Below are 69,803 nucleotides of genomic sequence, written 5' to 3' on the forward strand. Positions count from 1 at the left end.
CGCAATCCAACGCTCCTACCAGCACTACAAACATATGGTACATGAACACGGTGACAAATGCGGGAGACTGTTAGCAAACCTCCTGAAGCAACGCAGGAACCAATTATACATCCCGAAGATCAAGGACGCACAACAACAACTCAAACACCTACCGGAACAGATTTCGTCTGCATTCCACGCGTACTATCAAGACTTATACTGTCTTCGCCACACCGCACCGGAGATACCGAGACCCCAAAAAGGACATCCGTAGATATCTGGACACGGCGGATATACCGGGAATAAGGGAAGTGGACCAGGAAACACTGGAGGCCCCCATAACCCTAGAGGAATTATCACATGCCATAAAAAAAGCAAAAACGGGCAGAGCACCGGGACCAGATGGCCTACCCCTCCAATATTACAAAACCTTTGCAGGGGATTTAATGCAGAAACTCTTGACAGCACTAAACTCGGTCCAAGACGGGGCCACACCAACGACCCAATTCACCTCGGCGAACATCACCCTTCTCCCGAAGGAGGATAAGGACCGGACACTTTGCTCGAGCTACCGCCCGATCTCTGTGCTGAATACAGACCTCAAGCTTCTGGCGAGTATACTGGCGACGCGCCTGGCACCGCTATTACCAGCCGTAATTCACCCGGATCAAACGGGCTTCATACCAGGCAGGGAGGTGAGGGATAACACCATCAGAGCCCTAAACCTCATAGCACATGCGAAACTGCAGAAGGCCCCAACCCTACTCCTGTCCACTGACGCTGAGAAAGCGTTCGACAGGGTAGACTGGGACCTGATGTTCGAGACACTCCGCTCCCTTGGCATCGGGCCCAATTATATGACCTGGGTGCGGACACTCTACACCAACCCATCGGCGCGAATTCAAATCAATGGCGCACTGACAGACCCGTTTCAGATCCACAACGGCACCAGGCAGGGTTGCCCACTCTCACCCATACTCTTTGCACTGACACTGGAACCCTTCCTCAACAGGATTAGACATAACACAGACATCCGGGAACTGGCAGTCGGTACCGTACCCCACAAAACTCTGGCATACGCGGACGACATGCTGTTCGTGGTCACAGACCCAGAAGTTTCCCTACGAGCGATTTCAGACGGAATTCGACCTATATGGCAGCATCTCGAACCTCCGAATCAATTACACGAAATCGGAGATATTGAACCTGACAGCCAGCCAAACGCTTAAACACGTGATCCAGGGACAACACTCATATCGCTGGTGTGACCAGCGCATGAAATACCTGGGGATATGGCTTACACCCAACCCGATAGATCTGTACGCCCACAACTATCTCCCGATACTGAGAAAGGCAACGGAGGAACTGCAGAGATGGGGTTCCTACTACATATCCTGGCTGGGCAGAGTGAACGCGGTGAAAATGACGCTACTGCCGAAGCTACTCTTCATATTTCAAACGGTGCCGATAAAAGTTCCAAAAACGTTTTTCTCGACGCTCAAGACGGAGGTCCGCTCCTTTATTTGGAAGGGCAAATCCCCACGCATAGCGCACACCCAACTGATCTTACCCAAGCTCAGAGGGGGCCTAGCTCTCCCAGACTTGGAAAAGTACTCTCACGCGGCGCACATCACCAGGGTCATCAGCTGGTCGGTAGCCAGCGGCACCAAACAATGGACACAACTAGAAGCAGATATAACCAGATGCGACCTCAGAACCCTACCATGGATCACCAAGGCAGCATATAGAAGCAAACACATCACCAACCCATTTGTGGCGGCAACCATGCAGGTATGGCACAGGCAGGGCACGAAGCAATACCTGACTACAGACCCGAGCCCGCTCCTACCCCTGAAAGGTAACCCGGATTTCCCATCCGGGGACTACGGCCCAACACCAGGCCCAGCAGGGCACAACGCGATATCGCGCATGAAGGATGTTCTCCACCGACCAACAGAGAACTGTACCCGGACAGACCGCACACGTTCGCCAACACCTTAGCGAAAATGCAAATTGCTCAAAATGCCAGATCCATCCCGCAAAAACCTTCCCTTTTGAGAGACCTAACACAATTTGAACTTCTCTGCATGCAGGACAGGGAACCACCTCAAACCATCTCACAAATTTACACTATCTTAACCACGAGCAGATACTTGCTCGCACCACCGTGCATCAGAAAATGGGAGGAGGACCTCGAGGAAACTATGACAAACGCGGACTGGGACAAAACCATCACCCTGATACAGAAGACACCGAGCTCGGCACGATGCCAGGAAAACTCGTACAAGATCCTTACCAGATGGTACCTGACACCGACAGCACTACACGCCAGGAACCCAGAACTCCAAGACACATGCTGGCGATGCGGGGAGGAAGCAGGTACATTTCTACATATCTGGTGGTCGTGCACCCGCATCAGACCGTTCTGGGATAGAATTGGGACAATAATACACGAGGTCACGGAGGAACTCCTGCCACGGTCCCCAGCCAGCTTTCTCCTGCACCACACCACCATGGCGACGCACACATACAAGAGGTCGGTTATCCCCCGACTCCTGAATGCAGCTAAAATGACCATCCCCATCTTCTGGAAACAGGCCACCACGCCCCCTCTATCGAGGTGGATAGAAGAGGTAGAGGCCATAAGGTCTTTTGACCACCACACCACCATGGCGACGCACACATACAAGAGGTCGGTTATCCCCCGACTCCTGAATGCAGCTAAAATGACCATCCCCATCTTCTGGAAACAGGCCACCACGCCCCCTCTATCGAGGTGGATAGAAGAGGTAGAGGCCATAAGGTCTTTTGAGGACATGAAAGCAGAAACGCCGAACCTCAGAGACAGCCATACCAAACGCTGGTTCCACTGGACGAGATTAACCACGTCGGTCTCCCTCAGACACCACTTAACCACACCATAACGGGTGGCAGGAGGAAGAGAACTAGAGAAACACAGGAGACGAGCAGACGACGGCAAGACACGACAGACCGGGCGGGAGACAGGGGGAGGGCCACAGAATACCAGACCCACCATACCCACCCCCGCACACAGACGCCACTTCGCCACAGCGACGGCCACAGTCGACTGAGACAGCCACGACACCTACAGACACGACAAAGCTCACACACCACACTCAGAACATCATGCCGGACCACATCTGCGTATGAGGTTGGCTAGACATATAGCCCCCACACGAATGGAGGACAGATGCCACATCACACAGGACCACGCACCTAGCCCACCACCGCACTGAGCCCATCCTTTGGACATACAGGACACAGGACAACCGCGACAACAGTTACATGACATGGTGGGGAAGATACAATGACATAGGTGCCGATGGTATCGGACACACCGCTCAGGGGATCGCACGACCAAGCAAGCAAGACACATCCACGCAGACGCGAAAGACCACTAACCACACACACACAGACCACACCAACAGATCACCGCACACCACCAGACACCAATGGGGGTCATATACGCAACGCCACGTAGGAGAGGGGAGACGCTGTACTCTGGTGTTAGAACACAACGGACTAGACGGCCGATATACACACCACGCGACACGGAACCAGGATGATAGACAGTCCACCCAGAGAGAGCAGGGAGACATAGCCGACACAGTACTGGACGAAAACACACCACACATGAGACGCACACGCAACGGAGGATATAATCTAAAAGATCCAACCCACACGAACAACACCATAGAGTCACCACGAACTACGGCGACTCTGAGGGCTAACTCACCACGAACAGATGCGATCCCACATGCAACATAGCGTGGGACTGCACCCGACACTAATATGGGTATAGACAGACATACACAGAGGAACACCCTGGGGGTCGCTACAGACCTGCTCTCGCACCACTAGGCCCCTTACCGACGACACCTAACCATTACGCCCCCCTCCATGACAAGTATCCCAAAACAAAGTGTAACGGGACGCGGTATATTAGTCCACGATATCCGTTGGTATCCTCAGGAAATCCACAGTCAAGACAGAAAGCACGGCAATATTCCCCATCCTCCCAATAACCGGACGAAACACAGTTTGGGAGTCAACTAACCCGCTTTATTCACAGACTTCCATATTTATGCAGTTCCCCTTGCAAGGGGTTTCCCTACAGCTGTTACAGGGGATTTCTCCCATCAGGCATTGTAATTATCCCAACAGGCATTGCTACACGAGAGGGATACTCCCACTAAAATGGACGATTAAGTGGATTATCCCCTCGTGGAGCAAAACCGACAATTTATATAGAAATCCATATTTTATACATTTTTGCTCGCTTTTAGACGAATGACCGTTCGGTAGATAGCTGGGGTCGGCGGGCACATTTAGTGAGAATACCGCTCTGATCCCAGCTAAACTAACCGAACGCCGCACAAAATACATTAAAACATTGAGTTCGGTTTAAAAGTACCGAACATCTATGGGGAACAGAATGTGCCGAACGCGGAACTCCCGAACGCTCTAGAAGTCCAGCGGTGTTCGGATCATTGAGTAGCCGTTTTCAGTTCCAGGCTCTCGACGACCGAACACCGCTGCAGAGACAAAGGATCCAAGATGGCCGACCGCCGCATGGTCGGTAGCAGGACGGCGGCCACCTAGGAGAGCCCTTAATTACCGATTGCAACATTGTTGCAATCGGTTAATTGGTGCCACACGACTTGTGAATGTGTGGTCTACCTGGGGAGCCCGCATTCGTCCGGCGAACGGCTGGAATAGCCGTGTTTCGTCGAACTAATGCTTTGTATGCTGCCAGCATGCGAACGGCCATAACACAGCACTTATACAGGTAAGGACATACAGTATACATTCAGCCTATGGACAACCTGCAATACATATAGTCCAGAAGTGGCTAGGTTTGCCACAATGCTCCCCCAGAACCAAGCCGGCATACACAGTCTGATCCCAACGGATCGGCTTGGGGATGTCCGGGGGAGTACTCACAGATCACTTCTCTAGTTCAGTCTGTCTGGATAACCCGTCAGCGTTACCGTTTTGTTTTCCTGGCCGGTAGTGGATGGTAAAGTCAAAGGGCTGCAGCGCCAAACTCCAGCGCAGCAGCCTGGCATTGTCCCCAGATACACGGTTTAGCCACACCAACGGGTTGTGATCTGTGAGTAAGGAAAAAGGTTGTCCATACAAATACGGCTGTAACTTTTTAAGGGCCCACACCACGGCCAGGCATTCTTTCTCGATGGCGGCGTAGCTTACTTCGCGGGGTAACAACTTGCGGCTTAAGTAGGCTACGGGATGTTCTCCGCCATCGGCTCCCACTTGGCTCAGCACTGCCCCCAATCCAAACATTGAAGCGTCTGTGTGGACAAGAAATCTTTTAGTTGGATCAGGAGCCATTAACACAGGAGCATTAGTTAGTGCGGTCTTGAGCTGTTGGAATGCCTGCTCACACTCTGGGGCCCAGACAACCAGTCGGGGAAGGTTCTTTTTGGTCAGGTCCGTCAGGGGTTTGGCCAGGGTACTGTAGTCGGGTACAAATTTCCTATAATACCCTGCAGTCCCTAAAAACGCTAGCACCTGGGTTTTGGTCCTGGGGGTAGGCCACTTGGCCACGGCCTCAATTTTGGCTGGCTCGGGTCTCTGCTGCCCACACCCTACTCGGTGTCCTAGATACTGCACCTCGGCCATCCCTATGTGGCACTTACTCGGTTTCAGCGTTAACCCCGCTCCCCCAATACGATCTAGGATCGCCCCTATATGTTGGAGGTGGTCCTCCCAAGTCTGGCTGAAGATGGCTATGTCGTCCAGGTAGGCACAGGCATAGTCTTGGAAGCCGTCCAGTAGTCGATCTACCATCCGCTGAAAAGTAGCCGGAGCGTTTTTCATCCCGAAGGGCATGACCTTGAACTGGTACAGGCCAAACGGGGTGACAAACGCCGACTTGGGGATGGCATCGTCGGCTAAAGGAATCTGCCAGTATCCCTTACATAAGTCAATTGTAGTGAGATACTGGCCCCGTGCCATTTTATCTAGCAATTCGTCTATACGGGGCATCGGGTTGGCGTCAGACACGGTCTTGTCATTCAGCCTCCGGTAGTCAACGCAGAATCGGGTGGTGCCGTCCTTTTTAGGCACCAGGACTACCGGTGATGCCCAGGGGCTATCTGAGGGTTCGATAACCCCTAACTGCAGCATTTCATCCAGCTCGGCCTTCATATGAGTCCGGACGGATTCCGGGACCCTATATGGGGCCTGCCGCATAGGTAGCTGTCCCGGGGTTTCAACTCGGTGGGTGGCCAGCGGAGTGTACCCAGGTAAATTAGAGAACGTAGCCCCTTTAGCTACGATCAGCTCCTGTATCTGGGCACGCTCGCGAGGGCTTAGCCGCTCCCCCAGTTGAACCCCCCGGGAGGGCTCTACCGGCTCTTCCTGTTCTAGCAGATCAGGTAGTGGTAAGTTCTCCTGATCTTCCATGGCTGAGGCACAGATTGCCGTCACATCCTCTATCCGCTCGTGGTAGGGTTTGAGCAGGTTGACGTGAAGCATGCGTCTCTTCCCTACCCCGGAGCAGGGGCCAATCACATAGGTAGTGTCGCATCGCTGCTCCACTACCTGGTATGGGCCTTGCCAGACGGCCTGCAGCTTATCTGTGCGGACAGGTTTTAAAATTAAAACCTTCTGCCCCACTTGAAAGCTGCGGTCCCTGGCTCCCCTATCGTACCATCGCCGCTGACGTTGTTGGGCCGCCTGGAGGTTGGTGTGTACGTCCTGGGTTAGCGCCTCCAGTCGGTCTCGGAACTCCAGCACGTACGATACTATCGGGGTTTCGCTAGCGATACTCTCCCCCTCCCAGTGCTCCCTAATTAAGTTTAAAGGTCCCCGTACTCTCCTCCCGAACAGTAGTTCGAATGGGGAGAACCCAGTCGATTCTTGGGGAACCTCTCTATACGCAAAGAGCAGGTGAGGTAGAAATCTCTCCCAGTCTTTGTGGGTTTCCCCGAACGTCCGAAGCATCTGCTTCAACGTCCCATTAAAGCGTTCACATAGTCCATTGGACTGGGGGTGGTAGGCTGAATTGACTATGGGCTTAATGCCACACACTTTCCACATTTGTTGGGTAACCTCAGCAGTAAATTGAGTGCCCCGGTCAGATATTATCTCCTGGGGGAACCCTACTCGGGAAAATACTTTTATCAGAGCTTCCGCCACGGTTTCCGCGTGAATGTTAGAGAGTGCTATTGCTTCGGGATATCGGGTGGCGTAGTCCACCACAGTTAAAATGTATTTCTTCCCAGAAGGACTGGGTTTTGGCAGGGGCCCTACTATATCTACGGCGACCCTGCTGAAGGGTTCGGCGATAATGGGAAGGGGGCATAACTTGGCCTTGTGGCGATCCCCTCGTTTTCCTACCCTCTGGCAGACGTCGCAGGACGTGCAATATTGTCGCACATCCTGTGAGATCCCGGGCCAGAAGAACGCGTGTGTTAGGCGGTACCGGGTACGGGTCATCCCTAGGTGTCCTGATAAGGGAATATCGTGAGCAATTCTGAGCAGCTCCTGCCTATACTTCCGGGGTACCACTAGTTGTTTGTTCGTCAAAGTGACGGACCCCCCCACATCCTTGGCCGCGATACGGTACAGTAACTCTTTTTCCCACGTGTAATGCTCCCCCTCTAGCCCGGTCTGGGCAGCTTGTGCCCGGTCCCTATAGACTTGTAATGTGGGATCGGTCTGTACTTCGGTGATAAAGGTAGTCGGGGTATCCCAGGATATGGAAGTCGAGGAAGGGTCGTGGTCTCTTACCTGAGCCTCAGAGTGTATCGGTGTAGCCGTGGTGCGTGCCTGTTGCCGTGTGGTTACTGGATGGGCTTCCTGGTAGGGTGCCTGTGGAATAAAGGCAGAGGTCATCTGACCCAAATCATTCCCTAACACCACATCTGCTGGTAAGTTCTGCATGAGTCCCACTTCTACTGTCCCCTCTCCCGCACCCCAGTTCAAATGTACTTTCGCCGTGGGTAGTCGGTATACAGCTCCCCCGGCTACCCGAACGGCCACAGATCCGCCGGTATGCGTGCCCTCCGAAACCAAATGGGGGGCTACCAGGGTTAAGGTAGCTCCCGAATCTCGCAGACCCTGTACTTCGGTTCCCTCAAGAGTTACCAGCTGTCGATGATGTTGCCGGTTATCCGTGGCTCGGACCGACATGACTTCGTGCAATATGCCCAGAGGTTCCTCCGCCTGCACACTCCATAAATCCTGAGTGGCGGGGTCCCTCTGGTAATGGTGCGCAGCCGCCCTGGGTGCGGGGTTTGGACGGCCCTGATTCCAGGTGGGCCTGCTGCGATTCTGGGTGCATTCCCGGGCCATATGCCCCCATTGTTTGCAGGAATGGCATTGGATGTTGGCCCGCCCGTTGTATCTGGACGGTGGCGGTATCTGTCCTTGTGAGGGACGGAACGGGGCAGCGGTGGGCGCTAGGGGTGTTGTAGCGCTAGGTAGTCCTGGGGGTCGGGAGTAGCTTTTGGCTACGGGTCCCTGGGGTCTCCGGGCATCAAAATGTTGATCGGCCAACCTAGCCGCTTCCGTTAGGGTAAGGGGTTTCCTATCCCGTACCCATTCTTGTGTCTCCGGAGATAATCCATTAAAAAATTGTTCCAGCAACATCAGCTGGCGCAATTCCTCCATGGTGGTGGCGTTGCTGGCCTGGATCCACCCTTGGGAGGCTTGATCCAATTTGTGTGCCCATTCTGCGTGCGAATCTCGCTCTGGTTTGCGTAAGTGTCGGAACTTGCGCCGGTATGCCTCTGGGGTAATGGCATACCTCTCCAAGATTGCCCGCTTTACTTTGGCATAATCTTTGCTGTCCTCACTGGGTACAGCACGGTACGCTTCGGCTGCCCGACCTGCTAGTTTGCTTGCTAGCAGTTGCACCCATACGGACGGTTCTAGCTCATGCAGATCACACAGTCTTTCAAAGTCCTGCAAGTACCCGTCTATCTCGTCCTTTTCCTCGCAAAAAGCCCTGAAGGCCTGGTACGGGATCTTGGGCTTTACTGGGTTGTAGAGGGACCCTGGGTTTGACTCGGTTCGAGTCAGGGTGTGTTGCGGGCTGTGTGCCATAACATATTCCTGCACATTTGCCATTACCATATGTAACGTGGCATCTGATATCGGTTGCGGCAAAAACGCTAACCTGGTCCTCATTTCTCTTTCATAGAGCGTCTCCTCCATAACTACCGGGGGGGTAGCGCTGCGGGCTTGGTCTCCCTCCATCAGCTCGGCAATGATTGTCGCCTTGTTTTTGCTGCTGGCTACTTTCCCTCTGGCTTCCAGTAGTTCCTTTAACGTCTGTCGCTTCAGTATGGTATAGTCAATCTCCATACGAATTGCCTTTGCTTTCCTCGTTCGGTAGTTCCAGTTACACGAACTCCGTTTTTCGGCTGTAAGGTTCGGATCCCGTCGCTTGCCACCAATTGTAACGGGACGCGGTATATTAGTCCACGATATCCGTTGGTATCCTCAGGAAATCCACAGTCAAGACAGAAAGCACGGCAATATTCCCCATCCTCCCAATAACCGGACGAAACACAGTTTGGGAGTCAACTAACCCGCTTTATTCACAGACTTCCATATTTATGCAGTTCCCCTTGCAAGGGGTTTCCCTACAGCTGTTACAGGGGATTTCTCCCATCAGGCATTGTAATTATCCCAACAGGCATTGCTACACGAGAGGGATACTCCCACTAAAATGGACGATTAAGTGGATTATCCCCTCGTGGAGCAAAACCGACAATTTATATAGAAATCCATATTTTATACATTTTTGCTTGCTTTTAGACGAATGACCGTTCGGTAGATAGCTGGGGTCGGCGGGCACATTTAGTGAGAATACCGCTCTGATCCCAGCTAAACTAACCGAACGCCGCACAAAATACATTAAAACATTGAGTTCGGTTTAAAAGTACCGAACATCTATGGGGAACAGAATGTGCCGAACGCGGAACTCCCGAACGCTCTAGAAGTCCAGCGGTGTTCGGATCATTGAGTAGCCGTTTTCAGTTCCAGGCTCTCGACGACCGAACACCGCTGCAGAGACAAAGGATCCAAGATGGCCGACCGCCGCATGGTCGGTAGCAGGACGGCGGCCACCTAGGAGAGCCCTTAATTACCGATTGCAACATTGTTGCAATCGGTTAATTGGTGCCACACGACTTGTGAATGTGTGGTCTACCTGGGGAGCCCGCATTCGTCCGGCGAACGGCTGGAATAGCCGTGTTTCGTCGAACTAATGCTTTGTATGCTGGCAGCGTACGGCTGCCAGCATGCGAACGGCCATAACACAGCACTTATACAGGTAAGGACATACAGTATACATTCAGCCTATGGACAACCTGCAATACATATAGTCCAGAAGTGGCTAGGTTTGCCACACAAAGTTTATTTAAGAGCGGTTACGTAGCACACCTGTGAGACCTGCAATGGCCGTACGGCACCAACCAGATACGAGACAAGGACTACACTCATGACGTTTAAGACGTAAAACAAATGTCAATGCTGAAACCGATACATAGATCTGCTTATAAGTACTGATACATAACATATTTGCCCTAAGGTATCAGCATACTCCTTAACGACTCGCCAGCACTTGGCAGATATACACCCGACCAAGCCGGTATGTTGAAAGCCACACTATTAGATGGGGTTGAAAGATCTCTGCGCAGGTCACAACCGGCAAATTCATTCAGGCACATTATACTAGACCTTACTGAGGGCACTGACTCGCCTTCCACACACCATGTTTGCAATGTAATACGTTCAACACACAGTATACGAAAATTTTACGTTAACCGGTCCTCTGCACAGGCAACCGAATGTTTACACTGTTTTAAACCGATGCCTAAGCCCCTGCGTGGGCAATCTCTAGCTTTGTTATTTTCCAAATCAGTTCGATACATGTATCTATATTGCGAATACAATAAAAATATTCAAAACAAATTTATCATCCAACGTCGCAGAAGCGCCTCTAGCGGCTGTCAGAAAGACAGCCACTAGAGGTTGGATTAATCCTGCAATGTAAACATAGCAGTTTCTCTGAAACTGCTGTGTTTACATGTGAAGGGTTAAAACCTGAGGGACCTGGCACCAGACCACTTCATTGAGCTGAAGTGGTCTGGGTGACTATAGTGTCCCTTTAAGCATGTTGAGGCATATAATCAGGGATTCTCCAGTCAGATCCCCTTTATTGGGGATCATACTATACAGGCGATACTCGAAAAATTAGAATATCATGCAAAAGTTCATTTATTTCAGTAATGCAACGTAAAAGGGGAAACTAATAAATGAGATAGATGCATTACATGCAAAGCAAGATAGTTCAAGTCGTGATTTGTCATAAGTGCGATGATTATGGCTTACAGCTCATGAAAACCCCAAATCCACAATCTCAGTAAATTAGAATATTACATGCAATCAATAAAATAAGGAGTGTACATAGAACAATATCGGACCTCTGAAAAGTATAAGTATGCATATGGACTCAGTACTTGGTTTGGGCCCCTTTTGCAGCAATTACTGCCTCATTGCGGCGTGGCATAGAAGCTATCAGCCTGTAGCACTGCTGAGGTGTTATGGAAGACCAGGATGCTTCAATAGCGGCCTTCAGCTCTTCTGCATTGTTCGGTCTCATGTCTCTCATCTTTCTCTTGGCAATGCCCCATAGATTCTCCATGTGGTTCAGGTCAGGTGAGTTTGCTGGCCAATCAAGCACAGTAATCCCACGGTCATTGAACCAGGCTTTGGTGCTTTTGGCAGTGTGGGCAGGTGCCAAGTCCTACTGAAAAATGAAGTCAGCATCCCCATAAAGCTCGTCTGTGGAAGGAAGCATGAAGTGCTCCAAAATCTCCTGGTAGACAGCTGCGATGACCCTGGACTTAATGAAGCACAGTGGACCAATACCAGCAGATGACATGGCTCCCCAAATCAACACAGACTGTGGAAACTTTGCACTGTACTTCAAGCATATTGCAGTGTGTGCCTCTCCATTCTTCCTCCAGACTCTGGGTCCTTGGCTTCCAAATGTGATGCAAACGTTGCTCTCATCAGAAAAGAGGACTTTGGACCACTGAGCAGGTCTGTTTTTCTTTAGCCCAGGTAAGACACTTCTGACGTTGTTTGATGTTCAGGAGCGGCTTGACAAGAGGAATACAACATCTAAAGCCCATGTCCAGGATCCGTCTGTGTGTGGTGGCTCTTGATGCACTTACTCCAGCCTCAGTCCACTCCTTGTGAAAGTTCCCAACACATTTGAATGACATTTTCCTGACAATCCTCTCCAGGCTGCGGTCATCCCTGCTGCTTGTGCACCTTTTTCTTCCACACTTTTCCCTTCTTCATAACTTTCTATTAATGTGCTTTGATACAGCACTTTGGGAACATCCAACTTCCTTCACAATTACCTTTCGAGGCTTTCCCTCTTTATGGAGGGTGTCAATGATGGTTTTCTGCACAACTGTCAGGTCAGCAGTCTTCCCAATGATTGTGATTCCTACTGAACCAAACTGAGAGACCATTTAAAGGCTCAGAAACCGTTTGCAAGTGTTATGGCTTATTTAGCTGATTAGAGTGGGACACTGTGAGCCTAGAATATTGCACCTTTTCACAATATTCTAATTTACTGAGATTGTGGATTTGGGGTTTTCATGAGCTGTAAGCCATAATCATCGCACTTATGACAAATCACGGCTTGAACTATCTTGCTTTGCATGTAATGTGTCATAAAGGTACATACTTACACATGTGGTGGGAATGTCCTGAGGCCCAGAAATTTTGGAAACTGGTAGCGGAATTACTGACGGATGTTTTCGGTAGAGAGATTAAACTAGACCCATGGGTGTTCCTTCTGGCCAGGCCTCTAGAGGACTGGACCAGAACCGAGCAGAAGCTGGTACATAAAATTAACCTGGCGGCAAGGCGGGCCCTGGCACAAGTCTGGCTTCAACCTTCTGCCCCCCCACTTCATGTAGTGCTACAGAAGATTAAGGATACATTCCTTATGGAAAACCTCACAGCAAAGGTCAGAGGCACGTTGGCAAAATTCAATAAGGTTTGGGCACCTTGGATAGATAGCGGCATGGGAGCTTAGGGCACGCGGGAGCTGGATATGGCCCTACGCATCAGTTCCTCTATGATCCTGAACGGGACGGTTATTTGCTTGATTTGCTCCCCTTTAGAGGGAATATTGGTGCTTCCAATGGGAGGCATCTGGATGAGGCTGGCTTTCGGGGGGAAGTGACCCTCTGGGTTAGGCGCCGCGTCCCTATCGGCAAGGCCGGACGAGGTTCTTCTATAGCCCGAAGGATGTGTGAATGCGTTTGTTTAATTTTCAATGCCATATTCATCATATGCTATAGCCATTCAAGTTCTCTTTGAGTTTTATGTATACAAAATTGGAGGGACACCATGCACTCATGTGGACGCCTCACTGCCAAAAGGCCAACGATGTCAAAGAAGCTGCTAAAGACTTATGTTATGCTTTATACCATGTGCCTTAAGTGACTCTTGGCTCTTGAATGTTCTCAGGTTGCTTTCTGTGTATCAATGTTATGTATATATCTGGTGTTCTACCGTGTTATAAATAAAGAATTAAAAAAAAAATAAACTTTATTGCTTCCAAGACAATCCTTATTTTATATTTGTTTTCTAAATAATTTATATATTTTAACCCCTTCAGGACCGGCCTGTTTTTGCGATGTTTGTACGTTAAGGACCAGAGCAGTTTTAACACTTTTGTGGTGTTTGTGTTTAGCTGTAATTTTCCGCTCTCTCATTTACGGTTCCCATACAAGTTATATATTGTTTTTTTCAGGACAAAAGGGGCTTTCTTTACATACCATTATTTGTATTATGTCCAATATTGTATTTAAAAAAAATAATAAAATATGGTGAAAAATTTAAAAAAAAAACATGTTTTTGGACTTTTACTTGAAAAATCTTTTACTTATCTACAAAAGCTAATGAAAAAAACAGCTAAATAGATTCAAAATTTTGTCCCGAGTTTAAAAACACCCAGTGTTTACATGCTTTATTGCTTTTTTTTGCAAGTTATAGGCCTATAAATACAAGTAGGAAATTGCTGTTTCAATATATATATATTTTAAATGTATCAATAGTGACCTTGTAACACCGTTATCTGTCATAAATCCCCGAAACACACCTAACATGTACAGATTTTTTTTAAAGTAGACAACCCAGGGTATTCAAAATTGGGTATGTCCAGTTTTTTTTAGTAGCCACTTAGTCACAAACACTGGCCAAAGTTAGCATTTATATTTGTTTGTGTGTTAAAAATGCAAGAAACGCTAACTTTGGCCGGTGTTTGTGACTAAGTGGCTACTAAAAAAGGCTGAACATACCCCATTTGCAATACCTTGGGTTGTCTTCTTTTGCAAATGGTATGCCATCATGGGGCTAATTCTCATTCCTTGGCTACCATACGCTCTCAAAGGCAACCTAACCAATCCGACAAATTTCAATAAAAAAAAAAAAGTAAAATCAAGCCTTATATTTGACCCTGTAACTTTCACAAACACTATAAAACCTCTACATGTGGGGTACTGTTATACTCAGGAGACTTCGCTGAACACAAATATTAGTGTATCAGAACAGTAAAATGTATCACAGCAATAATATCCTCAGTGAAAGTGCTGTTTGTGTGTGAAAAATGCAAAAAAATTCACTTTCACTGACAATATCATCGCTGTGATATGTTTTACTGTTTTGAAACACTAATATTTGTGTTCAGCGAAGTCTCCCGAGTAAAACAGTACCCCCATGTACAGGTTTTAGGGTGTCATAGAAAGTTACAGGGTTAAACACAGTGCTAGCAAATTAAATTATCTGGACTTTCGGCCTGGGTTGGCAGGCAGGTCCCTCAAATTGCAGTCATTAAAATTACTTAATTAGGTAAAAATATTACATAAATACACATGTAGAATTTTAATATATATACATATTTATATATTTGACGTCTACGTGTATATTTATGAAATTATTTATGTAATTATGTATATGGACATATGTATATTTCGTATTGTTTTTATTTATTTATTTATACATAGATATATATATCATTACATTCTAAGTATATTTTGATATAAATATATATATATATATATCAAAATACTGTTAGAATAAAATTGCATATATAAATATTTTTTTATAATTATTAAAAATTATTTTTATTTTTTGTTATTTATTTTTATTAACATATTATTTGTATTTTATAATAATATATATATACCATATATAGCAATTATATATATATTGTATATATTCGTGTGTAATTTAAATATAAGTGTATTTTTATATTAATATACGTATATATAAATATAAAAATACACTTAATATGACATTATATATATATATGATACATATACATATATTATATATAGATATAATACATGTATATATATCATATATATATACACATATTATTTATTTATTTTTACACTGATTTTACACTGGTTTTTTTTTTACTTTATTTTTTGGATTTTTTACTTGCAGGGAGACTGCCTGTCAGCACAGACAGTCCCCCTGCAGGCAGATACAAAGACCCCTATTGCGGTCATGTGATCGAGTGATCACATGGCCGTGGGGTCCTGATCTGCCGAGGGGGGACTGCCCGGGCAGACAGGCAGTCCCCCTGGACCGGGTGGAGCACTGATCGCCGCCGTGGGACCGACGGCGATCAGGTAAGTAGCCCCAGACCGTTATGACGGTTCAGGACCGTCAGCGGTCCAAACGCACGTTTTACCGCTGACGGTCCTGAACCGTCAGCGGTCCTGAAGGGGTTAAATAGAGGATGTCATGACAGTGACCCCTTCACACAGCGTGAAACCCAGAGGAAGACGTTTACCGGACCTTAGAGTGGCCGGACTAGCGTCTGAGAATAGTTAAAGGAATAGCCAGAGGTCACGGGATTACAGAAGACGGGCACACGATTATCCCAGCCAAGTAAAGGGAAACCAGAGAACAGAATAGTCGGAGAGATAGCCAAGGGTCAAATACCAAAAAGACAAACAGGAGTAAATAGCACTAGGGGACTTCAAACAAGAACCACACTAGGGCACCTGACAAGTGTCACGATAGCCCTTATATAGTGTGGGTTCTTTAACTTTAAAGCCACGCCCCCCAAAAGGTCCGGGAGCGTGGCCACAGTTGAATTTTGGCTGCACTTTTCTTCTGCGCCGCGTCATAAAAGTGGGCGTGTTCCGAGCGGCCGGCGTCAGAAGGACTGAGCCGCCTCCCGGACGCATGGGAGGAGAATGCCGCGCTGCGCGGGACCGGCGGGGAAAGGTAAGTGATCGTTACAGAGGATCTCTTACTGACTATATAATATTATGGGTAAGATAACCATGATTAGCCCTGCTAAGTTCTATGCTTTAAGAACTTAGCAGGGCTGTGGTTACAATCTCTCACCAACGCAATCAATTTTATTATTATTTTTATTAAATATTGATACTACTATAAGTAAAAAAAGTTAGGCAACTTGTAAAACAGCTCAAAAATAAAAAGTCCGTAAAACTTAAATTTACAGTATCAATTAGATGCAGCTTTTACAAAGCAGTAGGAGGCCCTGTGCTTGCTCCCGAGCAGTGGCGTACACACGATCCATGGGGCCCCGGTGCTACACATGGCGGTGGGCACCTGGTTGCAGGGCTGCGACCGCGGTGTGCATGCAGATACACATACACTTAAAGGACCACTATAGGCACTCAGATCACTTCAGCTTAATGAAGTGGTCTGGGTGCCAGGTCCCTCTAGTTTTAACCCTGCAGCTGAAAACATAGCAGAGGGTTAATCCAGCCTCTATTAGCTTTCTCACTGACAGCCGCTAGAGGCGCTTCAGCGCTTCCGCAGGACGTCAATAGGAAAGCATTGAGTAATGCTTTCCTATGGGCAGTTTGAATGCACGCGTGGCTCTTGCCGCGCATGCGGAACTGAGAGGCGGATCGGGGCGGAGAGATCCCCAGCGCCAAGGGAGCCCAGTGCTGGAAAAAGGTAAGTGCTGAAGGTTACTCATTAACAGACACACACACTAACACATATACATACACCCTCACACTTTTTATTTAATCCCCCAGCCTCCCTACCTTTGGGAGTGCTGAGGGGATTCCCTAGGGTCCAGTGGGGCTGCTGGGCGGTCCTGAAGGCGGCGAGGGAGCAATTGAGATCCTCCTGTTCAGCTCCCTCGCGCGCCGCTTATTGATGCCAGAGCCGTAATGGCGTCATATTCCGACTCCGGCATCACTCTGCGGTGCGAGCGAGGGAGCTGGGCAGAGAGCACTCAGGGGAGAATCCTCCCTCGTGTGCCCGCCCGCCCGCTCGCCTTCAGAGTGATGCCACTGCCAGCCTCGGTGGGCCCTGAGGTGGCCAGCTCTTGGGCCCCCCAGGAAAAGATGCTGGCAAAATGTGGTCACACTGGCGTGCATGTCGTGTTGCAGGGCGGCCGGGCCCCCTGGAGACCCAGTAATGCCGCGACTGCAGTATGTACGCCAGAGCTCTCATGCCTCTCTTGAATGAGCAGTGTAGTGTAAATATGCAGCTGACAAAAGGAAAGAAAATCCATTCTGGGATTAGGGGCCACCATCTTAGAGATAAGCATAGAGACATGCCTGCAGTCCCAGCTCTGGGTGCAGCCCACCACAAACTAATACAGGGAAGATCAAAAACAGAGCCTCAATCGACCTAAAAGATGGCAGATCCCTTCTTATACAGCCCATTCTTCAAGGGTTAAATGAAAAGTCCATGATGCTGCCCTCCAAGCCAGAAAGTTATAGAAGATCTCATGTTGGAGTGTTATATTAATAAGAAACTCAAACCAGTTAGCCATGTCAATGCAGGCTGATTACTAGGATATCAATATCCCTTCCTGTCATCTATGACAGGGAAAGGGGAGAGAAAAACAAAACAAACTATATATATATATATATATATATATATATATATATATTTATTTATTTTTAAATGAGTGACTCAGGGACTTATTAACTGTGCTTAATTGTGATTGGGACTGATTGAAATTTTGGAGCCCCCAACAGCTCAGGGTCTGGGTTCCCGTGCGCCCGCCTCCAAATCCCACCCACAGAAAATATAGACACACGCATTGATACAAAAGGACACAGATACAAAGATACAAAGATACACACAAAAGCTACATACTAACAGACACATATATAGTGACAAGAGACACATACTAACATCAATACATAGAGGCACACACACCCCTACTTTTTTTCAGCCCCCCCCCCCCCCCCCCGTTTTTACCTTTTCATTGCAGGGTGGCTGGTGCTGACGGGAGTCAGCTGGCTCTTCCCTCCCATACAGAGGGAGTTAGGAGAAAGTCACCGTCCGTCACTTGCTCCCAGCAATACTTGCGGCTGTATTTTTTATTTTTAAAGGGGCCCAGTTGCGCTATTACACGGCCAAAGCGCTGACCGGGCCCATCAGGTGGCCCTAAATGCTTGGGCCATGGTGCAGTTGCACCGGTGCCAGTTCTGATGCTACACATGGGGGCCGGGCTCCCCCCAGCCCTTGATTGTGAATAAACCATTCATGTCCTGACAGGAAAAATGCACATTGAAATTCATGTGTTCGGTGTAGTATATCTACTAAGCAGAAAATCAGAAGCAGCCCAGGAGGGGGCGAAACGCGTCACGTGTGACATCAGAGAGAGGCGGTCCCAGCGGTCACGTGACCAGAACCAGGAAGTGTCTAAGCTGCATCATTTTCTGTGTGTAAATTCCTGCTTATCTAGTTGTGGGTTTATTGCTGGCAAACCCACTACTTCAAGTAAGAATATTACATCTGATTCAGAAGAGTATCCTGTTTTGCTATACTGTGGGTCTATCCCTCTCCATTGGAGCAATTCAAACCCAGAGCCAGGGGTGATAGGGCTCTGGTCCATGTGAGTTGATCCCCAGATATACTTTTAATCTTGTATACCCTGTATATATAGATAGTCTGCACTATATACTGTATATTTTTTCAGAGTACTCAGAGAAGATCCTGACTCCAGTGCAGTTGCTAGCGCAATCCAACTTTCTGGTATCTAAGCAGAAGATATGTTTGGCCCATAGATTGTCCCTTTGTCACACCATAAAAAAAAAAATGTTCTAGTTCTGATTAAACCAGGAAGTCCCAGGCATCAATGGATATCTGGAGCTCCCCTTCAGCTGGGCTCTAACCGCAGACTGAGGGGATTTAAGTTTACATAGACCAGTGTTTCCCAATTGATGTTCCACCAAATTTTTTTTAAATAAAATGGCCGTAGGCAGAGAGGGGGAAATGATCTCCCTGCTCAGCTCTCTTGCGCACAAAGCAGTGATGCTGGAGCCAGAATATGACATCACTCCGGCTCCACTAAGGCGGGTGAGGGAGCTGAGCAGGGGGATCCCTCGCCAGCCGCCGACCAGCCCCACTGAACCCCAGGGACTCTATGCCAGCACTCCTAAAGGTAGGAGGGCTGTGTGGAGTAAAATGTAAAATAAAATATGTGCCTGTGTGTATATCCGAGTGTCAAGATAGGTCAGTTTGTATCGGAGTGTCAAGGTGTGTGATAGGGTGTAACGCACATGCACACTGATATATACAAACACAGATCCGTACACAGTGAATGTGTGTCAGATAGAAACTGGCACATACGAAAAAAAAAAAGCACAAGTTTCCCTCCCTCCCTTGATTCAGTGAGAAGACGCCAGTGTCCATAGGAAAGCATGGAGAATGCTTTCGTATGGACTGGCTAAATGCGCATTCAGCCGAGGAGGAGGAGATGAGGAGAGTTCCCCGTCCGGCACTGGAGAAAGGTAAATTTAACCCCTTCACCCCCTAGAGCCCAGCGGGAGGAGGGATCTGAGAGTGGGGGGGCACCCTCAGGGCACTATAGTGGTCCTTTAAGGGCAATTTGTGATCTATGATAAGTCTTCCAATCTTCATTATGAAGATTTATTTAGAATTGACTTTTTGGATTAATACCCTCTCTGCCCACTGGTATATATTGCATATTATATGCCAAATATAAAACTAGACAAGTGGTTAGAATGTGGGGTAACACCAATAGATAAGTTTTGCCAGGAATAGGTCTTTAGAGAAAAATCGAATCATAACCTATCTGGAAAAATTAAGCAAACTTGTCAAAAACAATTGCTTACAGCTTTAACATGGAATCATGACATGTCACGTGTCCTTAAGGGGTTAAAGGGACCCTGACAAACCTTTAGAAGGTATTAATAAATGGCAAGAGAACCTTGGAATCCAAATTAATTTTGAACAATGGAGGGAGGTCCTATCTTTAGTTTATTCATTGTCTAAATTTAGTAGAATGCCACTTTAAGACTGTAAATAGGTGGTTATGGTTCCTAATAGAACAAGTAAATTCACCAAGTCAAAACCATACCTGTTGGAGATGCAATGTAGAAAAGGGTACTATGGCCCTATACAGTTATTCTGGAAGATACTACATAAGATAAAAATTTTAACACTGAAATTTGACTCAATTATTTCTCCTTCAATTATACATTAGACAATTATGTGGTAATTTAGCCCCCTTTGGACCCACATAGTTCTGGCCGCTAAGATAGTTATTGCAAGATACTGGAAACTCTTTGGCTCTAATCTGGCCTGTAGTTAAGGAACTATTGCACATTTAAAATGGAAATGGGGTCTGGTAACGGGTCAACATAAATACAACCTATGGTTAAAGATAGGAAATAGCCAAGTTTTGGATCCTTAACATAGGTTTCCGGTCAAAGCTTTTTACGAAGCAGATGTAAATGGAATCTCCGTAAATTACATTAGTGTCCCTCTGAGGATCTAGTTGGTCTTTAAGGTTAGTTGATTGTAATATGACCATGAGTGGTGTGTTAAATGTTAAAGTCCATATTGTCATGTTTATTGGAGTATGCAGATATTTACTTTGTTGGTATCTTTATGGATATATTTACTCAGGAAATATATAGGAAGAGTGATGCTTGGTAGGGATCGACCGATATTGATTTTTTTTAGAGCCGATACCGATATTATGTGAACTTTCAGGCCGATAGCTGATATAATTTGCCGATATTCTGTACATTTACCATTTTGGAAAATAAAAACTTTCTAAAGGTAAATGCACAAAATATACATGCCACGTGTGTAGTGGATGCAGTGTGTTTAGACAGGGGAGCTGTGTGTGTAGTGTATGCAGTGTGTTGTGTAATGTGTGTTTGTGGATGCAGTGTGTGTTGTGGATGCATTGTGTGTATGTGTAGTGGATGCAGTGTGTATTTGTCTAGTGTAGTGGATGCAGTGTGTATTTGCCTAGTGTGTGTGTAGTGGATGCTGTGTGTATTTGTCTAGTGTGTATATAGTGAAAGCAGTGTGTGGGTAGTGTGCGTGAAGTGAATGCTGTATATACTAAATGTAAAGTGTGTTTGTGTAGTGTATTTATATAATGCACACTGCATTATATAAACACACTGCATTATATACAATGTGTTTGTGTAGTGTATGTGTATATAATGGTGTGTGAGGGGGCATTTTTTGTATTAAATAAAAAAAAATATTATTTTGTTGTCCCCCTCCCTGCTTGTTACCTGGCCAGGGAGGGGGGGATATAGCAGTCCCTGGTGGTCCAGTGGCATTGGCTGAGCTGTGGCTGGCTGTCTCTCCAAACACTGCTCCAGGGGCTGTCTCTAGCTAACCCTCTACTAGCTGTCTCTCCAATACTCGTCTACTGTCTGACTCTGGACATGGGACTGTCACTTTTGTTGCCCTGTGTGTCTCACAGTCTGTCTCTCCTCCCGCAGTGTCTCTGCCTGTTGAGCTGGGTATAGATTACACTCATGGTCTTACTCTGGTTTCCCCTGTTTCCCGATGACACTCCCCTCCTCCTGCCAGGATAACTTACTGTAAGGGATGGAGTCCCTGGTTGGCTCCATCTACAACCTTTTCTCTCTGTCTTGAGTCTGTACAACTCTCTTCTCTCTCTAACCCACTACTCTCTTAACTGTCTCACTCTCTGTTGGTGGTCCAGTGGCATTGGCTGAGTTGCAGGGGGGCAGGAAGCAAACATTTACTCACCTCCCAGCACCCCAGTGGAAGTCTCGCAGCAAGCGTGCCGCACGGTAACCCGTGGCAACGCTCTGACAGCTGCAGGTCTCGCGAGATTTGCCCTGGGGAGCTGGAAGGTGAGTAAATGCTTGCTGCCTGCCCCCCCCCCCCCCCCCCCCGGAACGCTGGGCTTGTAATGAGCCTGGCAGTCCTAGGAGGTATTATCTGCATTATCAGTATCTGAATTGGCCGATATCGCCGAAAATACTGAATATTGGCAGATTATATCGGTAAAACCGATCCCTAATGCTTGATACCTCCAGTTTAATCTTTTAAATTGGATCATCAATTTAGAAGATCTATGTTAGATAAATGTTAAATATCTATAGTGGTGTGTAAATGTATCCAATGATTACTCCATTATTGGAATGTGATGTATGAAAATACCAAAGAATATAAAAGGTTTAAAAAACTTGGATCTCCATACTGAAGTACAACATTGGCCTGTCTGTTAAAACTGAAGTAATCAGGTCCCTTTGCAAAAGGAACAATCATAATATTTAGCAGAGATTAAGAGTCAAGCTGCAATGCAAAAAAGTAATTATGCAGATAAAGCTTGTGAGGTCTACATTATAAATTGTGTCAATTTTGTCTGACGGCTGTTAAGCTTAAGACAAATTCTGAAACCATGCAACATTGAAATTACTCCAAGTCTTTGAGCTTAGCTACCCAAAAATGGAAATTTGTTATATAAAAAAAAATTACTAGCTTCACTGAGCTAAACCAACCAGTAAGTGAAGTTGGTAAATCAAACTGAAAAAGCAGCAATTTCTCAGCTCCTGCCTTCCAATGCAGCTCAATTAAAAGTCTTTGCAAGTCTCATTGGACAGTCAGTGTTAGGGAATAAGGTTTATGAAAGATAATGCGCATTCAGCCCTGATGTTAGAAGAGGGAGGAGATTTCCCCAGGGCCAGGGACTGGAGAAAGGCAAGTTATTAACCCCTTCCTCCTCCAGGAGTGGGGGGACCTAAAGACCATATATAGTTCTCCTTTAACAGCATATTGTTTAAACTTATGGAATAAAGTAGAAAAACCCCACACAAACCACAAAGGTAGAGTTTAAACCATTTATTCAGAATAAAATCAATTATGCAAGTCATCTCAAGCTAGTAAGGACACACATTTTAGAAGTTTGGTCCTTAAGGGGTTAAATAATTTTTTTTAACAAAATACTTGCACCAATAGTAACTCTGCACTTATGATGACTTTGATTATGCATTACCTTGTAACTTCTTCTGGGGCTTAATTCTCCAGGTATGAGCCAGACCTTCGTTCATGGAGACATCTGAAACAGAATACTTTATGGTGAACACAAAATAAAACCACAGGCCATTCTATGCAATGTTGTTTTTGCATACTGACCATCAGATATAAAAGTTTAACATCAGAATTATTCAGACGAACGAGATTCCAAGTTAAATCATCATGTCAGTGACTGGTTTGGATTTAATATACGTATACAGAGACCAACATTGAAGTAAGCACAATCATATGCTATAAGTGCCCTGCCCTACAAGAGACCAGGACACCAGGGTTGTTTTTTTACCACAAGGCATTCGCCTAGGGCGGCACTATCAAGGGGCGCCAAAAAAAATTCCACCCCAAGCTCCCAGACAAATGCATTGTTTGCCTCGTGTTCCGGGGCTGTCCACTTTATTGTGAGTGTAGCGGTCAGTGTGTGAGTGAGAGAAAGTGTCTGTCTTTCAGTGAGAATGGGTGTGCCTGTGAGAGAGTGTCAGTGTTTGTATGTCATTTTATGTGTATCTGAGAGTGTGTGTCTGTCAGTGAAAGTGTGTTGGTTCAACAGTGTGTGCCAATGACTATGTGTGTACATCTGTCAGTGAGTGTATATCAGTGCATGTATCAATGAGGGCATGTGTCGGTCAGTCAAAAAAGTGACCTTGACACGAATTGGGAGGGCAAATTTAAATTTTGGGGGTGCCCAAATTTAGTTGTGCCTATGGCAGCACAAATCCAAAATACACCACTGCAGGACACCAGCCACAAGTGTATTCTGAGCAGATTGGAAATTTTGCATTGCTCCATTATAGAAGTGTAAGGGTCATGAAAGTTTACAATTTGTTAGAGGACTCACCATGATCTCATCAGTGAATTCAAGGATGTCTTCTGCAGAAAGATGACAGTTTGTTAGCCATGCATTAAACTATAGTATTCTAGAAAAGTTACATGAAATGCTCAGAAGTTCATTGCTTTTCATTCAACTGTCAAAGTGAGCTAGTTTTTATCATCATTGCAAGAGAAGTGTAAAGCCAGGCAAATAATCTAGAGATTTTACCTTGCCACTGCATTCTTTAATGCTACTTCACATCAGGGACACACCTGCAGATAGAAAGCCTTGTTAAGTACAAGTGAGACATCACATTAAGCTTTGTACAGACATCTAATCAGTGCTCAGAATATACCACTCAGTCATGTATTATCAGACTGGGGCGGTAAGATAAATCATCCCATGCACCCAGATATACTATATAAACTTTTTGCATAGAGAAGCCAGATAAGACTACTTTAAAGAATGAACTCATTAATTGTTAAAGTAAAAGCTCTTAAATCTAGTATAGCCAAGTTTTGTAGAGCCATCAATTGCAATATTAATGACCCCATCTATTTTAGGATCGGTCAATAGTAGACATAAAGAAGCAGTTACCTGCAGTGACTAGGAATGCAGAGTCCATGTTGGCCCTTTAAAAGAAAATGTGAGTTAGCATTGCATGCGATTTATTCTTGAAGTACAGAAAGCTCAGTATTAGACAGCATTAGAGACAAGAAAGTCAACTGCATACCTCATAACAGTGAATGTTATGAGGTTATACCAAGTGCCCTGTCAGACTGTTCCAGCTGGAACAGTTTGTCCATCCTCTCCTACAGATGGTGCCAGTGGGTTCACCTTTTCAGGCTCTGGTACCAATATGCAGGTCGGACATGTGAGGTTTTCATCATTAGGGCATAGGCTTCACTGTCTACAGTAATAATGTACCTGTCAGTCATTCTGGTATTACAGTTGACCCATGTCTGCAGGGATTATATTCCAGCATCTGTAATTTAAAAATCAGATTTTAGAAAAAAGTGCAAAACAAAAAGTCAATCTATATTTGTAATTAAAAACTGATCAGGGCTTTGGTGACTTAATGCCATTTGACAAGTGTCATCCAGATTCTTATGGGTTAAACTCATTTATCCCATCAGACAGCAAACTCAAAAAGCACAAGCCCAAGCCAAATAAGTTGCAACATACCGAAGTCCAGCCTTCAGTGGTCATCATCTGTAGATAACAGAAAACAGGCATAAGTAGTTATTCTAGCCAGACAGCTTCACTAGTTTTCCAGAACTAGGCTCCATCAGAACTCCACCATGCTTAAGTGTTCTTCAAAGAGTTTCAGACGAACGAGACTTCAATCAGTCATCATTTGGAGCATAAAAGCATATCACTAAATACAATCATGATTTTCTAGTGGAGGTCATCCGGCCATTTTATATTCTACTCACCAGATTTCTAGCAGAGCTTAAGCCAACTGGTTAATAGTATTAAAGTAATACACCTTCCTGTCCAATATACAACGTTTTCTTACAACTTATGAAAAGGTTTAAAAATGAAATACTTTGGAAGTTACTTACCCATAAGTATATGAAACGTCCAATGAGAGACACCCTAAAAGAAAACAAGAACCTGGTTATATTTTGCCATCGCAGATAGATAAAGATAAAATCAAAAAGTCAGTCTCAGAATTAAAATTGGCATCACAAACATTCAGACATATGCTTGTCTATGTTATTCATCACAGATAAGACTCTCAAAGAATAAAATTTGTGCACTAGAATCTTACCTGCAAAGTTAGGACATGGTGGGTATTTTCTGGAACATGAGAATCTGGAATAAAGATTTAGCAGTGTCAAGTGTTAAGGTACTCACAAAAGATTTGTAAAAAGAAACCTTATTAAACCCCGACAGGTGCTTAGTGCTAGTATAAACCCAAGTAGAGCATTAACAAGCTTGTTTAACTACATTTAGACTTCAATTATGGTGTCAAGGTTGGCAATCACTCTTGTTTTTTGGACTGCATTTCCCATGATGCTCAGCTAGCTTGTAGACTCAAAGATAGCAGAGCATCATTGGAAATGTAGTCCAGAAACAATTTATGGTGTCATGTTAGCCATCCCTGCCTTAAGAGGAAATCCCATTTGTTTAGGTAGCATATAGTTCACATCCATGTTTGAGTGTGGAATGGAGTGTAAGTTAACTTTGAGTCATGTTACTGCTTAACTGGCACTCTAAGCCCCATAACAACAAGTTGTAGGTGGCAGAAGTCTCACTTGGGTGTTAGGGCACCCACTCCTTGTCTGGATATAAATAAAAAGTTACTTATTTTGTGACTGATTAAACTAGATATTGCAACTCTAAAAACAGGAGCTTGTGATTTACCAATAAAGACCAAAGATGACCGTCCAGGGACTCCAGAACTATAGCTTGCTGTAGTGGTGGTGCCAAGAATGTCCCTGAAAGAGCACTAGCTGCATTGCACAGATTAGATGTCAGCGTCTTTGGACCCTGCCTCTGTTTAATGCAAATGTAAGTCCTATGACCTAATCTATAATCTCTACTAGTCCTTTAATCAGCAAAAACTTAGCTGACCATTTAGAACAGGAAATCATGAAACTCAACTTGATGCTTGGGCCCTGTCAGGCTGACCAAACCAGAACAGTTTTTGTCCATCCTCTCCTACAGAGAGGCAGTGGGGTTCACCTTTTTGGGCTCTGGTACCAATAAGCAGGTTGGGCATGTGGGGTTATCATTGGGGCACAAGGTATGCTTTCTGCAGCAATACTGTACCTTCGTTCTTGCATTAGAGCTGTGCCATTGGTGCATGGATTTTCCAGCATCTACAATTATAAAAAAACAAAACATGAGTTCCTTTTACAGATTATAAAAAGTTGATCTTAATAGCAGTTATTTGAATTGCCTCAAATAATCAGACACAAAGTAATCATTTCAAGTATCTCAATAGATACACTTGATGTCCTGAGTTCTTAATTGAAAAACATATTGGTTGCATCACATGTTAAGATTAGTGCCTGAAGGTATGGAAATATAGCAGAAAAGCGTGGCAGAACTTTCCATTTTGTAACCATAGCAAAAAGGTTTTCCCAAAGCACCATAATCACTACTTATGGTGCCAGGAGTGCCTTGGCACACTGCAAACTTGACAAACGTACCTGGTCACCTTTCCGACTGAGAGACAGAAGTGCACAGCGCTTATAAAAGCTTGCCTGATCTCAGCCAAGTAAACACAGAAAGCTTCTGGCTTTCATGGAGTGTCCCAGGTAGATTATCAATCAGTTTGACTACTTCTGCTTGAGGGTGTAAGGGGCAAGCTTAGCACCACAGCTGACTCAACCAATGTGCTAGCCCTGTGTAGCTTTCAGATGTCCAGTTAGGACAAGGTAGCAAGACTCAGACACCAAGTAAAAAGCTACTTACATTGGGGGATTGCCACACCTTCTGGCACTATATCAAGCTGTAATGGTTATGGTGCTTGGAGTGTTACTTAAAACAATGTAGCAAGGCAGCAAGCACAAGTATGTTTTTTTTAATTATATAGTCTGAGTAACTAGAGTTCTATACATTCTGAAGTGCCACTCAGTCAGTGAGGTAAGTCTCCACTAGTAATCAGTAAGAGAGAGTTCAGTAGTATCGTCCTTGTGGCACAATTGAGTATTTAACCCTGCAACCATCACTTTCCTAAGCCAATAAGTTTCTCCAATTCAGGTCAAGTAATGAATGCTGATTGGCTTGGAACATTAGCAGATTGCTCTAAACCAATCGGCAGCACCCCATTCATAACAAGTACATGCACTGATATGCAGTGTGCAACTCAGGGGAGCAAAAAAGTTCAGTGTCCAAGTGTTAGGCTCTTCTAAAGCCTGTGACCAGCACCCATTAGATGCCAGGTAAATTGTGAAGTTATCTGGATATTTATCCTTGGAGGGAACTCCCAGCACCATAGCCACTACAATGTATTGTGGTTATGGAGCACGAAGTGTCCATAATAATGCTTTGAGCAGTGATGCTGAAGCTCCAGGGAGCACCATGCTAAAGCCCAGTAGGGAGGAAGAGAGCAGTTTGATATTATATTGTTCTTCCACCACAAAACAGACATTGTAAATGACATTTGATGTTACCTTGCAGTCAGCAGGGTGCACACACTATAGCAGCCCACAGTGACTGAGGTACTACTGGCCAGAGGCTAGAAGAGAGGCAGACAGTCTACTTATAAGTTTGTTATGGAAAAGATGTCTCACCTTTATTAAGTGTTATCCTGCGAGGCATGAAGTACCTAAAAAAATAAAAATAAGATCCAGTTAAAATTCTGAAAAAGCAAGTCAGCTTTAAAGATCGATCTACACAGCTTAGCTCAGAGATATTAATATTCCTCATATTATTCAGAACAGGTCTGTGTGATCTCATCATTGACAAAGCATCATCCAGCAAGTCAGAACTGTGTTTACAATGTGTTTGTGTAGTGTATGTGTATATAACGAGGTGTGTGGGGGCATTTTTTGTATTAAATAAAAAAAATGATATTTATTATTTTGTTGTCCCCCCCTCCCTGCTTGTTACCTGGACAGGGAGGGGGGGATATAGCAGTCCCTGGTGGTCCAGTGGCATTGGCTGAGCTGTCTCTCCAAACACTGCGCCAGGGGCTGTCTCTTTAGCTAACCCTCTACTGGCTGTCTCTCCAATACTCGTCTACTGTCTGACTCTGGACATGGGACTGTCACTTTTGTTGCCCTGTGTGTCTCACAGTCTGCCTGTTGAGCTGGGTATAGATTACACTCATGGTCTTACTCTGGTTTCCCCTGTTTCCCTATGACACTCCCCTTACTGCCAGGATAACTTACTGTAAGGGATGGAGTCTGTCTGTAACCCACTACTCTCTTTACTGTCTCACTCTGTTGGTGGTCCAGTGGCATTGGCCGAGTTGCGGGTGGGCAGGCAGCAAGCATTTACTCACATCCCAGCAGCTCTTCCAGCTCCCAAGTGCAAGTCTCGCAGCAAGCGTGCCACACGGATTGTTTCCACGGTAACCCGTTGCAACGCTCTGACGGCTGCAGGTCTCGCGAGATTTGCACTGGGGAGCTGCTGGGAGGTGAGCAAATGCTTGCTGCCCACCTCCCGGACCGCTGGGCTTGTAATGAGCCTGGCGGTCCTAGGAGGTATTATCGGCAATATCGGTATCTGAATTGGCTGATATCGATATTGCCGAAAATACCGAATATCGGCAAAACCGATGGTCGATCCATAATGCTTGGTACCTCCAGTTTACTTTTAAATTAGATCAATTTAGAAGATCTATGTTAGATAAATGTTAAATATCTATAGTGGTGTGTAAATGTATCCAATGATTACTCCATTATTGGAATGTGATGTATGAAAATACCAAAGAATATAAAATGTTTAAAAAATCTTGGATCTCCATACTGAAGTACAACATTGGCCTAATGTCTGTTAAAACTGAAGTAGTCAGGTCCCTTTGCAAAAGGGCAAAGATAAAGTACTTTACAGAAGGATCATAATATTTAGCAGAGATTAAGAGTCAAGCTGCAATGCAACAAAGTAATTATGCAGATAAAGCTTGTGAGGTCTACATTATAAATTGTGGCAATTTTGTCTGACGGCTGTTAAGCTTAAGACAAATTCTGAAACCATGCAACATTGAAATTATTCCAAGTCTTTGAGCTTAACTACCCAAAAATGGAAATTTGTTATATAAAAAAAATTACTAGCTTCACTGAGCTAAACCAACCAGCAAGTGAAGTTGGTAAATCAAACTGGAAAAGCAGGCAATTTCTCAGCTCCTGCCTTCCAATGCAGCTCAATGAAAAAAAGTCTTTGCAAGTCTCATTGGACAGTCAGTGTTAGGGAATAAGGTTTATGAAAGATAATGCGCATTCAGCCCTGATGTCAGAAGAGGGAGGCGATTTCCCCAGGGCCGAGAGAGCCTGGTGCTGGAGAAAGGCAAGTGATTAACCCTTTCCTCCTCCAGGAGTGGGAGCCTGAGGGTGGGGGACCTAAAGACCCTAAAGTTCTCCTTTAACAGCATATTGTTTAAACTTATGGAATAAAGTAGAAAAACCCCACACAAACCACAAAGGTAGAGTTTAAACCATTTATTCAGAATAAAATCAATGATGCAAGTCATCTCAAGCTAGTAAGGACACAAATTTTAATGTTCAAGTAATGCAGTTCAATCACACCACTGGTTGCAGCTGTACTCCACATGCAAATTTCTTCTGTAGCACTTCAGAAATCCAGGTTCAGCATGTTTTGGTAGGTTGCATATCACAAGCAAACTGTAAAATAAAGCATTACAATTTTACATTCGGTTAGAGTTTTAAACAATACAGTCTAAACATACTGAACCAAGTTTATTCAGTGAAATTGTTAAACATGACCAAAGTTTGTTATAAACTGGCCAACAGATGCTCAGAATGTACCACTCAGTCACCTAACATCAGACTGGGGCGGTATAACGTTCATCATAGCCAATTACAGTCATGCTTTGCATGATTCTCTTTAGAAAGTTGGACACAGGAGATAAAAAGAGACATATCTAGGCGTTTGATAATGCACATTTGAGTTCAGCATCTGCTAGTTTACTCACCGAAGCCAAAAAAAAGTGTACATGAGTCAGACCGACACCTGGGTGACCTAAGGAAGAAAAATAAAATATATAAAGTCTGAATTTCTACAAGCCAGCTTTTGCTTCTCACATAGTAGTTGGGATCCCATCAGAATAGCGACATTCCATATCACAGCCAACACAAGTGCCAGCTCAGGGTATAGTGGATGTCATCACTGGAGACCCATTTTTACATGCAGTTACCAGGTCTAACAAGCTTGACCCCTTAAGGACACATGACACGTGACATGTCATGATTCCCTTTTATTCCAGGGGTTTGGTCCTTAAGGGGTTAAAAAAAGTGTTTTAACTAAATACTTGCACCAATAGTAACTCTGCAAGTATGATGACTTTGATTATGCATTACCTTGTAACTTCTTCTAGGGCTTAATTCTCCAGGTATGAGCCAGACCTTCGTTCGTGGAGACATCTGAAACAGAATACTTTATGGTGAACACAAAATAAAACCACAGGCCATTCTATACAATGTTGTTTTTGCATACTGACCATCAGATATAAAAGTTTAACATCAGAATTATTCAGACGAACGAGATTCCAAGTTAAATCATCATGTCAGTGACTGGTTTGGATTTAATATACATATACCGAGACCAACATTGAAGTAAGCACCATCATATGCTATAAGTGCCCTGCCCTACAAGAGACCAGGACACCAGCCACAAGTGTATTCTGAGCAGATTGGAAATTTTGCATTGCTCCATTATAGAAGTGTAAGGGTCATGAAAGTTTACAATTTGTTAGAGGACTCACCATGATCTCATCAGTGAATTCAAGGATGTCTTCTGCAGAAAGATGACAGTTTGTTAGCCATGCATTAAAGTATAGTATTCTAGAAAAGTTACATGAAATGCTCAGAAGTTCATTGCTTTTCATTCAACTGTCAAAGTGAGCTAGTTTTTATCATCATTGCAAGAGAAGTGTAAAGCCAGGCAAATAATCTAGAGATTTTACCTTGCCACTGCATTCTTTAATGCTACTTCACATCAGGGACACACCTGCAGATAGAAAGCCTTGTTAAGTACAAGCGAGACATCACATTAAGCTTTGTACAGACATCTAATTAGTGCTCAGAATATACCACTCAGTCATGTATTATCAGACTGGGGCGGTAAGATAAATCATCCCATGCACCCAGATATACTATATAAACTTTTTGCATAGAGAAGCCAGATAAGACTACTTTAAATAGTGAGCTCATTAATTGTTAAAGTAAAAGCTCTTAAATCTCATATAGCCAAGTTTTGTAGAGCCATCAATTGCAATATTAATGACCCCATCTATTTTAGGATCGGTCAATAGTAGACATAAAGAAGCAGTTACCTGCAGTGACTAGGAATGCAGAGTCCATGTTGGCCCTTTAAAAGAAAATGTGAGTTAGCATTGCATGCGATTTATTCTTGAATTACAGAAAGCTCAGTATTAGACAGCATTAGAGACAAGAAAGTCAACTGCATACCTCATAACAGTGAATGTTATGAGGTTATACCAAGTGCCCTGTCAGACTGTTCCAGCTGGAACAGTTTGTCCATCCTCTCCTACAGATGGTGCCAGTGGGTTCACCTTTTCAGGCTCTGGTACCAATATGCAGGTCGGACATGTGAGGTTTTCATCATTAGGGCATAGGCTACACTGTCTACAGTAATAATGTACCTGTCAGTCATTCTGGTATTACAGTTGACCCATGTCTGCAGGGATTATATTCCAGCATCTGTAATTTGAAAATCAGATATTAGAAAAAAAAAAGTGCAAAACAAAAAGTCAATCTATATTTGTAATTAAAAACTGATCAGGGCTTTGGTGACTTAATGCCATTTGACAAGTGTCATCCAGATTCTTATGGGTTAAACCCATTTATCCCATCAGACAGCAAACTCAAAAAGCACAAGCCCAAGCCAAATAAGTTGCAACATACCGAAGTCCAGCCTTCAGTGGTCATCATCTGTAGATAACAGAAAACAGGCATAAGTAGTTATTCTAGCCAGACAGCTTCACTAGTTTTCCAGAACTAGGCTCCATCAGAACTCCACCATGCTTAAGTGTTCTTCAAAGAGTTTCAGACGAACGAGACTTCAATCAGTCATCATTTGGAGCATAAAAGCATATCACTAAATACAATCATGATTTTCTAGTGGAGGTCATCCAGCCATTTTATATTCTACTCACCAGATTTCTAGCAGAGCTTAAGCCAACTGGTTAATAGTATTAAAGTAATACACCTTCCTGTCCAATATACAACGTTTTCTTACAACTTATGAAAAGGTTTAAAAATGAAATACTTTGGAAGTTACTTACCCATAAGTATATGAAACGTTCAATGAGAGACACCCTAAAAGAAAACAAGAACCTGGTTATATTTTGCCATCGCAGATAGATAAAGATAAAATCAAAAAGTCAGTCTCAGAATTAAAATTGGCATCACAAACATTCAGACATATGCTTGTCTATGTTATTCATCACAGATAAGACTCTGAAAGAATAAAATTTGTGCACTAGAATCTTACCTGCAAAGTTAGGACATGGTGGGTATTTTCTGGAACATGAGAATCTGGAATAAAGATTTAGCAGTGTCAAGTGTTAAGGTACTCACAAAAGATTTGTAAAAAGAAACCTTATTAAACCCCGACAGGTGCTTAGTGCTAGTATAAACCCAAGTAGAGCATTAACAAGCTTGTTTAACTACATTTAGACTTCAATTATGGTGTCAAGGTTGACCATCACTCGTTTTTTGGACTGCATTTCCCATGATGCTCAGCTAGCTTGTAGACTCAAAGATAGCAGAGCATCGTGGGAAATGTAGTCCAGAAACAATTTATGGTGTCATGTTAGCCATCCCTGCCTTAAGAGGAAATCCCATTTGTTTAGGTAGCATATAGTTCACATCCATGTTTGAGTGTGGAATGGAGTGTAAGTTAACTTTGAGTCATGTTACTGCTTAACTGGCACTCTAAGCCCCATAACAACAAGTTGTAGGTGGCAGAAGTCTCACTTGGGTGTTAGGGCACCCACTCCTTGTCTGGATATAAATAAAAAGTTACTTTTTTGTGACTGATTAAACTAGATATTGCAACTCTAAAAACAGGAGCTTGTGATTTACCAATAAAGACCAAAGATGACCGTCCAGGGACTCCAGAACTATAGCTTGCTGTAGTGGTGGTGCCAAGAATGTCCCTGAAAGAGCACTAGCTGCATTGCACAGATTAGAGGTCAGTGTCTTTGGACCCTGCCTCTGTTTAATGCAAATGTAAGTCCTATGACCAAATCTATAATCTCCTCTACTAGTCCTTTAATCAGCAAAAACTTAGCTGACCATTTAGAACAGGAAATCATGAAACTCAACTTGATGCTTGGGCCCTGTCAGGCTGACCAAACCAGAACAGTTTGTCCATCCTCTCCTACAGAGAGGCAGTGGGGTTCACCTTTTTGGGCTCTGTTACCAATAAGCAGGTTGGGCATGTGGGGTTATCATTGGGGCATAAGGTATGCTTTCTGCAGCAATACTGTACCTTCGTTCTTGCATTAGAGCTGTGCCATTGGTGCAGGGATTTTCCAGCATCTACAATTATAAAAAAACAAAACATGAGTTCCTTTTACAGATTATAAAAAGTTGTTTAATAGCAGTTATTTGAATTGCCTCAAATAATCAGACACAAAGTAATCATTTCAAGTATCTCAATAGATACACTTGATGTCCTGAGTTCTTAATTGAAAAACTTATTGGTTGCATCACATGTTAAGATTAGTGCCTGATGGTATGGAAATATAGCAGAAAAGCGTGGCAGAACTTTCCATTTTGTAACCATAGCAAAAAGGTTTTCCCAAAGCACCATAATCACTACTTATGGTGCCAGGAGTGCCTTGGCACACTGCAAACTTGACAAACGTACCTGGTCACCTTTCCGACTGAGAGACAGAAGTGCACAGCGCTTATAAAAGCTTGCCTGATCTCAGCCAAGTAAACACAGAAAGCTTCTGGCTTTCATGGAGTGTCCCAGGTAGATTATCAATCAGTTTGACTACTTCTGCTTGAGGGTGTAAGGGGCAAGCTTAGCACCACAGCTGACTCAACCAATGTGCTAGCCCTGTGTAGCTTTCAGATGTCCAGTTAGGACAAGGTAGCAAGACTCAGACACCAAGTAAAAAGCTACTTACATTGGGGGATTGCCACACCTTCTGGCACTATATCAAGCTGTAATGGTTATGGTGCTTGGAGTGTTACTTAAAACAATGTAGCAAGACAGCAAGCACAAGTATGTTTTTTTTAATTATATAGTCTGAGTAACTAGAGTTCTATACATTCTGAGGCTAGAAGAGAGGCAGACAGTCTACTTATAAGTTTGTTATGGAAAAAATGTCTCACCTTTATTAAGTGTTATCCTGCGAGGCATGAAGTACCTAAAAAAATTAAAATAAGATCCAGTTAAAATTCTGAAAAAGCAAGTCAGCTTTAAAGATCGATCTACACAGCTTAGCTCAGAGATATTAATATTCCTCATATTATTCAGAACAGGTCTGTGTGATCTCATCATTGACAAAGCATTATCCAGCAAGTTAGAACTGTGTTTACAATGTGTTTGTGTAGTGTATGTGTATATAACGAGGTGTGTGGGGGCATTTTTTGTATTAAATAAAAAAAATTATATTTATTATTTTGTTGTCCCCCCCCTCCCTGCTTGTTACCTGGACAGGGAGGGGGGGATATAGCAGTCCCTGGTGGTCCAGTGGCATTGGCTGAGCTGTCTCTCCAAACACTGCGCCAGGGGCTGTCTCTTTAGCTAACCCTCTACTGGCTGTCTCTCCAATACTCGTCTACTGTCTGACTCTGGACATGGGACTGTCACTTTTGTTGCCCTGTGTGTCTCACAGTCTGCCTGTTGAGCTGGGTATAGATTACACTCATGGTCTTACTCTGGTTTCCCCTGTTTCCCTATGACACTCCCCTTACTGCCAGGATAACTTACTGTAAGGGATGGAGTCTGTCTGTAACCCACTACTCTCTTTACTGTCTCACTCTGTTGGTGGTCCAGTGGCATTGGCCGAGTTGCGGGTGGGCAGGCAGCAAGCATTTACTCACATCCCAGCAGCTCTTCCAGCTCCCAAGTGCAAGTCTCGCAGCAAGCGTGCCACACGGATTGTTTCCACGGTAACCCGTTGCAACGCTCTGACGGCTGCAGGTCTCGCGAGATTTGCACTGGGGAGCTGCTGGGAGGTGAGCAAATGCTTGCTGCCCGCCTCCCGGACCGCTGGGCTTGTAATGAGCCTGGCGGTCCTAGGAGGTATTATCGGCAATATCGGTATCTGAATTGGCTGATATCGATATTGCCGAAAATACCGAATATCGGCAAAACCGATGGTCGATCCATAATGCTTGGTACCTCCAGTTTACTTTTAAATTAGATCAATTTAGAAGATCTATGTTAGATAAATGTTAAATATCTATAGTGGTGTGTAAATGTATCCAATGATTACTCCATTATTGGAATGTGATGTATGAAAATACCAAAGAATATAAAATGTTTAAAAAATCTTGGATCTCCATACTGAAGTACAACATTGGCCTAATGTCTGTTAAAACTGAAGTAGTCAGGTCCCTTTGCAAAAGGGCAAAGATAAAGTACTTTACAGAAGGATCATAATATTTAGCAGAGATTAAGAGTCAAGCTGCAATGCAACAAAGTAATTATGCAGATAAAGCTTGTGAGGTCTACATTATAAATTGTGGCAATTTTGTCTGACGGCTGTTAAGCTTAAGACAAATTCTGAAACCATGCAACATTGAAATTATTCCAAGTCTTTGAGCTTAACTACCCAAAAATGGAAATTTGTTATATAAAAAAAATTACTAGCTTCACTGAGCTAAACCAACCAGCAAGTGAAGTTGGTAAATCAAACTGGAAAAGCAGGCAATTTCTCAGCTCCTGCCTTCCAATGCAGCTCAATGAAAAAAAGTCTTTGCAAGTCTCATTGGACAGTCAGTGTTAGGGAATAAGGTTTATGAAAGATAATGCGCATTCAGCCCTGATGTCAGAAGAGGGAGGCGATTTCCCCAGGGCCGAGAGAGCCTGGTGCTGGAGAAAGGCAAGTGATTAACCCTTTCCTCCTCCAGGAGTGGGAGCCTGAGGGTGGGGGACCTAAAGACCCTAAAGTTCTCCTTTAACAGCATATTGTTTAAACTTATGGAATAAAGTAGAAAAACCCCACACAAACCACAAAGGTAGAGTTTAAACCATTTATTCAGAATAAAATCAATGATGCAAGTCATCTCAAGCTAGTAAGGACACAAATTTTAATGTTCAAGTAATGCAGTTCAATCACACCACTGGTTGCAGCTGTACTCCACATGCAAATTTCTTCTGTAGCACTTCAGAAATCCAGGTTCAGCATGTTTTGGTAGGTTGCATATCACAAGCAAACTGTAAAATAAAGCATTACAATTTTACATTCGGTTAGAGTTTTAAACAATACAGTCTAAACATACTGAACCAAGTTTATTCAGTGAAATTGTTAAACATGACCAAAGTTTGTTATAAACTGGCCAACAGATGCTCAGAATGTACCACTCAGTCACCTAACATCAGACTGGGGCGGTATAACGTTCATCATAGCCAATTACAGTCATGCTTTGCATGATTCTCTTTAGAAAGTTGGACACAGGAGATAAAAAGAGACATATCTAGGCGTTTGATAATGCACATTTGAGTTCAGCATCTGCTAGTTTACTCACCGAAGCCAAAAAAAAGTGTACATGAGTCAGACCGACACCTGGGTGACCTAAGGAAGAAAAATAAAATATATAAAGTCTGAATTTCTACAAGCCAGCTTTTGCTTCTCACATAGTAGTTGGGATCCCATCAGAATAGCGACATTCCATATCACAGCCAACACAAGTGCCAGCTCAGGGTATAGTGGATGTCATCACTGGAGACCCATTTTTACATGCAGTTACCAGGTCTAACAAGCTTGACCCCTTAAGGACACATGACACGTGACATGTCATGATTCCCTTTTATTCCAGGGGTTTGGTCCTTAAGGGGTTAAAAAAAGTGTTTTAACTAAATACTTGCACCAATAGTAACTCTGCAAGTATGATGACTTTGATTATGCATTACCTTGTAACTTCTTCTAGGGCTTAATTCTCCAGGTATGAGCCAGACCTTCGTTCGTGGAGACATCTGAAACAGAATACTTTATGGTGAACACAAAATAAAACCACAGGCCATTCTATACAATGTTGTTTTTGCATACTGACCATCAGATATAAAAGTTTAACATCAGAATTATTCAGACGAACGAGATTCCAAGTTAAATCATCATGTCAGTGACTGGTTTGGATTTAATATACATATACCGAGACCAACATTGAAGTAAGCACCATCATATGCTATAAGTGCCCTGCCCTACAAGAGACCAGGACACCAGCCACAAGTGTATTCTGAGCAGATTGGAAATTTTGCATTGCTCCATTATAGAAGTGTAAGGGTCATGAAAGTTTACAATTTGTTAGAGGACTCACCATGATCTCATCAGTGAATTCAAGGATGTCTTCTGCAGAAAGATGACAGTTTGTTAGCCATGCATTAAAGTATAGTATTCTAGAAAAGTTACATGAAATGCTCAGAAGTTCATTGCTTTTCATTCAACTGTCAAAGTGAGCTAGTTTTTATCATCATTGCAAGAGAAGTGTAAAGCCAGGCAAATAATCTAGAGATTTTACCTTGCCACTGCATTCTTTAATGCTACTTCACATCAGGGACACACCTGCAGATAGAAAGCCTTGTTAAGTACAAGCGAGACATCACATTAAGCTTTGTACAGACATCTAATTAGTGCTCAGAATATACCACTCAGTCATGTATTATCAGACTGGGGCGGTAAGATAAATCATCCCATGCACCCAGATATACTATATAAACTTTTTGCATAGAGAAGCCAGATAAGACTACTTTAAATAGTGAGCTCATTAATTGTTAAAGTAAAAGCTCTTAAATCTCATATAGCCAAGTTTTGTAGAGCCATCAATTGCAATATTAATGACCCCATCTATTTTAGGATCGGTCAATAGTAGACATAAAGAAGCAGTTACCTGCAGTGACTAGGAATGCAGAGTCCATGTTGGCCCTTTAAAAGAAAATGTGAGTTAGCATTGCATGCGATTTATTCTTGAATTACAGAAAGCTCAGTATTAGACAGCATTAGAGACAAGAAAGTCAACTGCATACCTCATAACAGTGAATGTTATGAGGTTATACCAAGTGCCCTGTCAGACTGTTCCAGCTGGAACAGTTTGTCCATCCTCTCCTACAGATGGTGCCAGTGGGTTCACCTTTTCAGGCTCTGGTACCAATATGCAGGTCGGACATGTGAGGTTTTCATCATTAGGGCATAGGCTACACTGTCTACAGTAATAATGTACCTGTCAGTCATTCTGGTATTACAGTTGACCCATGTCTGCAGGGATTATATTCCAGCATCTGTAATTTGAAAATCAGATATTAGAAAAAAAAAAGTGCAAAACAAAAAGTCAATCTATATTTGTAATTAAAAACTGATCAGGGCTTTGGTGACTTAATGCCATTTGACAAGTGTCATCCAGATTCTTATGGGTTAAACCCATTTATCCCATCAGACAGCAAACTCAAAAAGCACAAGCCCAAGCCAAATAAGTTGCAACATACCGAAGTCCAGCCTTCAGTGGTCATCATCTGTAGATAACAGAAAACAGGCATAAGTAGTTATTCTAGCCAGACAGCTTCACTAGTTTTCCAGAACTAGGCTCCATCAGAACTCCACCATGCTTAAGTGTTCTTCAAAGAGTTTCAGACGAACGAGACTTCAATCAGTCATCATTTGGAGCATAAAAGCATATCACTAAATACAATCATGATTTTCTAGTGGAGGTCATCCAGCCATTTTATATTCTACTCACCAGATTTCTAGCAGAGCTTAAGCCAACTGGTTAATAGTATTAAAGTAATACACCTTCCTGTCCAATATACAACGTTTTCTTACAACTTATGAAAAGGTTTAAAAATGAAATACTTTGGAAGTTACTTACCCATAAGTATATGAAACGTTCAATGAGAGACACCCTAAAAGAAAACAAGAACCTGGTTATATTTTGCCATCGCAGATAGATAAAGATAAAATCAAAAAGTCAGTCTCAGAATTAAAATTGGCATCACAAACATTCAGACATATGCTTGTCTATGTTATTCATCACAGATAAGACTCTCAAAGAATAAAATTTGTGCACTAGAATCTTACCTGCAAAGTTAGGACATGGTGGGTATTTTCTGGAACATGAGAATCTGGAATAAAGATTTAGCAGTGTCAAGTGTTAAGGTACTCACAAAAGATTTGTAAAAAGAAACCTTATTAAACCCCGACAGGTGCTTAGTGCTAGTATAAACCCAAGTAGAGCATTAACAAGCTTGTTTAACTACATTTAGACTTCAATTATGGTGTCAAGGTTGACCATCACTCGTTTTTTGGACTGCATTTCCCATGATGCTCAGCTAGCTTGTAGACTCAAAGATAGCAGAGCATCGTGGGAAATGTAGTCCAGAAACAATTTATGGTGTCATGTTAGCCATCCCTGCCTTAAGAGGAAATCCCATTTGTTTAGGTAGCATATAGTTCACATCCATGTTTGAGTGTGGAATGGAGTGTAAGTTAACTTTGAGTCATGTTACTGCTTAACTGGCACTCTAAGCCCCATAACAACAAGTTGTAGGTGGCAGAAGTCTCACTTGGGTGTTAGGGCACCCACTCCTTGTCTGGATATAAATAAAAAGTTACTTTTTTGTGACTGATTAAACTAGATATTGCAACTCTAAAAACAGGAGCTTGTGATTTACCAATAAAGACCAAAGATGACCGTCCAGGGACTCCAGAACTATAGCTTGCTGTAGTGGTGGTGCCAAGAATGTCCCTGAAAGAGCACTAGCTGCATTGCACAGATTAGAGGTCAGTGTCTTTGGACCCTGCCTCTGTTTAATGCAAATGTAAGTCCTATGACCAAATCTATAATCTCCTCTACTAGTCCTTTAATCAGCAAAAACTTAGCTGACCATTTAGAACAGGAAATCATGAAACTCAACTTGATGCTTGGGCCCTGTCAGGCTGACCAAACCAGAACAGTTTGTCCATCCTCTCCTACAGAGAGGCAGTGGGGTTCACCTTTTTGGGCTCTGTTACCAATAAGCAGGTTGGGCATGTGGGGTTATCATTGGGGCATAAGGTATGCTTTCTGCAGCAATACTGTACCTTCGTTCTTGCATTAGAGCTGTGCCATTGGTGCAGGGATTTTCCAGCATCTACAATTATAAAAAAACAAAACATGAGTTCCTTTTACAGATTATAAAAAGTTGATTTTAATAGCAGTTATTTGAATTGCCTCAAATAATCAGACACAAAGTAATCATTTCAAGTATCTCAATAGATACACTTGATGTCCTGAGTTCTTAATTGAAAAACTTATTGGTTGCATCACATGTTAAGATTAGTGCCTGATGGTATGGAAATATAGCAGAAAAGCGTGGCAGAACTTTCCATTTTGTAACCATAGCAAAAAGGTTTTCCCAAAGCACCATAATCACTACTTATGGTGCCAGGAGTGCCTTGGCACACTGCAAACTTGACAAACGTACCTGGTCACCTTTCCGACTGAGAGACAGAAGTGCACAGCGCTTATAAAAGCTTGCCTGATCTCAGCCAAGTAAACACAGAAAGCTTCTGGCTTTCATGGAGTGTCCCAGGTAGATTATCAATCAGTTTGACTACTTCTGCTTGAGGGTGTAAGGGGCAAGCTTAGCACCACAGCTGACTCAACCAATGTGCTAGCCCTGTGTAGCTTTCAGATGTCCAGTTAGGACAAGGTAGCAAGACTCAGACACCAAGTAAAAAGCTACTTACATTGGGGGATTGCCACACCTTCTGGCACTATATCAAGCTGTAATGGTTATGGTGCTTGGAGTGTTACTTAAAACAATGTAGCAAGACAGCAAGCACAAGTATGTTTTTTTTAATTATATAGTCTGAGTAACTAGAGTTCTATACATTCTGAGGCTAGAAGAGAGGCAGACAGTCTACTTATAAGTTTGTTATGGAAAAAATGTCTCACCTTTATTAAGTGTTATCCTGCGAGGCATGAAGTACCTAAAAAAATTAAAATAAGATCCAGTTAAAATTCTGAAAAAGCAAGTCAGCTTTAAAGATCGATCTACACAGCTTAGCTCAGAGATATTAATATTCCTCATATTATTCAGAACAGGTCTGTGTGATCTCATCATTGACAAAGCATTATCCAGCAAGTTAGAACTGTGTTTACAATGTGTTTGTGTAGTGTATGTGTATATAACGAGGTGTGTGGGGGCATTTTTTGTATTAAATAAAAAAAATTATATTTATTATTTTGTTGTCCCCCCCCTCCCTGCTTGTTACCTGGACAGGGAGGGGGGGATATAGCAGTCCCTGGTGGTCCAGTGGCATTGGCTGAGCTGTCTCTCCAAACACTGCGCCAGGGGCTGTCTCTTTAGCTAACCCTCTACTGGCTGTCTCTCCAATACTCGTCTACTGTCTGACTCTGGACATGGGACTGTCACTTTTGTTGCCCTGTGTGTCTCACAGTCTGCCTGTTGAGCTGGGTATAGATTACACTCATGGTCTTACTCTGGTTTCCCCTGTTTCCCTATGACACTCCCCTTACTGCCAGGATAACTTACTGTAAGGGATGGAGTCTGTCTGTAACCCACTACTCTCTTTACTGTCTCACTCTGTTGGTGGTCCAGTGGCATTGGCCGAGTTGCGGGTGGGCAGGCAGCAAGCATTTACTCACATCCCAGCAGCTCTTCCAGCTCCCAAGTGCAAGTCTCGCAGCAAGCGTGCCACACGGATTGTTTCCACGGTAACCCGTTGCAACGCTCTGACGGCTGCAGGTCTCGCGAGATTTGCACTGGGGAGCTGCTGGGAGGTGAGCAAATGCTTGCTGCCCGCCTCCCGGACCGCTGGGCTTGTAATGAGCCTGGCGGTCCTAGGAGGTATTATCGGCAATATCGGTATCTGAATTGGCTGATATCGATATTGCCGAAAATACCGAATATCGGCAAAACCGATGGTCGATCCATAATGCTTGGTACCTCCAGTTTACTTTTAAATTAGATCAATTTAGAAGATCTATGTTAGATAAATGTTAAATATCTATAGTGGTGTGTAAATGTATCCAATGATTACTCCATTATTGGAATGTGATGTATGAAAATACCAAAGAATATAAAATGTTTAAAAAATCTTGGATCTCCATACTGAAGTACAACATTGGCCTAATGTCTGTTAAAACTGAAGTAGTCAGGTCCCTTTGCAAAAGGGCAAAGATAAAGTACTTTACAGAAGGATCATAATATTTAGCAGAGATTAAGAGTCAAGCTGCAATGCAACAAAGTAATTATGCAGATAAAGCTTGTGAGGTCTACATTATAAATTGTGGCAATTTTGTCTGACGGCTGTTAAGCTTAAGACAAATTCTGAAACCATGCAACATTGAAATTATTCCAAGTCTTTGAGCTTAACTACCCAAAAATGGAAATTTGTTATATAAAAAAAAATTACTAGCTTCACTGAGCTAAACCAACCAGCAAGTGAAGTTGGTAAATCAAACTGGAAAAGCAGGCAATTTCTCAGCTCCTGCCTTCCAATGCAGCTCAATGAAAAAAAGTCTTTGCAAGTCTCATTGGACAGTCAGTGTTAGGGAATAAGGTTTATGAAAGATAATGCGCATTCAGCCCTGATGTCAGAAGAGGGAGGCGATTTCCCCAGGGCCGAGAGAGCCTGGTGCTGGAGAAAGGCAAGTGATTAACCCTTTCCTCCTCCAGGAGTGGGAGCCTGAGGGTGGGGGACCTAAAGACCCTAAAGTTCTCCTTTAACAGCATATTGTTTAAACTTATGGAATAAAGTAGAAAAACCCCACACAAACCACAAAGGTAGAGTTTAAACCATTTATTCAGAATAAAATCAATGATGCAAGTCATCTCAAGCTAGTAAGGACACAAATTTTAATGTTCAAGTAATGCAGTTCAATCACACCACTGGTTGCAGCTGTACTCCACATGCAAATTTCTTCTGTAGCACTTCAGAAATCCAGGTTCAGCATGTTTTGGTAGGTTGCATATCACAAGCAAACTGTAAAATAAAGCATTACAATTTTACATTCGGTTAGAGTTTTAAACAATACAGTCTAAACATACTGAACCAAGTTTATTCAGTGAAATTGTTAAACATGACCAAAGTTTGTTATAAACTGGCCAACAGATGCTCAGAATGTACCACTCAGTCACCTAACATCAGACTGGGGCGGTATAACGTTCATCATAGCCAATTACAGTCATGCTTTGCATGATTCTCTTTAGAAAGTTGGACACAGGAGATAAAAAGAGACATATCTAGGCGTTTGATAATGCACATTTGAGTTCAGCATCTGCTAGTTTACTCACCGAAGCCAAAAAAAAGTGTACATGAGTCAGACCGACACCTGGGTGACCTAAGGAAGAAAAATAAAATATATAAAGTCTGAATTTCTACAAGCCAGCTTTTGCTTCTCACATAGTAGTTGGGATCCCATCAGAATAGCGACATTCCATATCACAGCCAACACAAGTGCCAGCTCAGGGTATAGTGGATGTCATCACTGGAGACCCATTTTTACATGCAGTTACCAGGTCTAACAAGCTTGACCCCTTAAGGACACATGACACGTGACATGTCATGATTCCCTTTTATTCCAGGGGTTTGGTCCTTAAGGGGTTAAAAAAAGTGTTTTAACTAAATACTTGCACCAATAGTAACTCTGCAAGTATGATGACTTTGATTATGCATTACCTTGTAACTTCTTCTAGGGCTTAATTCTCCAGGTATGAGCCAGACCTTCGTTCGTGGAGACATCTGAAACAGAATACTTTATGGTGAACACAAAATAAAACCACAGGCCATTCTATACAATGTTGTTTTTGCATACTGACCATCAGATATAAAAGTTTAACATCAGAATTATTCAGACGAACGAGATTCCAAGTTAAATCATCATGTCAGTGACTGGTTTGGATTTAATATACATATACCGAGACCAACATTGAAGTAAGCACCATCATATGCTATAAGTGCCCTGCCCTACAAGAGACCAGGACACCAGCCACAAGTGTATTCTGAGCAGATTGGAAATTTTGCATTGCTCCATTATAGAAGTGTAAGGGTCATGAAAGTTTACAATTTGTTAGAGGACTCACCATGATCTCATCAGTGAATTCAAGGATGTCTTCTGCAGAAAGATGACAGTTTGTTAGCCATGCATTAAAGTATAGTATTCTAGAAAAGTTACATGAAATGCTCAGAAGTTCATTGCTTTTCATTCAACTGTCAAAGTGAGCTAGTTTTTATCATCATTGCAAGAGAAGTGTAAAGCCAGGCAAATAATCTAGAGATTTTACCTTGCCACTGCATTCTTTAATGCTACTTCACATCAGGGACACACCTGCAGATAGAAAGCCTTGTTAAGTACAAGCGAGACATCACATTAAGCTTTGTACAGACATCTAATTAGTGCTCAGAATATACCACTCAGTCATGTATTATCAGACTGGGGCGGTAAGATAAATCATCCCATGCACCCAGATATACTATATAAACTTTTTGCATAGAGAAGCCAGATAAGACTACTTTAAATAGTGAGCTCATTAATTGTTAAAGTAAAAGCTCTTAAATCTCATATAGCCAAGTTTTGTAGAGCCATCAATTGCAATATTAATGACCCCATCTATTTTAGGATCGGTCAATAGTAGACATAAAGAAGCAGTTACCTGCAGTGACTAGGAATGCAGAGTCCATGTTGGCCCTTTAAAAGAAAATGTGAGTTAGCATTGCATGCGATTTATTCTTGAATTACAGAAAGCTCAGTATTAGACAGCATTAGAGACAAGAAAGTCAACTGCATACCTCATAACAGTGAATGTTATGAGGTTATACCAAGTGCCCTGTCAGACTGTTCCAGCTGGAACAGTTTGTCCATCCTCTCCTACAGATGGTGCCAGTGGGTTCACCTTTTCAGGCTCTGGTACCAATATGCAGGTCGGACATGTGAGGTTTTCATCATTAGGGCATAGGCTACACTGTCTACAGTAATAATGTACCTGTCAGTCATTCTGGTATTACAGTTGACCCATGTCTGCAGGGATTATATTCCAGCATCTGTAATTTGAAAATCAGATATTAGAAAAAAAAAAGTGCAAAACAAAAAGTCAATCTATATTTGTAATTAAAAACTGATCAGGGCTTTGGTGACTTAATGCCATTTGACAAGTGTCATCCAGATTCTTATGGGTTAAACCCATTTATCCCATCAGACAGCAAACTCAAAAAGCACAAGCCCAAGCCAAATAAGTTGCAACATACCGAAGTCCAGCCTTCAGTGGTCATCATCTGTAGATAACAGAAAACAGGCATAAGTAGTTATTCTAGCCAGACAGCTTCACTAGTTTTCCAGAACTAGGCTCCATCAGAACTCCACCATGCTTAAGTGTTCTTCAAAGAGTTTCAGACGAACGAGACTTCAATCAGTCATCATTTGGAGCATAAAAGCATATCACTAAATACAATCATGATTTTCTAGTGGAGGTCATCCAGCCATTTTATATTCTACTCACCAGATTTCTAGCAGAGCTTAAGCCAACTGGTTAATAGTATTAAAGTAATACACCTTCCTGTCCAATATACAACGTTTTCTTACAACTTATGAAAAGGTTTAAAAATGAAATACTTTGGAAGTTACTTACCCATAAGTATATGAAACGTTCAATGAGAGACACCCTAAAAGAAAACAAGAACCTGGTTATATTTTGCCATCGCAGATAGATAAAGATAAAATCAAAAAGTCAGTCTCAGAATTAAAATTGGCATCACAAACATTCAGACATATGCTTGTCTATGTTATTCATCACAGATAAGACTCTCAAAGAATAAAATTTGTGCACTAGAATCTTACCTGCAAAGTTAGGACATGGTGGGTATTTTCTGGAACATGAGAATCTGGAATAAAGATTTAGCAGTGTCAAGTGTTAAGGTACTCACAAAAGATTTGTAAAAAGAAACCTTATTAAACCCCGACAGGTGCTTAGTGCTAGTATAAACCCAAGTAGAGCATTAACAAGCTTGTTTAACTACATTTAGACTTCAATTATGGTGTCAAGGTTGACCATCACTCGTTTTTTGGACTGCATTTCCCATGATGCTCAGCTAGCTTGTAGACTCAAAGATAGCAGAGCATCGTGGGAAATGTAGTCCAGAAACAATTTATGGTGTCATGTTAGCCATCCCTGCCTTAAGAGGAAATCCCATTTGTTTAGGTAGCATATAGTTCACATCCATGTTTGAGTGTGGAATGGAGTGTAAGTTAACTTTGAGTCATGTTACTGCTTAACTGGCACTCTAAGCCCCATAACAACAAGTTGTAGGTGGCAGAAGTCTCACTTGGGTGTTAGGGCACCCACTCCTTGTCTGGATATAAATAAAAAGTTACTTTTTTGTGACTGATTAAACTAGATATTGCAACTCTAAAAACAGGAGCTTGTGATTTACCAATAAAGACCAAAGATGACCGTCCAGGGACTCCAGAACTATAGCTTGCTGTAGTGGTGGTGCCAAGAATGTCCCTGAAAGAGCACTAGCTGCATTGCACAGATTAGAGGTCAGTGTCTTTGGACCCTGCCTCTGTTTAATGCAAATGTAAGTCCTATGACCAAATCTATAATCTCCTCTACTAGTCCTTTAATCAGCAAAAACTTAGCTGACCATTTAGAACAGGAAATCATGAAACTCAACTTGATGCTTGGGCCCTGTCAGGCTGACCAAACCAGAACAGTTTGTCCATCCTCTCCTACAGAGAGGCAGTGGGGTTCACCTTTTTGGGCTCTGTTACCAATAAGCAGGTTGGGCATGTGGGGTTATCATTGGGGCATAAGGTATGCTTTCTGCAGCAATACTGTACCTTCGTTCTTGCATTAGAGCTGTGCCATTGGTGCAGGGATTTTCCAGCATCTACAATTATAAAAAAACAAAACATGAGTTCCTTTTACAGATTATAAAAAGTTGATTTTAATAGCAGTTATTTGAATTGCCTCAAATAATCAGACACAAAGTAATCATTTCAAGTATCTCAATAGATACACTTGATGTCCTGAGTTCTTAATTGAAAAACTTATTGGTTGCATCACATGTTAAGATTAGTGCCTGATGGTATGGAAATATAGCAGAAAAGCGTGGCAGAACTTTCCATTTTGTAACCATAGCAAAAAGGTTTTCCCAAAGCACCATAATCACTACTTATGGTGCCAGGAGTGCCTTGGCACACTGCAAACTTGACAAACGTACCTGGTCACCTTTCCGACTGAGAGACAGAAGTGCACAGCGCTTATAAAAGCTTGCCTGATCTCAGCCAAGTAAACACAGAAAGCTTCTGGCTTTCATGGAGTGTCCCAGGTAGATTATCAATCAGTTTGACTACTTCTGCTTGAGGGTGTAAGGGGCAAGCTTAGCACCACAGCTGACTCAACCAATGTGCTAGCCCTGTGTAGCTTTCAGATGTCCAGTTAGGACAAGGTAGCAAGACTCAGACACCAAGTAAAAAGCTACTTACATTGGGGGATTGCCACACCTTCTGGCACTATATCAAGCTGTAATGGTTATGGTGCTTGGAGTGTTACTTAAAATAATGTAGCAAGACAGCAAGCACAAGTATGTTTTTTTTAATTGTATAGTCTGAGTAACTAGAGTTCTATACATTCTGAAGTGCCACTCAGTCAGTGAGGTAAGTCTCCACTAGTAATCAGTAAGAGAGAGTTCAGTAGTATCGTCCTTGTGGCACAATTGAGTATTTAACCCTGCAACCATCACTTTCCTAAGTCAATAAGTTTCTCCAATTCAGGTCAAGTAATGAATGCTGATTGGCTTGGAACATTAGCAGATTGCTCTAAACCAATCGGCAGCACCCCATTCATAACAAGTACATGCACTGATATGCAGTGTGCAACTCAGGGGAGCAAAAAAGTTCAGTGTCCAAGTGTTAGGCTCTTCTAAAGCCTGTGACCAGCACCCATTAGATGCCAGGTAAATTGTGAAGTTATCTGGATATTTATCCTTGGAGGGAACTCCCAGCACCATAGCCACTATAATGTATTGTGGTTATGGAGCACGAAGTGTCCATAATAATGCTTTGAGCAGTGATGCTGTAGCTCCAGGGAGCACCATGCTAAAGCCCAGTAGGGAGGAAGAGAGCAGTTTGATATTATATTGTTCTTCCACCACAAAACAGACATTTTAAATGACATTTGATGTTACCTTGCAGTCAGCAGGGTGCACACACTATAGCAGCCCACAGTGACTGAGGTACTACTGGCCAGAGGCTAGAAGAGAGGCAGACAGTCTACTTATAAGTTTGTTATGGAAAAAATGTCTCACCTTTATTAAGTGTTATCCTGCGAGGCATGAAGTACCTAAAAAAATAAAAATAAGATCCAGTTAAAATTCTGAAAAAGCAAGTCAGCTTTAAAGATCGATCTACACAGCTTAGCTCAGAGATATTAATATTCCTCATATTATTCAGAACAGGTCTGTGTGATCTCATCATTGACAAAGCATTATCCAGCAAGTTAGAACTGCAGCTTCACCAGTAACTAAAAAGTTACTAAAAAGCATTGACACATAGCAAGGTAAAGTTAAAACATAAGACTAGATAAGATATTACTAGGTTTATCTAAAAGAAATAGCATGCAAAACACAATAGGAGGCTTAATGCACACTAAAAAGCAAGTTTCCCTATACAGTCAGGTTCTGAGCCATAATGGCTACAGTAAATAATACTGCACAAAGCAATAAGACTGGTCTGAGGATAAAAGTTCATAAAATAAAACAAATAACTACTACACATGTGACTCAGGCGAGGATAGCACAGAATTAGAACTTACTTCCAAGATCGCTGCTCGAACGAAATGGCCGATTGAACGGAGGAAACGAGCTTATATAGTGCAAATTGCGCAAGGCATGCTGGGAAGTCTAATGCGCATGCGAGAAAGTGTATTGCAATATTTTTTTTTTTCTTTGACTAAACTTTATTTATACCACAAATGCAGCTCTTTAGATTTTGGCGGGTTTATGTCAAATGGGGTTTATTCACTAAAAAGTTATTGATGTCGTGGAAGCAGAATTAAACATTTCATTAAATAATAGCCGAGATGAAAGTATTCTCCAACTCAATATAAATCACAACCTGGCTTTTATTTTTATTTTTTTAGGCTAAAATAAATCCCATTGATCTTGCTTTTGTATTCTATAAGTTCCTAAGTGTGTGCAGCACTTCCCATAATTAAATTTTCCTAGCTATTCTATATGGCAGCATCGCTTGTGGGCTTATCTCCCTTCAGATGTCAGGATAGGAATAATTAATTAAAAAATTAACATAGTTTTTTAAAGCCCCCTCCCTCTTGAGCTTCCCAGTCTATTAAAAAGACGATAAAGCAAACAACAAAAAAATAGGCACATGGCTGATTGTAATCTAAAAGAAAAAATAACAAATAGTATAACACCATTAAGTAGATGACCCCCTTCCATAGATGGATTTGCACTTACAAGATAAATACCAAAATAATCATAAAGGTGCCTCCTTTGGCAATATTGGGGAACAGAAATACGTCCTACCTCTGGATCTCGGACTCCTGAATATTTAGCAGAACCGCTTCAAATATATAAATTAATTCAAATTATTTTTTAAAATCAGCAGTTTAAATACAAAATCAGATCCTATGCATTTCGATCACCAATGCAGCCTTCCTCAGAGACCATCAATAAAAGTGCACAAATAAAACAGATGATTACAACAGCAGGTTTTTATACTATTGTGATTTTATACTTTTTAAATTATAGCCGTTTTCCCATCCTTTTGGTTTGCTTATATGGGTCTATGTGAGAGACTACAGGGGAAAGTATCTGGGAAGGATGCCACACATTTTGCCAGCACACTTATAAGTTAAATGTTATAAATGTGTTGATTCTAATAAGGGTGCTGAAAATATAATGTTTTGCAGCATTAAAAAGCTAAACTAGAAAAAATTCAAATGTGAGTGAGCATGATGCTGTAATGTAGAATAGCCAGGTAAAGAACTTTACGGTAAGTAGTGAATACATTTTATCCTTTCCTGGCTAAGCATGGCAGCATCACTTATGGGTAATACTCAGGCTCCCAATGAAAGGAGAGAAAAACATAGAAGAAAAACTGTTTCACATTTAGATAGTTTAGTGTTTAGGAGTGTCCCTTTAAGCATTGAAGTGGTCTGGGTGGACTGTCCCTGTCCCACTTTGTCCTGCAATGTCAAACATTGTCTTATTTATTGTTACATCCCCCCCTCTCAAAATATTGTAAAGCGCTACGGAATCTGTTGGCGCTATATAAATGGCAATAATAATAATAATAATAATAATTGTAGTTTTTGAGAAACTGCAATAATTACATTACAGGACTAAGACTCCCTCTAGTGGCTGTCAATCAGCCACGAGAGGCACTGGTTGTTAATGGACTTTTCGTCAATGAACTGACGCTGGACGACCTCACACTCTGGATGAGGACATCCCACATCAGTTATATCCCCATAGATCTTCTCTATAGGAAACACTGAAAAAAATATTTCCTATGGGGAGGATCTAATGCACTCGCCGTGCATGTGCATTAGCCCCCCACTCTGTCGAATGAAGGTGGAGCGCTGAGGAACAAGTGACTAAAGGTAAGTGACTAAAGGTGTTTTTTAACCCTCTTTAGCTGCCGGTGTGGTGGGCTGTGTGTGCATAGAGCGGGCATTGAGTGTAATAGGGTGACCCTGTGGAGGAGGGTTAGTATGTGTGTGTGGAGGGGGTTACAGTATTGGGTGGCAGTGTGTGAGGAGGCTATGTTTTAGTACCCAGCCTCTCCACACTGAAATACATTTTAAATGATTCCCTGGTGGTCCAATGCCCTTCAGTCACTTACCTGAATCTAGCGCAATGTCCCTCGACGCTGGGTCAGGCTGCGGCCACGCTCCTCCCCCTCCAGCTTATGTCATTGGCAATGGCTACGCGCGCATTAGAATTTCACCATAGGAAAGCATTAATCAGTTATTTCCTTTGGGGATTCCAGTGACGCTAGAAGTCCTCATGCATAGCGTCAGGACGGCCAGCATCCTTTAGACGACCAAAACAAAAAAAAACTACACTAAAACTGCTTTATTTAGCTAAAGTAATTTAGGTGACTATAGTGTTCCTTTAAAGGTTAACCAAAGCAGGAACATGCTTAAATAGGAGAGAGGGAGTGGACACCTTCCCACAAGGAGGGGCCGAATTGCGGAAGTCCCGAATTGCGGAAGTCCTGAATTGCCGAAGTTCCGTACAGAATGGCCAAAGTGCCGAATTTCGGAAGTGCCGAACTGCTTCGGATTTCTGAAAAGTAGCAAAACAAGAGAGTGAGGGAAAATTACATGAATGATGACAGGGTTTGGGTAAGGTTAGGGTTGGGTTAGGGGTAGAGTTAGGGTAGTATTAGGGTTGGGTTAGGGTAGGGTTAGGGTAGGCTTGGCTTAGGGTTAATGTAGGGTTAGGGTAGGGTTAGAGTTAAGGTAGGATTAGGGTAATATTAGGGTTAGGGTAGAGTTAGGGTAGGTGAACGGTACCGTTCAGCAACAGATCTACTCAGTCATGTTTTTAATTTAAAGATTTAATTGATTTATACATTGATATGAGTTTTGTATCAATAAATACATATTTACATATTTTACAGTTATTTTAGTACATCTAGGAGCGCACATACTCTTCTGAATTTTGAGCTTACACTCAATTCGAGACGCTTGTAAACGTATGTTGCTGCCCACTTATTCGTTTGATAGTTATCACACCTTTCTATTGGTTTAATATTGTTTCTAGGGTTAGGGTAGGGTTAAGGTAGGGTTAGGGTGCGCCACAGATTTTCTGAATTGCCGAAGTCCCATACCGAAGTCCTGAATTTCCAAAGTGCTAAAAAAAAATTCTTACCCGATTTTTTGGATCATGCACATCCCTAGTTCTTGTGGTCTGTAAGTATGGTGAATGGTATTTGTGTCCCTTCTAGCGAGAGTTTCCATTCTTTAAATGCCAATTTTATTGCCAGTAATTGTACCTTTTCTCTGTTTTCATATTTTTTAGAAAAGAAACAAGGATGCAAGGGTTGATCAGCAACTTTGTGTTGGGACAGTATAGCACCCACACCAGTTTTGGATGCATCTACTCCAACAAGCAAATTAAGGGAAGTATCAGGATGCATCAGAACTGGTTATATCTCTGAGGAAGTCCAGAACAGGAAGAAACGCATAGGATTTTTTATTTAATCTTTATGATTTCTGTTTGTTTTTATTGCATCTGTGATCCTGAGATTTTTTCCTGCAATCTGTTGGAGACCTGGAGACCACCTCTTGTGTGGAGACATGCTGTCTGTCATTTGACATTCTGTAAGTGCAATTTGTATCAATAAATTAGTTACTTTTATACAATCTGCACTATATTTTCCTTTTCTTTTGTTATTTTGAGTTAGCTAAGAAGATATACATGTATGAAGAGGTTTGTTTCTTTGGAGGATCTTCTCCACCAGCGGATTTACCCCATTATTGAGGGAGACATGCCTGCATTTTCAAACATCTAGTGCGTTCTCTTCCACCCCCCAACCCTCTCTTGTGGTGATTGTATTGCACTATATTCTCTTTTTAATTCCCTAGATATACATTTTCATAGTGTACTCCACCGATTACTATACAGGTTGTACTATTTTATTTTTCACCTTTGATGATCTACACACGTTTTCTTCCTTTTGGTTTTCTTTGTATCGTCAGTATTTGCTGAGTGTCCCAAGAGAACACTTTTACCAAAGGATTTCTGTGTGTTTCAGAGCAAATAGTGATTATATTCCTTTCTTTGCATCAGAACTGGAGCTGAGGCAAAAGCAGTGTTTAGAGCTTTATAAGTCTCTCCTACCTCATAAGTCCATTCTTGATGTTCTTTACCCTTTTTTGTAATGTGTGTTATGGGTGCTAATGTAGAAGAAAATTCTTTAATAAATCTTCTTTAGTAATTGGAAAACCATAAGAACCTCTGAATTGCTTAGGTAAAGGCCACTCAAGAATCAGTCTCTGATCCGGGTATCACATATCCCAAGAATTGTATATGGTCTTTGTGACGAGAGCAATCTCGCCACATTGCATTGGAGAAGCCTGGCTGCCCGCCTGCTGCCTTTGGACTATGGCCCTGGGAGATTGGGCCCTTTAAAAACAGTATGCGGCCATACCAGAGTGTATGTCACTCATTCTGGCCCTTTAAATACAGTGGGGTCATTTGGTACTTGCCCTGTGTGAGCTGTGGTAACCCAGATAGCTATGCCATGGAGCCTATTCGTGTGATTAAAGACTTTGGCTCTATGGCGATTAAACTGTATTCGGTTGGTCTGAGTGCCATTCACCTAATAATGTGCACTCAGACCTGAGCTATCTGGGGATATGTGAAATGTCTGTGTGTTATGTGTAAAATGTGACTTTATGTATTTTAAAGTGTTTTATGTAGTTTTGCAACCATGTGGTTAATGGAGTCTGCCTCTAGTCCTGGATAATTGGATTACTTCTCCAATTATCTCCAGGGCAGAAGGGAGGAAACCGGGATGCATTGTGGGGATGTTTTTCTTCTGTTTGAGCCAGATTTTGCCATGCTGCAAGCCAGGGCCCAAAAGATACTTTTACTAACTTTTGAACCCCTGGTCTGATTCATGCAATTTTTGAGTATGTTGTTCCCCCGAATGGATTGATTGTCATTATGTATTTTTATGTGAATGTGATGTATGGTTTTAAAGTTATGAAAGTTGTGTAAAAGTATATTTTGAACTGTATGCATAATGGGATTATGTGTCACACTAAGGGGAGGGGATGTGTGGGATGTAACATCTATGTCATTGGTTATTTTATGCCTCCCCCTGGGTGTGGCCTGTATGTGTACTCATGTAATAAAAACCAGGCTGGGTGCCCCAGCACCTCAGACCACTGCTTGACCTTCAACACGGAGCCTTGTCTCGTTCTTGGGGGGATTCACTGTATGCTGTTGGAGATTGACTGCTAGGAGTGTAAGCTGATGTCTGCTTTTCCTATTCATCTGCTAGCAGCTATTCGTGAGGTTCCAGCTTGGAGTGCTATCTTATTCCCTGGTATGCAGTTCGGGAGTTTGATGCATTCGCCTGTATCTAGTTCGTGAGTTTTGGTGTTCTGCAGTAGCTGTGCCTGTCTCTCAAAAAGGGGATTATCGCCTAAACTGGGTTTTATCCTCTTGTAAGTGAAACGGTCCGTTACAGTCTTTATTGAAAAGACTTTTTGCAAGTTTACAGAATAAACCAGCAGTACTCTTTTTTAACTTATATGTGATGCGTATGCGTATCAGGAGAATGAATGAGAATATTGTTTAAATTGGCTATAACAAAGTTGTTTATAAAAATTCCTCACTACATGATTAATAAAGTCCTGGAAGACGGCTGGAGCATTACATTGTCTGAAAGGCATCGCTGTGTACTTGTAACTCCCACTTCTAGTATTGAAAGCTGTCTTCCATTCATGTTCCTTCTTGATCAGAACTGAATTGTAAGCTCCCCTTAAATCGAATTTGGTAAAGACTCTTGACCCTTTGAGTCTGTAACGGATCGCCTGGCACCCCGACTGGGTACCTCCGTTAAAGGATGCTCCTAGCGCTTCCCGAGGCCTCCAAGCACTCTGGCAGACACCACAATCACCGTATCAGAGAAGCATATGAATCCTCTCAAGCCTCTGAATGCTGTAGACAGTTGAATAGGAACCATACGAATAGGTTTGCACTCCTAGCAGTCAAACTGGAACAGCATGCAATAAATCCTCCCCCAATAATGAGACGACACTTCACTTTGAGGGTTAAACAGGAACTCTGGACTGGCTCATCTAGCCTGGCTTTTATTTCCATCTCACACATACAGGCCACACCCAGGGGGAGGCATAAAATAACCAATCCGAGATATGGTACAACCCACACATCCCCTCCCCTTAGCCTGAGAGATAATTCCCAGATTTTACTAGTAACATGACGTAAAGTCATGATTTTATTAAAGACACGGAGGCAGGGCCGTCTTTAATATGAGTAGGACCCTGGGCAATGCATTTTCTTGGGCCCCCTGGGCCCTGCCCCTCCTATCCCTCCCCCCAATTACGCCCAATGTGCAATCACACTGACAGACGTACTGGCACATACAGACACAGACAGACATTAAAACATTCACAGATACACACTGACACACAAATATATACTGGCAGACATACTGACACACACACACAGACGTATTGACACACACACACACACAGGCATACTGACACACACAGGCATACTGACATACACATAGGCAGACGTACTGGCACATACACACAGACAGACATTAAAACATTCACAGATACATACTGACACACACATACACTGACACACAAATATATACTGGCAGACATACTGACACACAGACATACATACATACACACACAGGCACATACACTGACAGATATACTGACACATACACTGACAGATGTATTGACACACACACACACAGACATACATACACACACAGACACATACACTGACAGATATACTGACACACACAGACACATACACTGACAGACGTATTGACACACACACACACAGACATACATACACACACAGACACATACACTGACAGATATACTGACACACACAGACACATACACTGACAGACGTATTGACACACACACACACACACACAGACATACATACACACACAGACACATACACTGACAGATATACTGACACACACAGACACATACACTGACAGACGTATTGACACACACAGACATACATACACACACAGACACATACACTGACAGATATACTGACACACAGACACATACACTGACAGACGTATTGACACACAGACATACATACACACACAGACACATACACTGACAGATATACTGACACACAGACAAACACATACACTGACAGATATACTGACACACACAGACACATACACTGACACACACAGACACATACACTGACAGAAGTATTGACACACAGGCATACTGACATACACACACACATACATACATACACAGACAGACATACTGACACACACAAACATACTTACACACAAGCATACATTTAGCCACCCTCCAGGTTCTTACCTTTTCCTGGAGGGTGGTTTCCCTGGGGTCCAGTGGCAGGCTGAGGCAGATGGGAGTTTTCCTCTGGAACTCCCCTCCCTGCCATTCTCCTCCCGCGCGGCTGTGTTCTCCGTCGTGAGGAAGTGTCACTTCCTCCCAGCCGGTACAGGAAGGGGCCCGGTCGAACTGTTTAAGTGTCACAGCCCAGACCGGGCCCCTGCTCACACATGCTCTCTGGGTGGCCCTTAGTGCATGAGCCACCCGGGGAGCCTCCTCAGCGTGCGGGCCGGTGCGGCTCTGTGCAGCCGCACCGCCAGGTCCAAGGGGGGCTGCGCAAATCGCGGGGCCCACAGGGCAGCTGCTCTGGGCCCCCCAGGAGCAACTGGGCCCGGGGCAGCTGCCCCGTTTGCCCCGCGTTAAAGACGGCCCTGCACGGAGGCGAGTATTATGCATAACTCTTTCTTTATTTCCTCAGCAGCAAAGATAGAGGAATATAAATATTATCGAAATTGAAAGCAAAAAACTGTACAGGCATAACAGGCAGCCAATCACATAACAGAGGAAGTAGCTATATAAGTCCTGTGTCTCCCACAATCCCCCTCTTTCTTGCGAAACCGAAGACCAGGTAAGATGAACGATGTTCCATTAGATCCAAACAGGAAAACGGGAGACAATGCGAAAACTTCAAGCTACAAAAGATAGAAAAATATGGTAATTTCCAAACTCAAAACTGTAGACTTACCAAACATAACCGTGAGGAGCCATACATAAAACTGGATTCTGAAATATAAAATATATAGAATTAGAAACCAGCAAAAGCGTTCAAAATCATCCAAAACATGATAAAAATACATGATACAAATACATGATCTAAATACATGATATAAACACAGACCTGATTGAAAAAACATACCTGAATAGTATCGAAGCATCTCCTATCCCAAAACCACACCGGGAGGGTGGGAGGGAATAATACTCGCCTCCGTGTCTTTAATAAAATCATGACTTTACGTCATGTTACTAGTAAAATCTGGGAATTTTATTAAAGACACGGAGGCTCATATTATGCAAATTCAAAGCTGTGGCACCACTCGAGATGCAATGTGTTCAATAGGTCTGAAATAGAAGTCACGAAAGGTTGATTCTCGGGACCAATCTGCCGCTCGAATAATATCTTCCAGACGGCATCCGACTGAGGAAGCTTTCAAAGCCATCGCGCCTCGCACAGAATGAGGCGTAAATACAGAGGTGTCTATACCCGCAGAGGCTAACAGCCAACGCACCCAACGTGCCAGAGTAGGTGTCGAAACTGGCCGATGAGGAGACTTAAAAGATACAAACAAATCGTGTAGATCGGCTGAGCGAAGAGAGCGCGTAACATCCAGGTAAACTTAGATGCAATCCACCGGGCAGAGCGCCGGACACTCAGAAAATCTGGGGTATGAAAATGACTTGCATGCAGATTTAGTCCTCCTGGATATGTCAAAAGTAACACCCTCTGAGGTGAATGCAACGGCGTCCCAATCCAGGGCCCTGACGTCAGCGACCCTCTTGCAAGAGATCAAACAGAGTAGCATCACCAACTTGGATGACAATCGTTTTAAAGTCAGTTCTTGGTTAGGGTACCATGATGAGAGGAACTGCAACATCACGTTGACATTCCAAAAGGCCGAGAAACGAGGCAGAGGAGGACGAGCAAGGCGAATACCCTTTAGAAGACGACATACAAAAGGATGTCTGGCTACAGGTGAACCATCCAAACCCTTGTGGCCGGCCGAAATAGCCGAGCGGGAGAGATTGATCGTGCGGTATGCCTTGCCCGAGTCAAACAGGGACGTGAGTAATTCCAGGATCAAACACAGAGGGGCAGATACGGGATCCACTGCCCGTTCCATGCACCAACCAGACCACGATCTCCATGAAGCTCGATAGGCTGTACGGGTGCCTGGGGCCCAGGCGTTATCGAGGAGCAGGAGAGTTGCCTGCGGAACGTCTAGGACAGTCCAAGGTCCCCTGAAAGGAACCACGCTATCAGGGGTAGCTGGTGTTGCAACACCAGCTCGTGTGAGTTCCCATCCGGATCCAGAAGGAGGTCCTGGAAGACAGGTATCAGCCGAGGGTAATCTATCGATAACTCCATCAGGCGAGGGAACCATGGTCGAGATCTCCATAGAGGGGTGATCAACGCCAAACGACAGTCGTGGCGAACCATCTTCGAGATCGTGCGCGCGATCATGTTGAACGGGGGAAAAGCGTACAGATGACCCCGTGGCCATTCCTGAAGAAAGGCATCTGTCGCTACCGCTGCTGGGTCCGGCCTCCAGCTGTAGAACTCCGGCAGCTGAGTGTTCAGCCGAGATGCGAACAGATCCATCTGGAATCTTCCCCACAGCATGTCCAGGCTCTGGAACACCGAAGCGTGTAAACGCCAATCTCCAGAGTCTCTTAAGTGTCTGGAATTCCAATCCGCTCCCGAATTGTCCAGACCCGGAATGTGTTCCGCTGTCACCGAAACGTTGTTGTAGAGGCAGAACTGCCAGAAATCTTTTGCCAGAATCGCCAACATCTTGGACTTTGTACCCCCCAGGTGATTTATGTAGCGGACCGCCGATACGTTGTCCATCTTGAGGAGAACGCAGCAATTCGCCCGTCCTGGGGTAAGGCTGCGGATCGCGAACGCCCCTGCCAGGAGTTCCAAGCAGTTGATGTGTAACGACTTCTCCATGTCGGACCATCTGCCTCCTGTGGAAACGTCGCCACAACGAGCACCCCAGCCGTGCAAGCTGGCATCGGACTCGATCACTACGTCTGGGATGGAGCCGAAAATTGCTCTCCCGTTCCATGCCTCCATGTGTGCCAACCACCATACCAATTCGTCTCTGGACTCCGCGTCCAAACGTATCCGAGACTCGTAGGAGTGACCTGACCGAAGGTGTGACCCTTTGAGCCGTTGGAGGACCCGGTAATGTAGCGGGCCTGGGAAGATCGCTTGAATAGAGGCCGCGAGAAGGCCAATTATTCTTGCCAGTTGTCTGACGGATAAGTCTGAGACACGAAGAGCCCTTCGAATTTCCTTCTGGATGGCTCTCACCTTTGAACATGGTAGGAACAGAAATTGCTGGACGGAATCCACTCTGAAGCCCAGGAACTCTATGGGCTGAGCGGGAACTAGGACCGACTTGTCCCAGTTGATCAGAAAACCCAGCTTCTGGGGGCGGGGCCTGACAACGGAACCGAGCGGTCGCACATTGCTGCAGCTCCCGCTCGGATTTCTACAATCCGGCCGATCTGAGGGCATCCGACACCAACCTGGGTTGCAGAATCTCGGTCTGAGTCCGGGACAGACAGCCGACACTGCCGATGCCGTTCTTCCACACGCCCGGCTCAAAAACACGACGCCGAGGCGGCAAGGCCTACCACGTGGGCGGACGGCAGAGAGACTCAGGGGAAGGAGTTTGGCCCTGGGGAGCACCAGACCTAGACGACTGGTACCTTAACCTGCCACACACAGGTGAGATGGGGCGCAAATCTCAGAAGCTACCCACACATACCCCTAAGCCACAGCGCGACATAAGCCAGATGCTACAGGCCCCAGGCGCAATGCGGCCCACGTCTCAACGAGACGCTTCACCACCACCCTCAGAGGAGGAAGACCCAACAGATAGCCCACCACTCACTCCCTGTCACCCAGCTCACTCACGGGTAACAGAGGAAAATGCCCCAGCATCCAGGAGCGATATCCAGGCTATGCTGACAGGCCTACAGCAGAACCTCAAGCAAATGTGGGAGGCTGACCTGGCAGCGCTGAAAGGTGATGTGCTTGCAGTGACAGCACGTACACAAGCCACCGAAACGGTAGTGGGGACCTTACAACAGGGCCTACAAGAGCTGGAGGAGAAAGTACAAAAAATGCACACCACTCAGACTACCCTATCTAGACAAGTCAACCTGCTGGACGACAGGGGGAGACGCAAAAACGTCAAAATCAGGGGGGTGCAGGAATCCGTACTGCTGGAGGAACTACCACATTTCATCAGACGCCTCGTAGCCGCACTGCTCCCGGCCAGACAAGCCAAAACCTTCCTATTCGATGGAATATATAGAATTGCGAAATCCCCGCAAGCACCTACAGCAGCCCCACGAGACATCATACTACGGTGCCAGTCCATGTCAGACAAGCTAGGACTCTTAGCAGCGCTACAGGGAAAGACACCTCTGGAATTTGAGGGTTGCCGACTATCATTCTTCCAGGACTTGAGCAGAGCCACACTACTATGGCGTAAGCAAATGCAACCACTTACTAAACCACTCCACGCAGCAGGCATCACCTACAAGTGGTCCACTCCGGGAACCCTGTGGGTTACCAAAGACAACAAGCATTATAAGGTCATGGACCCCTCCGAAGGACCTGCCCTAAGGGCAACACTGGGACTCCTAACTCCGACGACAACCTCACCGCCGCAACCAGGCCACCGACCCAGGAGTGTGGAGGTGCCAACCACGGCAGCAACAAGACCCCGTGGAGACTCCAAGACCTGAAATACCGCGCCGGGTCTGAGACCCTTGGACTATTATTGAACTCTCTCAATAACAAAGTTAGCAATGTTTGCAGACCTCTATGTTTCTGGTCCACCTCCTTTTTAGTTGCAATAAGATAATGACCCGTTGGAGGCTTCACCAACTGGCCCTGGTGACCCTCTCCCCCCCTCCCCCCCCCGCCCTAGGGTAACAGGGCATTTCAAGCAAGGGAGCTCTACATAATAGATACTCTAATGACCTCACACAGAGGCTTTTACTCACCTCCCACCAACCTAGACATCTACTAGACTCGAACACTCGTTACCTCGTGCTTACACATAGCCACCTTCATCACTGTAAATAGCCATGCCACACAGCGCACCTCCGGTCCAGGCGATAACCATGCAGCTCCTACAAGAAGGTATAACAGAAATAGACCGAAACCACATAGGGAGCCACTAAGGGGAACGTCATAGCGCCCCACACACCAAACGCGGCTCTAGCCCTGGACCCCATATGGAGCATCATTCTTACACAGATATCAGGGATCGGGTGGGATTTGACCTACACAGGGAAAGGCATACCGGACGCTACACGCCCCACACGCTAGATGTCTCCAAAGTACTCGCGCTGGCACACATAGACGGGTATATATTCCCCTACACTCTCACCAGTTAAGGCCCTCGATACAACATTTCAGCCCACTAAATTTTAAAAAAATGTGCGAAGTGTTCCTCACCAGTTTATACCATGTTGAAAATTTTTATGAGCCATGTTCACACATATGCGGAATTACCAACATGTTTGTTTTTTCCACCGCACGCAAAAATAAAGATTTACAAAAAAAAAAGAAAACCCAGCTTCTGTAGCAGGTTAGTAGTCCACTCCAGATGTAGGAGGAGGTCCTCCTTTGATTGGGACAAAATCAAAATGTCGTCCAGGTAAATAATGAGGCGAACCCCGCGGGTTCGGAGGAACGCCACTACAGGCTTCATGAGCTTGGTGAAGCACCAGGGAGCCGAGGAGAGACCGAAAGGCAGGCAAGTGAAGCGCCAACGACGCCCGTGCCATGTGAAGTGGAGGTAGTCTCTGAACTCCAAAGCAATGGGTACCGTGAAGTAGGCGTCCTTCAGGTCCAGTTTGGCTAGCCAGTCCGACTGGCGTAGAAGGTCTCTGAGGCAGTGTATACCTTCCATCTGGAAGTGTTGGTAACGTAGGAAGGCGTTGAGGGGACGAAGGAACAGATTGCTCGTAAAGCCTACGGCGGCGAACGGCAATTCCTCTATAGCGCCCTTGGACAGCATTTCCACGACTTCCGTGGAAATCATCTCGTCCTGATCCTGTGGAAGAGTCAGTTCTCTGGGGGAACAAAACTGGACAGGCACGGAAACAAACTCTAGGCGATACCCCTTTACACATTGCAGAACCCAAGCATCCGAGGTGATATTTTCCCACTCTCTGTAAAATAGAGCCAGCCTCCCCGCCACTTGAACGGGAGGGAAAGAAAGGGTACTCACCTTAAGGACGTCTGTTGGGGGTACCACCGCGGGGGTATCTGGAGCCCCAAGCCCGACCTCTGGCTGGGAAGAAGGGAGGGGTTCTCTGATCCTGAAATCCCCGGGAGGGGAAAAAGGAACCTCTGGTTGCGCGGAATGCGCCTCGGAAACCACGGCCAGGTGGACGGTTCCTGCTACGCCCAGCCCCTCTGAAAACCTTAGGCGCAAACACGCGCTTCATGTTCGCCTGTGCCTTGTCAATAGCAGTGAAGGTCTTGACATACGACCCCATGTCCTTAACGAAGGAGGTGCCGAACAGCAAACCCTCATCGGTCGGCTCAGGCTCCGCCACATTCATGGTGACCAGTTTAGGGTCGATCTTTAAGAGAATAGCTTTACGCCTCTCTGTAGACATCGCCGTATTGGCGTTCCCCAGTAAGAATATGGCCCGTTAGACCCAACCTACGGCCACATCAATATCCAAGACCGAGTCGCCAGTCCTGGCAGAATCGAGAAGCTCGTATAGCTTCGAGAGGGGTCCTAGCGTATCCAGGATCTTGTCCTGGCACCCCTTCAGGGAATGGTCAAGGCCCTTCTTGGGCTTCCAGCCCGACTTATTTAAGAACTGGGCAATCTGCGGGTCAATGTCTGGGGTCTTACAGGCAGCGCCCGGGAGGGTAGTTCGTGGGCATTCGGCGCGCAGTTTATTGCGGCCTTCTCTAGAAAGGGGCGTACGGATGCGTTTAGCCACATACTGGGCAATATGGTCCGGGGGGACCCATTCAGCGGACCTGGGGTGACGCAGGTCGTCTGGATCAAACAGGGGGTTACCCTGCAGGTCAAGGATTGCTTTGTCGTCCCCAGAGGGGTCTAATATCTGACCCCGGGCCTTGGCAGAGGACCCCGAGGGGTTCACGCCCGTAAGGGGCAAATCCTCGCCAGATACCTCATCATCAAAGGAGTCATACTCCATAGCGTTGGATTCTTCCTCCACACTCCAGTCGGTAACCGACCCATCATCAAGGGCTCTAGCCCGTTTCCACAACCTAGCCTTTTTAGCCCGGCCAGGGGCTCTTTTGCGCGTGGGGTGCGCGCTAACAGTGACCGCTTCCAGCGTGTCATTCATGGCAGGTAGCACCTGCATCAAGGAGTGGGAGCCGACATTTTTGGATTTGGCCTTAGCCTTACGTGCCCCAGGCACTGACTGGGCAGGGGAAGTGGACCCCCCACCCTGGGGAGCCGGGGTGGCCATTGCAGGTAAAACCATTGAATGCAGGGAGTGGGTAAATGAGGAGGAGACAGTGAAGAAGCCATAGTGGCTTCGAGCAAGGCTTGAAATTCCTGAGAGGCCATAGCACTCTCAGTAGTCTCCATGGTAAAGTCCCCAGAGGGATCTGTAGGCCCATCATCCCTATCCTGCATGATGGCAATAATTTGCCAGAGCAAACTGTAAACTAATGAAATAGGGCAGGGGAGAACTAAAAAGGGTTGAGTAACCCACAGAGAAAAGCAATAATAAATATTCAGACTGTTAGTGTGCCCGGGAGGGATCGAGGCGACCGACTGCACGGCAACTAGGAGGCAGACCGCATGGAGGTCTGTCCAAAATGGCCGCCGCACGCGAGGGAAGTGCTCGCGGCCGTGCACCCGTCGGGGGAAGGGGCGCGTGCACTCTGCCCGCGCGGGAAGTCCGTGAGCGGGCCAGGAAGTGCACGTAGCCGCGGTCGTGATGAAAGGACCGGCCGCGGCAAAAATTACCGTCTGCACCCGCGAGAGGGAGCAAGGGAGGGCAGGGAGAAAATCTCCCGGTAAAGGGGAAAACCCCCAGGGATCCCCAAGGCACACTAAGCGGAGCACAACAAATAAAAACGATGCATATACAAATTAAACAAGGGATGCATCAATAAAAGCAATACCAAAAGCAAGTTCAGTAAATAGCAATAATAATAATAATAAATACCCCAATCAAAGTGCAACAAGTAAGAGAGCTAAACATGGATACTTAGCTGTCTGAGGAAGCAGCAAAGAAAGAGGGGGATTGTGGGAGACACAGGACTTATATAGCTACTTCCTCTGTTATGTGATTGGCTGCCTGTTATGCCTGTACAGTTTTTTGCTTTCAATTTCGATAATATTTATATTCCTCTATCTTTGCTGCTGAGGAAATAAAGAAAGAGTTATGCATAATATGAACCTCCGTGTCTTTAATAAAATCCACTTATTGTACAGTTTAAAACATAACTTTTACACAATATCTGTAACTTCAAAACCATACATCACATTCACATATAAATCACATACTCAGACTCAGCATACTTTAAACATAAACACTTCCAAAATTCAGGCAAATCCCTCCAGTGGATCAAAAGTTACACGGAAGTCCTTTTATGACCGACCGCAAGCACATTTTCTTGCCCAAAACAGTTCCATAGATTTGGGCTGTGCGGTCGGTCAATTCCTGGCATAAAAACGGCTAAGTCCCATTCGAAGTGTGCCTGTACTTCGACTTTGGTCGAAGTGTCGAAGTGGAGTTGATTTAAGGGTCGGCGGTGTTCGAAGTTAAAATGGCCGCCGCCACGTGGTCCTTTGTCCGATACCGGCCACTTCGACGACTTCAACAACTTCGGTAACTTCGACAGCTTCGACAGCTTCGATAGCTTCGACAGCTTCGACAGCTTCGACAGCTTCGACTGTGTCCGAAGTGCCATATACAACAGTACCAATCTGTCCCCAAAGTATTTAAAGGGCTAGGGACAGTATTATACAATCCACATGCCCAAAAGTAGTCCTTAAAGGGTCAGTAATATTATGGTAGCAGTCCATAAGCCCCAATTCAGTCCCTTAAAGGGCAATATCTCCCAGGGACCATAATCACTGGGCAGGAGGATAGCAACCAGGCTTCTCCAGTTCTCAGTGGCGAGGTTGGTTCCGCCACAAAGTCTATCAAACAGTTCTGTAATCAAAGGGATTGGATACGCATTATGGATAGATATTTTATGCAATCCCATCTTATCAACTCAAAGCAAGGCCTCAGATCACCCTCCTTTTTTTTTTTAAACAAAAAAGAACCCAGCACCAGAAAAGTCTAATAAAGCCTTTCTCAAGATCTACTTTTATGTATTCTTCCATGACAGTATTCTCTTTTATAGAGAGAGTGAATACAGAACCTCTGGGAGCAACTCAACAGAAACTCAACAGAACAGTCATATTAAGTGAGGAGGGAGTTTGTCAGCTTCCTTTTATCAAACACTTCTTTTAAATCCCTATATTGCATAGGAATGTCAGAAGAAAGCGGGCTCTTGGTAGATATGTTTCTGATAGAACAGGTTTGATTTTAGGCCAACATGATTTGTAACTAGACCTAACATGTAACTAGACCTAACATCCCTTGTCACCAAATCAATCAAGTAATTGTGTTTGGCTAACCAGGGAGAGCCCAACACCACTGGAAATGTAGGAGAAGAGGCCCTGTTGTAATAGTGAAGAACTAGTATAATAACCCCTTTATGCAGAGTGAAAACTCTGAAAGCATGTTATCGGTATCCCTGTAAATGCTTTTCTAATATTTTTACCACTACTTTTTAGTATTGTTACTCTGTGCAGAAACTGTTTATGATATTTCAGCTCTTATATTGCGATGTAAATCTCAGGGTTGGTGGACCATCATAGGATACATAGAAGGGAATAAGAAAGCAAAATAGTGCAGAGTATCTTGGTAAAAAGTTACACTTTAATAATGAGGCACACTTACAGTGTTGTAGTGGCAAACAGGCATATAAAATCAACCGGTCTCAGGATCTCATGATGACTTGCAGGATCAACTTAACCCGGTCAAAATAATAAAAATAATAAGGATAAAAATAATAAAACAGCCTAATATAGACAAAGAAAACTCCTACACTATCAATCAGCCCTACGCGTTTCGTCCAAACGTCCTTGGACTTCCTCAGGGGCAAAAGCGTCCTTCTATGTGTAGGTATAATCCTTCATATGATGCTGGTGGCTCTTTTCAATCAGTCCGGTTTGGCGCGCCCGGAGTGTCTTCCAATCATTAGCTCGCTTCCGGGTTCGTCCGTCCATAGTACTTCCGGGTGCGAGCCAATGACGTAACCGGATATGCGTCTCGCATCTCTCTTCCGGGATTTGTTTATGCGTTCCACCTGATGTGCCTTCCACCGCTCGTTTATAGAGCGGAGAATAGCCACAGATAAAGAATTGATTTAGCAATATGCAACAGTAATAATCTCTTAAACATGATGATATTTTCTAAGACTTCACTTAGAAACTATTTACAACTATTTACAAACTATACAAAATATAACATAAAGATGGACAGTAGAATAAAAGTATATCATATTCTACAAAAGTTATGTGTTTAGTTAGACCACATAGTCAAGACATATATTTGTCATTATTAAGGTTAGAAACAAAAAAAGAAAAAAGTACAGAAAATACATACAAGAAGGTGTTCATTAGAGAAAACAGACCAAATCAAAATCAACGTTGAGTCCCCTAGGTTGCATGGTTTGTAGGGTATGTATCCAGTATCCCTCTCTTTTTCTCAATAATGACATCAGGTCACCTCCTCTATCATCTAGAACTGCTTGTTCAATGATGATACATTGGAGGGTATTAAAGCTGAAGCTTGGACATTTATTGCAGTGCACTGGCACTGAGTGGGTCAACAGATGGTTTCTGATATTGTGTCTATGTTCCTGGAACCTGACTTTGGCTTTTCTACCTGTTCTTCCCACATATTGCATCCCACACCCACATGTGAGTAGGTATACAACATGTGTCGAAAAGCAGGACAGATTGCCTTTGATTTTAAACCTTTTCTTGTTTACTGTGCTTACAAAACTCGTGGTACTATTGAATTTATGATTGCAACTGACACAACTTCCACATGTGTGGTAACCTTCCTTACATTTTATTTTGTTCTTTCCAGATCTAAAAGTACTTGGTGCCAAAATTTGTTTCAAATTAACCCCTCTCCTAAAAATGACTTTAGGAAGATGGGGAATCTGTTGATTGAGATATTCAACCTCCATCAACAGCCCCCAATGTTTTTTAATAATCCTTTGAATATCAAAAGCCTTAGAACTATATTGTGTGTTGAAGGAAAAATCGAATGTGGAATTCCTAAGAACATCTTTTCTTTTGTCTATAAGGAGATCGTTACGATTAATCCTTCCCACTCTGTTAATTTCTGCATCCAGAAGCTCTGGGTTATAGCCTTTCTCTAAAAAACGACCTTTCAGGACCTTAGCTTGAGTGAAAAATGAGTCTAAATCGCTGCAGTTTCTCCGCATCCTAATAAACTGGCTTTTGGGAACCCCCTTTAGCCAGTTAGGATGGTGCCCACTGCTGATAACAATAAAACTATTGATATCAGTGTTCTTAAAGAAAGTTTTTGTTTTGATGGCTCCATTTTCAATATAGATAGACAGATCTAAGAAGTCTATATCCGAAATACCTATCCTTGGAGTAAAGGTCAAGGACAGGGAATTGCTATTGACATAGGAGAAAAAATCTCTAAGTTCTTCTAAAGGACCACGCCAGATGACAAGGACGTCATCTATATAGCGTCTCCAGAGCACCAAGTTTGCACCAAATGGGTTGTTGGACCAGATAGATGTTCGTTCCCACTGGTCCATAAACACGTTAGCATAACTAGGTGCAAACTTGGTGCCCATTGCCGTGCCTTTTATCTGTAAGAAAAATTCTTCATTGAAGCCAAAGAAATTATGAGTGAGAATGAATCGTATAGCTTCTTCCAAAAAAGAACAAAAAGGGGGTTCAAGATCAGAGTCCCTCTCTAAATTCCTTCTGACCGCTTCTATACCTAGATCATGATCGATCACGGTATACAAGGAAGTCACGTCCAAAGTGGCCCATACGTAACTCTCATCCCATTCGATCGATTATAGTTCCTGGATGAGATGTTTCGTATCTTTAATATATGACAAGGCTCCCTGAGCATATTTTTGGAGATGGAAATCTATAAACTCTGAGAGTCTAGATGTCAGGGAGTCGATGCCACTGATTATTGGTCTTCCTGGGGGTCTTTCTTTACACTTATGGATCTTAGGGAGGAAATAAAAAGTGGAAACTCTTGGGAATTCTGAATAAACAAAAGAAAAAGCAGCTTCATCTAAAGTACCAAGTGTTTTGGCATTGTTTAGAAAAACTTTTAGTTCCTGGTTAAACTTCAGATTGGGGTTATATGACAATTTTTTATAAGTGAGGTGATCATCAAGTAGTCTATATGCCTCTGTTATATAGTACTTGGTGGAAATGACGACCACGCCACCTCCCTTGTCTGCACTTTTGATAGTCAGCTCCTTTCTATCCTTTAATCTGGTTAAAATGTTGTTTTCTGAATCGGTTAGATTCTTACGTTTCATATCTTTACGTAAATTATTCCCCATTTTTTCAAAATCTCTCAGAATCATTTTATTAAAGGCTTCAATCTGGCTACCTTTTTCATTTGGACAGAATTTTGATCTTGGTTTAAATCTCTGTATTGGTCTTGTCGTATTAGCTGATTCATTTATTTGACCCTCACTACTTTTTTTAATGAAGAATCTCTTGATTGACATCTTTCTCACAAATTTCTGGGTGTCAATGAAGAGTTGAAAGAGGTTGGGAGGTTCCTCTGGGACAAATTTTAGACCCTTACTCAAGAGATGTATCTCTTGAGG

The 69,803-nt window shown here is 43.8% G+C and overlaps 3 long non-coding RNA genes and 25 other non-coding genes across 34 annotated transcripts; all 28 read right to left on the minus strand.

Annotated features, from left to right (window-relative positions):
* Nucleotides 1-23,460: 23,460 nt before the first annotated feature.
* LOC134579688 (small nucleolar RNA SNORD30) lies at nt 23,461-23,532 on the minus strand. The gene has a single exon (XR_010086232.1). It is a non-coding gene; the product is annotated as a small nucleolar RNA SNORD30 (small nucleolar RNA).
* Nucleotides 23,533-24,292: 760 nt separating this feature from the next.
* LOC134579676 (small nucleolar RNA SNORD29) lies at nt 24,293-24,358 on the minus strand. The gene has a single exon (XR_010086222.1). It is a non-coding gene; the product is annotated as a small nucleolar RNA SNORD29 (small nucleolar RNA).
* A 149-nt stretch (nt 24,359-24,507) lies between these two features.
* Nucleotides 24,508-24,579, minus strand: LOC134579696 (small nucleolar RNA SNORD31). The gene has a single exon (XR_010086239.1). It is a non-coding gene; the product is annotated as a small nucleolar RNA SNORD31 (small nucleolar RNA).
* A 73-nt stretch (nt 24,580-24,652) lies between these two features.
* Nucleotides 24,653-25,571, minus strand: LOC134578385 (uncharacterized). The gene is made up of 3 exons (XR_010086102.1): nt 25,355-25,571; nt 25,097-25,154; nt 24,653-24,801 (listed from the first exon to the last, which is right to left on the minus strand). It is a non-coding gene; the product is annotated as an uncharacterized LOC134578385 (long non-coding RNA).
* On the minus strand, nt 24,938-25,064 carry LOC134579701 (small nucleolar RNA SNORD22). Its single transcript, XR_010086243.1, has one exon. It is a non-coding gene; the product is annotated as a small nucleolar RNA SNORD22 (small nucleolar RNA).
* Nucleotides 25,453-25,531, minus strand: LOC134579680 (small nucleolar RNA SNORD28). Its single transcript, XR_010086226.1, has one exon. It is a non-coding gene; the product is annotated as a small nucleolar RNA SNORD28 (small nucleolar RNA).
* Nucleotides 25,572-27,749: 2,178 nt separating the features above from the next.
* On the minus strand, nt 27,750-27,820 carry LOC134579685 (small nucleolar RNA SNORD26). Its single transcript, XR_010086230.1, has one exon. It is a non-coding gene; the product is annotated as a small nucleolar RNA SNORD26 (small nucleolar RNA).
* A 2,776-nt stretch (nt 27,821-30,596) lies between these two features.
* On the minus strand, nt 30,597-30,665 carry LOC134579692 (small nucleolar RNA SNORD31). The gene has a single exon (XR_010086236.1). It is a non-coding gene; the product is annotated as a small nucleolar RNA SNORD31 (small nucleolar RNA).
* Nucleotides 30,666-30,717: 52 nt separating this feature from the next.
* LOC134579484 (uncharacterized) lies at nt 30,718-35,212 on the minus strand. 4 transcript variants are annotated; one of them, XR_010086219.1, is made up of 11 exons: nt 35,176-35,212; nt 34,322-34,371; nt 33,320-33,363; nt 33,111-33,144; nt 32,731-32,757; nt 32,469-32,526; nt 32,139-32,173; nt 31,770-31,813; nt 31,569-31,600; nt 31,165-31,227; nt 30,718-30,826 (listed from the first exon to the last, which is right to left on the minus strand). It is a non-coding gene; the product is annotated as an uncharacterized LOC134579484 (long non-coding RNA). The 4 variants fall into 4 exon arrangements; XR_010086218.1 differs by having other exon boundaries at nt 31,165-31,600; XR_010086217.1 differs by lacking the exon at nt 30,718-30,826 and having other exon boundaries at nt 31,092-31,227.
* Nucleotides 31,302-31,373, minus strand: LOC134579689 (small nucleolar RNA SNORD30). Its single transcript, XR_010086233.1, has one exon. It is a non-coding gene; the product is annotated as a small nucleolar RNA SNORD30 (small nucleolar RNA).
* On the minus strand, nt 31,665-31,730 carry LOC134579677 (small nucleolar RNA SNORD29). The gene has a single exon (XR_010086223.1). It is a non-coding gene; the product is annotated as a small nucleolar RNA SNORD29 (small nucleolar RNA).
* LOC134579698 (small nucleolar RNA SNORD31) lies at nt 31,880-31,951 on the minus strand. The gene has a single exon (XR_010086240.1). It is a non-coding gene; the product is annotated as a small nucleolar RNA SNORD31 (small nucleolar RNA).
* Nucleotides 32,310-32,436, minus strand: LOC134579702 (small nucleolar RNA SNORD22). The gene has a single exon (XR_010086244.1). It is a non-coding gene; the product is annotated as a small nucleolar RNA SNORD22 (small nucleolar RNA).
* On the minus strand, nt 32,829-32,907 carry LOC134579681 (small nucleolar RNA SNORD28). The gene has a single exon (XR_010086227.1). It is a non-coding gene; the product is annotated as a small nucleolar RNA SNORD28 (small nucleolar RNA).
* Nucleotides 35,213-37,356: 2,144 nt separating the features above from the next.
* LOC134579693 (small nucleolar RNA SNORD31) lies at nt 37,357-37,425 on the minus strand. The gene has a single exon (XR_010086237.1). It is a non-coding gene; the product is annotated as a small nucleolar RNA SNORD31 (small nucleolar RNA).
* Nucleotides 37,426-37,477: 52 nt separating this feature from the next.
* On the minus strand, nt 37,478-41,974 carry LOC134579481 (uncharacterized). Of its 4 annotated transcripts, XR_010086215.1 has the most exons (11): nt 41,938-41,974; nt 41,082-41,131; nt 40,080-40,123; nt 39,871-39,904; nt 39,491-39,517; nt 39,229-39,286; nt 38,899-38,933; nt 38,530-38,573; nt 38,329-38,360; nt 37,925-37,987; nt 37,478-37,586 (listed from the first exon to the last, which is right to left on the minus strand). It is a non-coding gene; the product is annotated as an uncharacterized LOC134579481 (long non-coding RNA). The 4 variants fall into 4 exon arrangements; XR_010086214.1 differs by having other exon boundaries at nt 37,925-38,360; XR_010086213.1 differs by lacking the exon at nt 37,478-37,586 and having other exon boundaries at nt 37,852-37,987.
* LOC134579690 (small nucleolar RNA SNORD30) lies at nt 38,062-38,133 on the minus strand. The gene has a single exon (XR_010086234.1). It is a non-coding gene; the product is annotated as a small nucleolar RNA SNORD30 (small nucleolar RNA).
* On the minus strand, nt 38,425-38,490 carry LOC134579678 (small nucleolar RNA SNORD29). Its single transcript, XR_010086224.1, has one exon. It is a non-coding gene; the product is annotated as a small nucleolar RNA SNORD29 (small nucleolar RNA).
* LOC134579699 (small nucleolar RNA SNORD31) lies at nt 38,640-38,711 on the minus strand. The gene has a single exon (XR_010086241.1). It is a non-coding gene; the product is annotated as a small nucleolar RNA SNORD31 (small nucleolar RNA).
* Nucleotides 39,070-39,196, minus strand: LOC134579703 (small nucleolar RNA SNORD22). Its single transcript, XR_010086245.1, has one exon. It is a non-coding gene; the product is annotated as a small nucleolar RNA SNORD22 (small nucleolar RNA).
* On the minus strand, nt 39,589-39,667 carry LOC134579682 (small nucleolar RNA SNORD28). Its single transcript, XR_010086228.1, has one exon. It is a non-coding gene; the product is annotated as a small nucleolar RNA SNORD28 (small nucleolar RNA).
* A 2,145-nt stretch (nt 41,975-44,119) lies between the features above and the next one.
* Nucleotides 44,120-44,188, minus strand: LOC134579694 (small nucleolar RNA SNORD31). The gene has a single exon (XR_010086238.1). It is a non-coding gene; the product is annotated as a small nucleolar RNA SNORD31 (small nucleolar RNA).
* A 636-nt stretch (nt 44,189-44,824) lies between these two features.
* Nucleotides 44,825-44,896, minus strand: LOC134579691 (small nucleolar RNA SNORD30). Its single transcript, XR_010086235.1, has one exon. It is a non-coding gene; the product is annotated as a small nucleolar RNA SNORD30 (small nucleolar RNA).
* Nucleotides 44,897-45,187: 291 nt separating this feature from the next.
* Nucleotides 45,188-45,253, minus strand: LOC134579679 (small nucleolar RNA SNORD29). The gene has a single exon (XR_010086225.1). It is a non-coding gene; the product is annotated as a small nucleolar RNA SNORD29 (small nucleolar RNA).
* A 149-nt stretch (nt 45,254-45,402) lies between these two features.
* Nucleotides 45,403-45,474, minus strand: LOC134579700 (small nucleolar RNA SNORD31). Its single transcript, XR_010086242.1, has one exon. It is a non-coding gene; the product is annotated as a small nucleolar RNA SNORD31 (small nucleolar RNA).
* A 358-nt stretch (nt 45,475-45,832) lies between these two features.
* Nucleotides 45,833-45,959, minus strand: LOC134579704 (small nucleolar RNA SNORD22). The gene has a single exon (XR_010086246.1). It is a non-coding gene; the product is annotated as a small nucleolar RNA SNORD22 (small nucleolar RNA).
* Nucleotides 45,960-46,351: 392 nt separating this feature from the next.
* On the minus strand, nt 46,352-46,430 carry LOC134579684 (small nucleolar RNA SNORD28). The gene has a single exon (XR_010086229.1). It is a non-coding gene; the product is annotated as a small nucleolar RNA SNORD28 (small nucleolar RNA).
* A 2,216-nt stretch (nt 46,431-48,646) lies between these two features.
* Nucleotides 48,647-48,717, minus strand: LOC134579687 (small nucleolar RNA SNORD26). The gene has a single exon (XR_010086231.1). It is a non-coding gene; the product is annotated as a small nucleolar RNA SNORD26 (small nucleolar RNA).
* Nucleotides 48,718-69,803: the final 21,086 nt, after the last annotated feature.

Source organism: Pelobates fuscus, chromosome 12, assembly GCF_036172605.1.
Source record: "Pelobates fuscus isolate aPelFus1 chromosome 12, aPelFus1.pri, whole genome shotgun sequence".
Taxonomy (NCBI): Eukaryota; Metazoa; Chordata; class Amphibia; order Anura; family Pelobatidae; genus Pelobates; species Pelobates fuscus.